Source organism: Trachinotus anak, unplaced genomic scaffold (genome assembly GCF_046630095.1).
Source record: "Trachinotus anak isolate AG129_WGS33_773 ecotype Australia unplaced genomic scaffold, CSIRO_AGI_Tana_v1 ptg000007l, whole genome shotgun sequence".
In the NCBI taxonomy this organism is placed as follows: Eukaryota; Metazoa; Chordata; class Actinopteri; order Carangiformes; family Carangidae; genus Trachinotus; species Trachinotus anak.
The window spans coordinates 2,756,540-2,828,628 of NW_027273858.1; the positions used below are offsets into that span (position 1 = coordinate 2,756,540).

At 40.7% G+C, this 72,089-nt stretch overlaps 2 protein-coding genes across 3 annotated transcripts; both read left to right on the top strand.

The window, feature by feature from the left end:
* Window positions 1-2,140: 2,140 nt before the first annotated feature.
* On the top strand, window positions 2,141-9,090 carry ankrd1a (ankyrin repeat domain 1a (cardiac muscle)). Of its 2 annotated transcripts, none has more exons than XM_071479932.1 (9): window positions 2,141-2,286; window positions 3,784-3,969; window positions 4,378-4,533; window positions 4,931-5,038; window positions 5,292-5,390; window positions 5,511-5,609; window positions 5,891-5,989; window positions 6,424-6,522; window positions 7,216-9,090. In XM_071479932.1, the coding sequence occupies exons 1-9, from the start codon at window positions 2,260-2,262 to the stop codon at window positions 7,306-7,308; spliced, it is 966 nt and encodes a 321-aa protein (XP_071336033.1). In that variant the 5' UTR covers window positions 2,141-2,259; the 3' UTR covers window positions 7,309-9,090. The 2 variants fall into 2 exon arrangements, with proteins under 2 accessions (XP_071336033.1, XP_071336034.1); XM_071479933.1 differs by having other exon boundaries at window positions 4,405-4,533.
* A 1,151-nt stretch (window positions 9,091-10,241) lies between these two features.
* kif20ba (kinesin family member 20Ba) lies at window positions 10,242-54,593 on the top strand. The gene is made up of 34 exons (XM_071479934.1): window positions 10,242-10,399; window positions 11,005-11,098; window positions 11,647-11,736; window positions 12,199-12,321; window positions 12,638-12,776; window positions 13,746-13,930; window positions 15,370-15,424; window positions 15,737-15,943; window positions 16,178-16,289; window positions 16,721-16,792; window positions 16,991-17,137; window positions 17,963-18,125; window positions 18,296-18,448; window positions 18,578-18,700; window positions 19,181-19,320; window positions 19,918-20,038; window positions 20,503-20,701; window positions 21,412-21,596; window positions 23,200-23,613; window positions 23,898-25,081; window positions 26,427-26,565; window positions 26,763-26,885; window positions 27,072-27,132; window positions 27,536-27,661; window positions 28,410-28,540; window positions 28,907-29,062; window positions 29,396-29,572; window positions 32,555-32,680; window positions 33,715-33,822; window positions 34,409-34,618; window positions 48,855-48,929; window positions 49,382-49,499; window positions 52,148-52,305; window positions 53,120-54,593. Exons 1-34 carry the CDS (start codon window positions 10,257-10,259, stop codon window positions 53,198-53,200), a joined length of 5,838 nt encoding a protein of 1,945 aa, XP_071336035.1. The 5' UTR covers window positions 10,242-10,256; the 3' UTR covers window positions 53,201-54,593.
* Window positions 54,594-72,089: the final 17,496 nt, after the last annotated feature.

Here is a 72,089-nt window from a genome sequence, read left to right on the forward strand (position 1 = left end):
AGTGGGCAACATGGCTGCAAACACCTCAGTTTTGAAGTGAAAGGTCGAAGCTGACCACTGTTATTTTTTTCATTTTCACCCTCTTTACCTTTTCATTATACACTGATTATTATAATGTGTCTATTTTTCTATAATTCTGAATTGACCTTGATTTTTCGTGTCTGGCAATTTTATTGTTGTCATATTATCTTTGTTCTGATGTATGTCCAAGTCGGCCTCAAAGTCCTTTTCACTGGGTTAATAAAATAAAATAAATGGAGTGAAGTGATTAACAATTCTGTCTCTGGACTAAATTGAGAATGTGAAATGAAATGTGAAATGTGAAATTACACACTCTTCTATTAAAAAAAAAACTTCTCTGTTAACAAACCTGCTTATCAGAGCTTTCTGAGCTGCATCAGCTCTCACTAAGAGAATAATTAAATATGGAGTTCAGATAAGAACAAGTTCAAGTTTGAAATGTCTTCTCAAATGAAGGTGCAAGCACTGATCACAGTGTAAGTATCAAGTGATCAGCTGAATTTCAAGTGCCAGAAGGGGGTGTAAAGCAAGAAATGGATCCGGAAATGTCAGCTGAAGTGGAAACACCTGAGTGAAATATCAGCTGAAAGAAGATGTCACTTGGAGGTTTGGCAACATACAATCACCAAACGCATTATCACCAAATACCTACAAGATTGCTAATTTCAAATGTTAGCATGCTAACACACTAATTGGACATGGTAAACATTATTTGCTGCTTTAGATTAGCATGTTAGCATTGTCATAGCAATCATGTTAGCAGGCTGCCATTAACATTTAGCTCAAAGCACCACTCACAACATCACTGCGTTTTTTTTTTTTTTTTTTTGCTTGTTTGTTTCTTTACGGACACAAATGGAAATGAACATAGTGAAAGGAATTGAAGTGTCAGTTGAAAATCAGTTTGTACCTGAGCATCACATTGCACTAGCAGCCCTACAATAATAAATACCCTTTTAAATTAAGGTTTTTTTTTCATGCATTACACCTGACAACTTCACTCTCTGGCTTCTGATTGGTGCACAGTGAGCTCATGCAGCTTGTGACATCACACTTACCATCAGGTGTCATCACTGTCAGAGAATGTACAGTACGTCGCTCTGACAATGTGTAATATGCAGTTTGACTGCATTTACTAACAGGACAAAACAGCATCTGACATCACATTACCCGCCACCGCCATCAGTCACGCTGTCAGGTATCCGGCTGACCTTTGACCTTGATCTGTGACTGGCTGCACTGCACGGAGAAGATGTTTTGGAAGTGTGACTATTTATTCCTCAACCACCATGAACCTGTCTCCTCACAGTGATATCACTGCATTTCTGTGGCCTCATGCCCTACATGATGAGGCGCTGCCAAAGATTTTCTGTGACTGAGAAGATGAATCACTCTGCAGTTAAAAGAAATGGAAAAACTGGTTTGTGGCTCTTCCTCCCTTCTGCAACTGAAAAACATCCAAAACTGGATTTCTTTTCAACTTTCATCCTACACATAAATGCCATCATTCATGTAACTTCAATCATTTATTTGGAAATGATGCTACTCTGCTCAGTGTTTACCAGAAATTAAAACAGGAAGTCATATGTTTCACAAGTAACTGCTTTCTGGCCAAAGTTTCAGTGAGTTGGTCTGTGTTTTAAGCAGTAATTCGATGTTAAGAGACTTTTTGTCACTTTGTTCAGATGTAAAAACTGAGGGTGGTGAGGGATAGAAAATATGAACAAGCCAGTAGTAATGATGGCCAAAACTACAGAACAATGAAATTTAAAAAAGTTTCCTCTTTGTTCTTAAATTTCTGCACTTTTTAATATTTCATTTGATTAAATTCTCAGTTTCTCAGCCTGAAAACATGACCCTCCAGCACCTCTATTGAGATGAGATTTGAAGTAGTGACTCCTCTTACCTGTTATCAACCTTTGTATGGTGACACAGAGCGCCCAGAAGCCCATACTGGGCAGGACTGGGTGGTGGGAGAGGCTGGGTGTGGAGATGAGGGGATGATGTTAGCTCTGAGCGTGCCAAATGAGCACATGAGGACAGTAATGTGATCTGAGTTGAGTGACACGACCCCTATTTTTTTCTACAGAGGTTTGACAGGAGATATATAAGAGGCCGAGGCTCCGGCTGCAGGCAGAAGAGACGGACAGAGAGACACTGATCATCACAGAGAAGGACCAGTGGACTTAACTCCAGACACCCCCAGTGCTATTTAACTACTTCACATCAAGGAGAAGAATGGGACTCCACAGTGTCGAGGAACTGGTAAGATCTGCTGATGTGTGTAAATGCAAATGATAGCAATTATGAGAGAGACACAAGGAGGCAGAGGAACAAACAGGAGCTGTAGGATTTCTACTTCTTAAAATAGAGAGCAGAGAAACCACCTGAGAAACATGTGACTAGACTTTTTCTTCTTCAAAATGAGAAAATTGGAAATTGGAAAATTTATTTTCTGACGTCAAAATCCCCCCAAAAAATTCTCACTCAATTTTATTTGATTTAAATTATTTTCCACTCAAAAATTTATTTTTTCCCTTGTTGCAATTATGAAATAATTTTTCCAATATTAGATGAAGCTCTTCATATAGAGCCCACCATGTTGTGCCGCCATGTTTTCTACAGTAGCCCAGAACAGACAAACCAGACAGACAGTGGCTCTACAGAGCCTTTCATGGTTCTACGTTACCTGAGGGCCAACGCAGATTCTCCTACGCGCTTGTTGAAGGAGCGGTGAGCGGAGGAGAGGGGTGTTCAGTTGGTTGCAATCTGCAACCTCACCACCAAATGGCACTAAATCCTACACACTGGTCCTTTAAATTGTTTTGCCATTTACTGTGTTTGTCAGCTCCCATGACACTCTTTTATTCTATATTCACTCTTCTAATTACTATCGCTTAACGTGGAAAACAGATTATTATATTATTATTATATTTATATTATTATTATATTGTTGCATGTACAAAACAAAAAGAAGACAGCCTAACTGTGTGGGAAGATGGTGGGAAAAACATTCACCACTGAAATTAAACATTTACACGTTCAGAACACCTGAAAAAGGAGGAAAAAAACAGCTAATCACAACCAAACACACCTTAAAAACTTCTTAAAATTACTTAATTGATTTCTTAATCAATGCACACAACTTAATCTAAACTCAGGGCTCTTTAAATCACCCAATTTCATTGCTTAATTATCCTTTACTTTGAGAGCCTAGGAGACAGGCTGCCTAATTACAGTATTAGGTAAGCTAAAGGTAATTAAACGCATCAAATAGAAGCTTGATTGCTATGGATCACATTAAGTTGTTTCACTGATCACTGTTGTTATTGCACATTTCATTAATATTTTTTATTTGATATCTTAATCGAGGAGTTCTCTTCCCTTCTGATAAAAGATTTAGTTGAATGATTAATAGACTCTAAGATGGTGAGTGATTCAATAATTGGATGTATAAACAGTTGTGAGTTATTACAGAGTTTAAGTGTGTGCGTTAGTGAAGTGTGTTTACATTCCTCCCTTAGCAGCAGCACTTGGTTCTGCAGCTAATTAAACTGAGAGCAGCTTGTGTGTTAAAGTCTGGACCAACACAAAACTAATCCTGCAGTAATTGTGTGTTATTGAGTTTTTCTTGTTCAAAATATCAAGAAGCTGCATTAAAAAACCGTCTGTGTGTGGACCAGTTTAACACATTTACCTGTGATGAATTTCTCTTGTGTGGTGATTCAGTCTTAGAGCGTACAACCTCTTCTCTCCCTCCAGGTGACCGGCAAGAGGTCAGAGGGCAAAGAGGTGGCCGACTTCCAAGGGGGCGTGTACGAGGCAGCTGTCAATCAAGAGAAACGCGATGACCACAGGACCCACAGTCAGCTGGGAGTGGGTGGACGTCTGTCAGAGGAGAGCGACAGTGGCAGCGAGCAGGAGGAAGTCAGCGTGGCCGCTCTCAATGTAAGAGCACGTGATCGGAATAAATCTTTATTCATTATTTATTTATTTAAAACTTTTCAAAACAAAGTTACAAAAGGCTTCATTGGTTGTCACCAGTGTAGTGAGGCACAGTACTTATTGGGGTACATGCAGAAGCAAATCCAAATGATGAAGCCCTATAATGAGCTTGTCTCTTGGTCCACGCTGTCACCTAGAGGCATTTGGGAGAATAACACGTCTTTCTTAAATGTCAGTCACCTGCGATACCCTAACCCTTAAACAAAGGTACTGACATCAGCTGATGCACTGGCTGTTTATTAGAGGTGGATGGATCTAAACCCTTCAAATTAATTTCACTTAGAATAGAATCTGCTTTTTAAATAAAGTCTCTTTTGTTGTTGTTGTTGCTGTTGTTGTTGTGTGTTGAAGCCGTCTGTCTTGCCTCTGCCCTGTCAGACGGATAAAAGCGGCAGGCTGAAGTTGGAGACCGTGGACGACCTGTTCAACATCCTGCAGCTGAGGAAGAGGAGGAGAGAGAGGAAGACTCCCATCCACAAGAAACAACAGCCAGAGCCTGAGCCTGTGGTGAGATTCTGAAGTCCAGATACAAACATGTGACATTGTTTTTATTTTGACTGGGATGTATTTCCTGAATTTCTTCAACCCTAAATGCTTCATACCACAAGTGAAACAGCAGATTCTCATCATACACCAGACCAGTGTGTCACTAAAACACCAGCTGTGTCATTTATTTTTAAAACAGTTAATACGTTGCTATTCAGCCAGATTGTAAAACATGTGAGAGCTAATGCGGTAAAATATATAAAATCATTTGAATTCTGTTGGAAAAATTCCTGATAAAACGTTTCCCTGTTATTTGTTGCCACTTTTAAAGTTTCACACAATGAATCAAATGAATGATCACTGTACCCAGGGTGCACTGCTCCCCTTATCTACTGTTTTTTTTGCATACACCTTCCAGCCAGAGACGGTGGATGAGCAGTCGTTTCTGACAGCAGCCATGGAGAACAAGCTGCCTGTGGTGGAGAAGTACCTGAGTGATGGAGGAAACCCTGACGTAGCCGACCATGTGAGTGTCACACAGCAGCGTCTGCCTCTGTGGGCGGAAAGATGGCAACACGTCTCCTTAGAACGTGCTAATGGACAACATCAGCTTCTGATAATAATGATCATACTTTCATAAAAATGTACTTGAGGAGCTGATAATAGTAGAAGATCTTATCTTTTCATTAAGTTGCTTTTAATTCGTCAACTGTTTAAGTAAAAAAAAAAAACTAAAAACAGTGATCAATTAAAAATGAAACGTATCCAATCATATCCAGTTCCAGAGAACAGCTCTGCACAAAGCCTCATTCAAAGGACACATGGAGGTCATGAAAAGGCTCCTGGAGGCCGGAGCTGCCATCGAGAAGAAAGACAAGGTGAGAGGTTTAAAGACTTTCTTTCCATTGTGTTTCTCTCATAGTATTAACACAGACACACACAGCATCTGTGTTACAATATCAGTGTTATAGCTCAGTGTGTGTGTGTGTGTGTTTCAGCTGGAGGCCACAGCAGTCCACTGGGCCTGCAGGGGGGGCAGCCTGCCAGCCCTGCAGCTCCTCCTCGACCAAGGGGCCAAGTTCACCTCTAGAGACAAGGTTGGTCCACACACTGAACCTAGAGGGGTTACTACAGGTCATTTCTGTTGTCAGAGTAAAAGTGCATCAAGTTTTTATTCCCTCTTGTGCAACTGAAACCCAAACAATATGTGCTGGTTTTGAAAAATCCCCAATTTTGCACCATCTACTGGTGGTATTAAAAATGACAGTGCACCCTACAAGCTGCCCTCACAGAAGATTTTTGGATTTTCTTTTTCTTGCATTAGTCAATAAAACTCCTCTCTCCTCTCCTCTCCTCTCCTCTCCTCTCCTCTCCTCAGCTGCACAGCACTCCTCTCCATGTTGCTGTGAGGACAGGACACTGCGAGTGTGCAGAGCACCTCATTCACTGTGGAGCAGATGTCAACGCCAAGGACAGAGTAAGGACTCAGTCAAACAACACCATGCAAAACTCTCCAGTCGTCTTACACCGTCATTGCATCAGCTACTGCACAGACATGAACCTAAAGTGGCACAAACTGCTGCTGGGAGCTGATTTGACAGCAGCAAAATGTCGTGACTCCAGTCTCGATATATTTACACATAAAATAATCAGAAAAGAATCAACAGTAAATACACAAAGTTTTAGCTTAGAGGTAAATCTCTGGACAATTTGTGCTCACAAAATACATCTGTAAGGAAATAATTTAGCAGCAAGTCATTGTAGCAGTAAGAGTCACATGGTGAAAGAAACACAAATTCATCTTTTTTTTACCTGACAGACAGAACCTCATTACAAATAAAGAGCTTCTCTCTTTGTGATAGAGAAACCACACCAACACTAAATATCTGTTTCCCCCTCCCCACACTGAAGGACGGAGACACGCCCATGCACGACGCTGTGAGGATAAACAGATTCAAGATGATCAAACTGTTGATGATGTACGGGGCCAGTCTCAACACCAAGAACTGTGTAAGTCCAGAGCAACACACACGCATTCACGCAGAGCTTCTCTGAACTGTCAGAGGAAACATTTTCACTTTCATTTGTGTCATTTTTACCTGAGTCAGAGTTTGACAAGTAACTACACGATGGACACTCATGGCCACTGAGGATTTTCTTCTATTTCAAATTTGGCACAAACATTCACTTGGACTCAAGGATGAACTGATTAGATTTTTGTGGCCAAAGTTCAAAGTTAAAAGGTCAACGTCACAGTGACCTCACAAAACATGGTTTTGGCCTATTGAACATAATTTATCCGTAATGGTATGGATAACGTAAGGAACTTCTTCAAATTTGGCACAAAGGTTCACTTGGACTCAAAGACGAACTGATTAGATTTTTGTTGTCAAAGGTGAAAGATCAGGGTCAGTGTGACCTCACAAAACACTTTTTTGCCATTACTCAAGACTTCACACAGCTTTTATGACAAAATTTCAGACAAATGGTGATTGTTTTATATGACTCTGGATTAACAGGGATGTAATCTGAAACTAGTCACAGAGAAAGAAAGACTATGTTACCAAATGTAGAGGAGCAGAAGCATAAAGTCGTATTAAATGGAGACTTGCGTCACCGTTCTGTACACATCTACAGATGTGAATCTAAAGAACAAAAGCTGCAGTTTTGATTCAGTCTTGCTTGTTTATGTCTCCTGTGCAGGATGGAAAAACTCCAATGGAGACACTGTATTCCTGGCAGAACGGAGCAAAGAGCCTCCTGTTTAACTTCAGCGAGGAGAAGCCCAACCAGTAGAACCCAGCAGAGTCCAGTGAAAGCAGAGGCACAGGATGTTCTGACTGATCAGGAAAAAAAGTGGTAGTAGAGGAAAGAAATGTTGTATTTTTCTGGTCCATTCTATCATTTCCATACTGAGGTTCATGGAGCACACAAATCTTCTCTTAATGTCTGTTTATACAAGGAGGCTGTTTAAAGTAGCCCCTGCTCTTCTCACAAATTCAAACTTTCTAGGCTGATGATTGTTTTACCAGTCGGCTGTTGGCAGGCTTACATTGTCCCATATGATGTGTACATTAAATATCATGTGAGAGGAGAACTTCCCAAAAAGCAGCAGGTACCTGGAGGAGACTTTGATCAACAATGTGAAATCTAATCAGGATGTTGTTAATAATGTGATTATTAACATAGATTCATTGATCGCCAAATATTGCTGGACAATGTCTCGGCTGATGACGTGAAGATGATTTTTTTTTCTTTCTTCTTAATTTTTACTTTAAGCTGAGTTGAAGTCAGCGATACTGCATCGAGAAGATGACCTTATTTATTGATTAACGGCAACAGTCAGCAATTGATTTCTTGGGTTTGATTGATTTATTTCAATACCAAGCACTTAATAACTGAGTGACTGACTGTCTAGAGTTACAATGTAGGTAATTATAGGTTAATTCTTTGTATAAAAATGACTCCAGCTCAGCGTGAGAAGTTATGAAAAAGAGGAGATGAGCCTCCTCTTGCTTGTAGCTGATGTGTGTTGTTATACTTAAACATTCAGGCGAGTTTAACCAAGTTTTTTGGTCTTATGCATTTTAAGATTGAGAGATGAGACAGGATGAAGTAAGTTTTTGGATCAGGTTGAAAAGAATCTCTCCACTTACAGATTATTCTATTATGTTGTTCATTTTCTCCAAACAAGAGCAAAAACCTCGGCTGTTAAATGGACTCGATCCAGCGGCTCCATGCAGTAAGCTAAATGTCCTGTATGAGATCTACCTTTTTGAATCTCTACTGCCTTAAAGGGATAGTTTGGATTATTTTGGGCAGTAGATTCAGATCAGCTCACTGCACACTGACTACGCATGATCAAATAACACGAACTATCACTTTAATTCCTAGAGGGAAACTTACAGCTGAGCAAGCGTGTTTGAGAGTCACACTTTTCCACATTAAGTAAGTTGACTAGCCTTGCTCTCAGCTGTGATACGTTTTCCTTCAAATTAAAACGTAAATTATCATTTTAATAATTTAATATTTGTCATTTCTGCAGCCAAAAATCATCCACAACCCTACAACACTGTACATCTCATTTTTCATCAAACCTCAAGGCATTGATTGGGCTTTTGTTTTCAGGTTTAGTCTAAACAACCTTCCGACAAAAGTCCATCTTGTTCATTTTCCCAGTTTCTTCCACTGAAGCTCAGTTTCAGCATCTGGGGTCAAAACTATTTATCCAAGGTCACCCCAGTGATACAGCAAGACCTTCAACGGGCCCCCAGCTCTGGCACGGTATGACCCTGACATCCCAGCTGCTGGCCCTTTAGTTGAACTGCAGTGAAGATGTTTTGGGAATGTGGCCCCTTTTTCTCTGCAGAGTTCTAGTTGAAAACACACAAACACAGATGAGTGTGAGAGGGAAGGAAGTGGAAAGACACTGTTGGTTCAGAGCATGTTTGGAAAGTGTTTATGTGGATTTAAGTCCTGATATATGAATGTTAATGAGATTTATTTTTTATTGTTAAAAATGTATGTACATTTTGGCTTGTATTTATGGATTGACTGAATAAAACATCATGAATTTAAGCTGTTTCTTATTGAGAGAGAATATGTATCCATGCAACACAGACAAACATGGCCACCCACAAAAGCTGTGTTCTCACTTTAAATTATCCCGATGAAGTAAATGATGATTGCACAATGTAATGGCTGTAGAACAATGACACCAATGGCGTTTAGATTGGAAATCTCCCAGGAAAATTAAGTCTTGATTTCTGGTATGAAGGAAGTGTATCCAGGACACAGTCCTCTTGTCCAGTTTCAGTCGGGATAGGCTCCAGCCCCACCCCTACCCCTCAAAGGATGAGTGGGTACAGCTGATGAATTAAGACAAAGGACCCAAGAAGACTTTTTGCCACACATCCTAAGGAAGCAGCTGTTTTATCCTAAATCATTGACAGATTTGTAGACTTGGAATGAGTTTGCCGTTTTTAAGTGAGTAAGTAAGTAAGTTTTGTTATGACTTTTTAAAAAAAAGGATAGATCTTAGTCTGTTATCATACCAATGTATCTAACTTGGTTTTTGGTTTTCAGAGTCTTCTATCATTTTTGCAGCTCTGACCGTGTACCACTGATAATGGCAAGAGAATAACAAGCGAAGAAAGCACCTTAATTTGGAGGTTTGCACATGTGCATTGAGGATAATCCTGGGATCTTTGAACGATCAGTAGCTCCAGCCAAAGTGTACGAGGCAAACTGACCACAGATGTATTATAAGTGAAAGAGTGGAAAGTCAGAAGAGGCCAAAAAGTGAAGAACAGTAAAGACAGGAGAAACTTTCCATTGTTTTTTTTTAATAAGCTGTAAATCTTACACTGAATGCCCTCAGGGTCTAAAGCTTCATCTTGGAAGTGGTCATCATAGGTGCAAATGTTACCAGTAGTAATCAGTGTTTCGCATTTCTGCTTGAAAAGTAACTCAAACAATTGATCTGTAAATAAAAGAAACAAAAAACAAATTACAAATCATTTTTGTTAATAAACTTATTAAAATGTAGGCTATTAATATTTATCAACTGACTGCTGCTGTCAGAGGTTTTGTTTTGTCTCAGTCATTTTTAAACATCAATTGCGTGCTCGATCTTAAAATAATAGCTTCGTTCCGTAAACACACCATTCGCTCGGAACCTTTGCAGAAGATCTTCTGATTTCCAACCACAAAAGTAATTCATGAATGCAACACAGAAATGACGCATGCGCAATTACTCCTTGGATTCGATTGGTCCGTTTCAAACTCAGACCGCGGACGTGTTGTTGTGTTTAGCTCAACGTAAAGTTAGCGCACAAAAGAAGAGTTTTTCCGTTTCTGTGCCTCATGTCCCAAAAAGAACTGCCAAGTGAGTATTTTTGTCGAGTAATATATCGGCTGTAGTGTCATGTGTCGACTTCTTTCCATAAAAGCTAACGAACAATTGTTAAACTGGAAGACGTATCAGTTGACAGGAGCCAGCTAGCTGGTTAGCGAGTAGCCTTAATGTGGCTAATGAACATGAATAAAAACTGTCACAATGGCTTTATACAAACAGATAACGTTAAGAAAACGAGGATTTAGCTTGAGCTCGGTGATAAAAACCAGACCACCTTGCGATAGTTTCTTGTCTTAAGTTAACTTCAATCCGTTTTCAGTTGAAACCCCTCCGTGCGGGTGGTGGATCAACTGTTGTTTGACAAAGGTTATTAAAAAAGTTATTATATATAACGTGTTTGCCGAAGTCACGTTAAATCCTTAATCCTATGTGTTTAGAAAAAAAGCCGACTTCCAGTGAAGCTTCAAGGGAGCCAGCTTATTTTAAGGGCGTGACACACTGTCCACAGGATGCTAAAACTACATTGACATGCTGGCAGACGTTACTCAGTTTAAGTTCATGTAACATCCAAAGTCCTTTCAAGTGAGATCACTTGACCTTTTGCCTTCTTTTTGTTTTACTCTTTTTTGTTGCAGGATGATGGATTCATGCCTGAACAACAAGGCTGATAGTCGGGAACAAACAGAAGTCGAGGACTCATCGGAATGCAGCAGCTTACCAGACTCACAGGTAACTGACGGGCTCATTCACATAGTCTACTATCAATACTTTTGCCCACAATACTACTACTACCACCACTACTGCTACTACTACTACTAACAACGATAATAATAATAATAATAATTATTATTATTATTATAATGGTAACTTAGGGACAGGGTGTACCTCTAATATGCAGACACAGTCCCATATTACTTATTTGAAGTGTTGATATCCATAAGAAGATATGTTTGTCATTTGTACCTTCTGTCTCAGGTTTTTCTCTGGAGCTCCGTGAGCCAATCAGAAGAGGGGCCCACAGCCTCTCTTCTGATTGGCTGACTGTTTTCTGAGTGATTGAACAAAAATTTAGTCGATTTCAGGTAAATACTTAGAGAACCAAATCCTACAAGGTTGAAAGGTGGGATGGCTGAGAGCGGTGACTGCTATAGCTATACTGACGGCTATAGCCATGCAGTTTTTTCCCATAAGCACATGGTGATATTTTCCATCTCACAGACTTTTGGACTTCTTTTTCATGAGTTGTTTTGGTCATTAAACCCTGATGTGTTGTGCAGCATTCCAGTATCGAGGAGAGAGAACACCTTCAGGTCTACCTCAGAATCAAACCCTTCACCTCAGCAGAGAGCAGTAATGGAGAGTCACAGGTAAAAAATAAAGAGAAATCAGAACACTTCATATGCAGATAGTTGGACAGAAGTTAATACCGGTGACTTTGGCAGCTGCTTGGGTCTCTGGCTGTCAAAACAGTTTTATTATATTTGTTCAAAAAGTACTGACATAGTAATTTGAAGACTCTTCCAAAAGTAGGCTTTGTTTTATAGGTAAACAGTTCTGCTATTAAAAGGTCAATTGACTCCTTAATTTTTAATTCTTGTGTTCCCTTTAGGTTTTTTTAATTTATTTTATTTAATTAGCATTGTTTGCACCAAGGGAGCAGCGCTCAAATTTCGTTGTACTATGTATAATGAATAATCAAAGGCGATTCTGATTCTGATCCGATTCTGATTCTGATACCTTAGTAGAAACAGATGTAAAAACTAAAACAGAAATCCAGAATGATCCATAAATCCTTTTTGTTTTGTCTATCTCACTTTTTTGTTTAACAGGACTGTATTGCCATTGAGCCTCCTGACAAAGTTCTGCTGAAGCCTCCCAGTCTGTCTCTCTCAGCGAGGCTGAGCACTGAGAGATCACTGCCACAGACTGGACAGCGCTTCCAGTTCTCTCAGGTTTGAGCTTCTTTGCAGATTAGAGAGGCAAAAAAGATTATTTCCTCCAGCCACAGAATGATTTATATTCTTTTCTCAGACTCATGTATTGATATTTGTTTATTGTATTTAAATAAAGAATCACATTCAAATATATATATTATACTATTTATATAGTTGTCTCCCTCCATTAGTTTTTGAACCTAAACATGGCTGAAAAGTTCAAAGAAGCCAATATAATATATGAAGGAAGTGTGTGCTTTATTTTTTATTTAATTAATTTAAGTACAAAGTTTTTGGCTCATTAATGAAAAGCTTTTTTTCCTTTCGTGAACAGGTGTATGGTCCTGAGACAACCCAGAGAGAGCTGTTTGAAGGCACAGTAAAGGATTTAGTGAAAGATGTTCTGGAAGGGGGAAACTCCCTGGTTTTCACTTACGGAGTCACTAATGCTGGAAAGACCTTCACATTCTTAGGTGTGTCCCACTCCCAAGTGCATGCAGTGCTACACAGTCTAATTAAAGCTGACCACTACAGTTTGGAAAGTGTTCACTCTCAGGAGGATGGATTTTTAATGAGATGCAGGAAAACAGTTTTCAGCCGCTCTCTGCTGAATGACAGACCTCATATTGTGTCCGATTAGTGTAGTAGACACATGGATTCACATGAATTTCTCCTAAGACAGGGGTCTCCAACCTTTTTTACTCTGAGAGAGCTCCTCATGTCTTATATTACTGGTTAGATTTACTCATATATCACATCAAAATACTCAAACTGATCTAAAACAGAATCAGATGAATAAGATCATTTGACCACTCATCAAATATCAATCAATACCCGAACCTCACATTTTTGTACCGAAACATCTGAAACTCGCATCGGTGTCAATTTTAGTGTTCTGAGTCATGATTCAGTCAAACCTGAACACACACCTGATCAAACCACTGCAAATAAATGTCCTTAAATCTGCTTAGAAATAAGAGAAAAAACAAAGCTCTTTGTAAGGAATCCAGTCATAGTTGTCAGTTCATCCAATGGTACATAACAAACAGAAACTTGAAATAACTAATTTGATACACTTCTTTCTCCAAAATGTAAACAAACATGGTCTTAACTCACTTAATCCTTGGCAACATATTCCCAGTTTCTTGGAAAAGTTCAGTTTATATCTGTTCTGTTCCAGAAGAGTTGTTATCGCTACCAGTGTCGCCTACATCATGTCTGATGTAAACAAACTTGACAGCTTAACTCTTTTTACTTACAACTGAGAAATAATGATTTGGTGTTGAAGAGGGGTGAGTGTGTCTGAGTCCATGTCTTACAGTGAGGCCCTGCATTATCATTTCTGATGACCATGCATACACACATTATTGTAATTCATCTGTCTTGAGAGTTTAGTGATACCTAACTTGACACGATCCAACAATATGCTCCTGTCCCTCCAGGTCCAGATGCTGATGCAGGTATCCTGCCCAGGTCTCTTGACGTTATCTTCAGCAGTATTGATGAACAGGTTTTCAGTGGGATGAGCATCAAACCTCACCGCTGCCGAGAGTTCACACGACTCACCAGGGAGCAGCAGGCCGAGGAAGCGTTGTTCAAGAGAAACCTCTTCAAGCAACTTAAAGAGGTAAACTGGCTGTCTGTCTCAGGCTGCTGTGCAGGTTCAGACCAGCAAGGGTGCAGAGCTGCAGTCCTGCAGTGCATGCAGGTGCAGCACTGCAGCGTAGCCAGTGTCACCAGTGTTTTTTTGCAGCAGTGACAACCCAATATGCAATCACTGTAGTTTTGCATGTAAAACGTAAGAAAATAGACTTATATATAATAGAAATATGCTGCTGATTGTGGCTCCATGAGTCATACATGAGTAGAAAACAAGCCATGATGCAGCCTTTGTGGGCCATTGCATTGATTAACATGGAAGTGTGTCTGTTGTGTCAGATGTATGTGAGACTGATGACTGGGTTAGGGTTATATATGGGTGATATAGCAGAAAGGCCTTATGTGTTGGCAAGCGTGGGCCATGTAACGCTTGTGGCTGTTTGAGGGAGCCAGGGAGAGGGTGATTAGATGGAGGAATTACATTTACAGCCTCCTGTGATGACTTACAGAAAACATATTTTTGGTTGGAGGCAAATCTATTTTTAAAGTAAACATTGGCTCTGCATCAAATTTAGACACTGATGATTTAAAACTTAATCTCTCTGCAAATGTTTACAGTCCTAATTCAGTGTCTCCACAGGTGCAATATCAGCTAGTGAAATATTCACACCAAGACAACATATATATTATTTTCATATTCAACGACCGACCATGACCAGCCATGCTCAGTGGCAGAGCATTGAGCCTTCTATCACACTTTCCTCTTGCTGCATCTCACTGCCTCCCCAAGCTTTTCCCCTGTTTTATTGCATGTGTTTGTCACATTAATGTGATGTTGATGCTCTTTGGTGTCAGTAGTAATGTGCTAGATTATAACATGAAATGTTACTCTTACAACTCCTCATATCTGGTGATAGTCACAGTGTCTGTAATGGAAAATCACTGTTTGACACTCTGACACCTTTTTAGAGCTTTAAAAGGTCAGGTTGCCACTAGTGGGCCACGAAGGTATTACAAAACAGTACATTATAAAAAAAATACAGTTTTTCTATCTCAGTCTGATTGTGTGCTGAACGATGACATTCATGGGCAAAAGTTGAGAATCAAAATGGATAGCTGTTTAGCAACTGGAAGAGTTAAAAGGAAACAGTCAAGATCGTGAATCAACAACAATCAGCTGCCATCACTTTGAGATTTTCAAGGGGGCCATGAGTTGGAAAAGGTTGAGAACCACTGAGTTATACCATTAGTAGGCCTGCAAATGTTTGCTTAAGGAAAAAGTGGACCCCCCTCCCTGTCTAGACATAAACTGAATGCTGTAAAAATGCTGCTCAGCAGAGGCTGTGTACACCTGCGTTTCTTTCTTTCTTTTATTTTGTACTTTTTTTGATAATTATTCTTGTGAATCACTGACATTGCTCTAAAGTGCTATATAAATAAACTCATCTTCCCTCTTTGCTTTCTTAGAGTGACAGGAGCAACATTAGCATTTTGAACTCGACCAATAAGACTCTCCTTGAAGGCAAGTTTTGGATTTGTCTTTTAATCTATTATCTGTTTATTAGTTGTTTTTCATGTTTGCACTGCAGCTGCAGATAGGACAGTGACACCACCAGTGCACTATTGATTAAGTTTGACTAATTCTCACAACACAGTCACATCTTGTTTATATTTACTGTCTAACCCTCAAGGAGGTATGGAATTGTTTCAAATTTTCATTGTATGTCTGTAAGTAGTTTTATTCTACATGAAAGTGAAGTGTAAAGTTACTACTGTTACTGTATGTTCTATAGTGTGTGTGATTATTTATTTTTAATGTTTGTCTCTTTTGCAGCTCCCTCCATCTTGGGGATGACTGCAGCAGCTGAGGACAAAATCAGCCTGGAGATGGAAACGCATACTAAGTTCTCCGTTTGGGTTTCTTTCTGTGAAATCTACAATGAGAACATCCATGACCTCCTGGAGGTGGCGCCCAGTGGAGCCCCGAGGAGGACAGTCCTGCGTCTGTCACAGGACATCAAGGGCAACGCTTTTGTCAAAGGTCTGACGGGCCATGTTCCTTTCCCTAATGAACTGACTGTTTTCTGAAAACTGTATAAAGACATGTATAAATGTATAAAGACACAATGTTACTGAACATGATGGTGTCCGACTAATGGTCGGACACTTTTCAGAAATTCTTCAACTCTTCCCGCAGTGCAAAACAAAAAAGGACTAAAAGGACCTTTTCTAGCAGGTTTATATGAATATTCTGTTTGTGTGCATTTGTGTTCAGACCTCCATTGGGTTCAGGTGAACACTGCAGAGGAGGCTTACAAGGTGATGAAGCTGGGCAAGAAGAACCAGAGCTTCTCCTCCACCCGACTTAACCAGCTGTCCAGCAGGAGGTGAGCACCACAGGCAGCAGCATTTACAGTTTTCAGCTGAGGGTTTTTTTCAAACAGCAGCTTAACACTGAGTGCACAAGTCAAACAAACATTAATTCCCAGATCACCAACATTACCTGGAACCACTGGTGGACTACATTTGAACTACAGTTGTCAAAGACTTTGTGACAATGTTCTTTGTCTTCTCTATACTTGGCCTGGTTTTTAAAACCTTTCCATTCTTTCCTCTCTTTATGCAAATTCACCCCATGTCTTATTCCCAAGTGTGGTTGAAATCACACTGAAATAAACACAGCTCACATGAACAATGTTGAGCTAAGTCTCAAACATTATGTCTGTCATGCATTCCTGTTATTTCTCCAAGTTTTTGTACATATTTCTTCAGGTAATTTGGGTCTGAAGAGTCTGTCTCCATCTCTCTGTCTCTCCAGTCACAGTATTTTCTCCATCCGCATTTTGAGGATTGAGGACATTGGGACTCCAAGGGTCCACACAGTCAGCGAGTGAGTGACATTTTAGATTTAAGTGGCACATTTAAAGATGGTTTTAGTTACTAACTGTTCTGTAGTGAAACAAGGCGCCACTGAAAAGAAGTGTGTAGAATAAAATCTTACAAAAGTTCAGTAATGCTGAACAGCAATGTAAAACGTTTGTTTTTGTGTGTAAGTTTTGTGTAAGGTTCTTTATGTGTTTGTTGTCAGGTTGTGTCTGTGTGACCTGGCTGGCTCCGAGCGATGCGCCAAGACTCAGAATAAAGGAGAGCGTCTGAAAGAAGCTGGAAACATCAACACCTCACTGCTTATCCTGGGAAAATGCATCAATGCACTACGACACAATCAGCAGGCTAAGTGAGTCATGACGCGTCTGTTTTCAGTTGATCCTGAATAAAAAGACTCGATATAATGTAAAAGGATCAGTCAGTAGGATAACTTAGAGCAGTGGTCGGCAACTAGCGGCCTGAGGGCCAAAACTGGCCTGCCAGCAATAATATGTGGCCCACCAGATTATTTTGTTAATCTGATTTTACAGTAGCAGACTGACAGTCTCACATTTAGTTATAATGTCCAAATAGAGAATCTACCTCCACCTGATGAATGCCTTTTATACTTTTGTCCTTGAGAGTGAATGATGAGACACAAACACAGCACAGCGCCTGGTGTTAAAATAGATCTGTCATGGCAGCAGTAAATCAGTCAAGCACATAACACGTGACTGTGACCACAGGACCACACATGGGAACATTAACAAAACAAATTTCAGTTGCATTCTTTATCAATCAATATCTTAAATTAGCCCTTGATCGTTTTCTGTCAAATGGATTAGACAAAGCTGACGACTACCTGGGGAAGAAGGTTAAACATCTTGCGGCTGAAATATTTTTCTCAGGAGTTGGTGGAGACCAAACCAGAGCTTGATTCATGAAGTTGATACAAACCCAACTCCAATAGAGTGATTAATTTGCTCAGTGTCTGCTGGATGTATAAAGACATAACTTTTTGCTAACACTTGCTGTCACAACTTCCTAGTCATCAAAATGGGTTAATGCATCTTTAAGTCACTGAGAGAAAATTATACACAAATTATCATTAAAATCAACTTGGAGAGTTTAGGATCTCAAACAGTTCAAAATGCTCACATATCAAAGCCAAATGTTTGTGTGTTCCCTCCTTCAGGCTGCTTCAGCATGTTCCCTTCAGGGAGAGCAAGCTGACCCACTACCTGCAGGGCTTCTTCTGTGGTCGTGGTAAAGCTTGTATGATTGTCAACATCAACCAGTGTGCCTCCATGTACGACGAGACTCTCAACGTCCTCAGGTTCTCTGCTGTGGCACAGAAGGTGCATACACACTTTCATTTTCTCTCCTTGTGTGCTTTGCTCAATGCAATTCAATCAACAAGTGTTCCCTTTATTTCATTCAACAGCAGCCATACCGACACACACACAGCTGGAGAAAACTACCACAACCGTCTCAGATTTATGAAATAACCAGAATTGTCTGTTTCCAGGTTGTGGTTCTGTCCACGAGGCCCCCTCCCCCCATACCCCACAGGTCTGCCAGTGAGACATCCTTCATCCTCAACAATGCTGAGAGGAAGAGTCTTCAGAGCAGCAGGAGGAGCTCCTTGATTGGCTGGGAAAGTAGCCTGGAGGATGTACAGGTGGGTTGGAGGCTTGATCACTTCATGAGGGTCCTTATGCAATATTTTACAGCTGCAGTTTGAATCTTACTTTACTTGGCTTGAATTATTCCCAGTTAAATCATCTTGTTATTAAACTCTGTTGTCCAGGAGGATGTGGATGATGAATATGAGGAGGAAAACAGCCTGATGGAAGTAACTGGGGATCAGACTGGCAATGAAGAAGATGGAGATGAAAATGACAAAATTCTCATCAGTAAAAAGATGCACCAGGTCAGTCCCTCACAGTTTTAATTTCACAAAGTGCTTTTAACATAGAAGTTGCCAGTGATAGTTACCATGTCAATGAAGGGAATAAATAGATCTTTAAATTCTAGCACAGAGAGTAAAACCGCTGGTGAAACACAAGGCAAGAATACGTTTAGAGAAAATAATGACTCATAATTCAGGGCTATTGGAGAGGCCCAACTTTCTTTACTAAACTTTTTACTGTTCCCTCATTTATATGATTTTGCCTCCACGCTTTGAACATGAAGAAGGTCGGAAGGTGAGAAAGTTGTAAAAGAAAATATTGTTTTTAAAAGTTTAGATACAGATTTTAGTTTTAGTTTTCTTTCAAGTTTCTGCTGGTGCCACATGCTTTGTTGCCTGTTGATATAAAGGCTATGTGTTGACTAATTCAGTGCTACTGTTTCTGAAATAACAGGACTTTCTATTTTAAAGCTCTACATTGTTTTGTATCCTGTTCCTCAGAGGCAGGTGGTGCTGTTGAAGCAGCTGCAGGTGCAGCTGAAGAAGGAGCGAGCGGAGAGCCTGCTCATGGAGGCCAGAGTGAGAGAGGAGATCAGCAGAGAGTTCTCTGAGCTTTTCTCTGAGATGCAGAATGACTACAAGTGAGAAATGTTTTTTATTGTGTTCATGCATATATCCAGGCCTCCCATTCATAGAATTACCAGGGTTTTCACAGTTTTACAGGGGAAGTTAGTGTGTCCTTGCTTTAAATGCCTGATGACACAATTTGCAAATTTTTTTGTTCTCTTTTTGGGTGTTTTCTGACATTAGATCTTATACCTTAAAAAAATAAAATGAATTCAATAAAAATAATTATAATGAAACTAAATAAATAACCTAATTTCTCAAAGGGAGGCATCTATGGCATAACAGTATCTGTTATAGAGGAATATATCAATGACATTTTCAGTGGCAGTCCATTATGACAACCCAATTTTGCTATGACAACCCATCTCACTCAGTATTGTGCAACACAAGTCCACCTTTGTATAAAAGCGTCCATTGTCAGTTGGAGACTCGCAGGCATTTGTTCCATTATGTAGACCCTCTTCAGTGTCTGCACCCACTAAGTTATGATTGGTGGTTTTGTATATTTCCCATTCACTGTTATCATTTTCTTCAATCTGTATAAGTATCTGCATTATTGATCTGCTTCATACATCACTTTGATACATATGTGTATGTGTGTTTTTGTGCAGTGACCGCCTGGCGAGAGAGAGAGAAATCTTGGAGGAGCGAGCAGAAAGGAGGCTGGAGATCTTCAAGAACCTGATTGATAAAATGGCCAAAGCTGGAACCAATCAAGACGCACAAACCACGGTAACACAATCTCTCTCTTTCTTACAACTTCAGTATATTTGTTGTTTTGTTCACTTACTTGCTGGTTATACGTTGTGCGTGCTAGAACAGATTTTATAATGATCAGTGTGTCGGTGGCAAGATTCTTACCCTCACACTTCACAGTGACAGCGTTTCATTATTGAGTTTGTCTTCTTCTGCTTTTGCCTACAATAATAATAATAATGATGCCTGTTGGAATAACTATATTGGCTGTGAGAGCAAAGGGAATTGTTATTTGAGCTCTTATTGACATCATGTATTAATTACCATGGAGAAATTTGTATGTAGCTGCTCACACGGGTATGGATTAAGTATCTTGTTCCAGGATACTCTTTCCAGTGTGGCTGAACCACCTCAGGGAACCAAAGCTGGATGCTCTTATTGTGAGAATGTGCTCAATAATCTCCCTGATTAATATTTCTCATGTTCTCTTCCTTCTGCAGGACAAATCTCTGGACTCCTTCTCCTCTGAATTGGCAGGCATAAAGGAGGCCGCTGAGGCTGCTCATATATGTCTGGGTTCAGGCCAAGCAGGGCCTCGGGGAGACAGAAGTGACGCCATAGAAGAGCTGGAGAGGAAGCTGTTGGAACTGAATGAGCACCAGCGGAAAGCTGAAGAGCAGATGGCTCACAAACACAACGGTAAAAGCACACATGAATCCAGCAGTGTGTTATTCTGTTAGAAAGGCACATGTTGGATTCAGATGAGGAAAACACAAACTGAGCTTTACCACTTGCAGTTATAGTTTGTGGGCTCTAGAGGACTGGAACAAATATTCACCACAGACCTCAAAACGTCATAAAAACTGTCTGCCTGGTTTGATGCCATTAATGTTATGTAGAACACTTTTTATTTTGTAATTTGGATGAACTGATCTAAAAGTATAGGTTGTCCTCAAAGGATGAAGCCTGTACAAAATATTTCCATGAGACATAGAATAGAAATGTTAATTGGACAAACTGCACATTAGTATCATAAACCATCTCTGTGACAGTGTAAAATGTATTTTTTTAAAGTGATAATTGCACACCTGTCTTTCTGTGTTTATTTCTATAACTCAGTAGTTCTCATAGTGGAGGCCCCCAGGAACCTCCTCGAGGACCCCTGGGGCTCCCCAGTAAAAGGAAATAATTTATTTTCAATTCCATCCATAAGTAACACAATAACAGTGTGTGTCTGCTTTGGTCATGGGTTTCAAACACTTTCTCTAATAAAACATCTAAAAGCAAAAATCTTATCAGATGTAGGTCTGTGGTCTAAGTTGTGTCTGTTCAGGGCCCTTGATGTGAAAAAGTTTGAGAATCATCTTCTCACATCCTGTTTTATTCCTTCATTTACTGTTATTTCCTAGGTGGAACCAGTGGAGAGCAGGATGAGGAGAAAAGGAGGCTCCTTGTTCAGCTCCAGGAGAAGTCATTACAGATTGAGCAGCTGGAGAAACAAGTGGAAAACCTGCAAAGGGTAGCAGAGCTGGGCTCCCAGGGCCGTGCCCCGCTGCTTGAGGATGGGAGTTCACATGAGAGAAACCGGTTGCAGGTAAGAAGCCCCCTAGGAAAGGAACACATGACCACTAAGAGGTGCTGAATTCCCTGAAAGAGGAGAAGCAATATCTCAGTGTTCTGACAACTCTTCGGGCAAAGCTGAGCTTAATTACCGTATTTTCCGGACTATAAGGCGCACTTAAAAGCCTTTAATTTTCTCAAAAAACGACAGTGCGCCTTATAATCCGGAGCGCCTTATATATGGATTAATTCTGGTTGTGCTTACTGACCTCGAAGCGATTTTGTGTGGTACACGGCGCTCACGGCGCTCTGTCAAAATGTTTTAGTACGACTTTGGTAAACTACAAAGCCGCACCGCTTGCAGCACGGCTATCGTAGTCAGGAGCGTCGCGGAGTAATACATACTGTGCGTCACCATAATATTACAGTGTGTGTGTATAAGGACCTATAAGGAGTTATTGTGAATACGCTAACGTTTGATTTAGCGGTATCAGACTGTGTTTTTTTTTACGTGTTATGACTGAACAAGGTTGGGAGTTATTGTGAATACGCTCATTAACGTTTGAACAATGTTGAGAGTTATTGTGAACGCGTTTAATAAAGTTTGACTTATCTGACTGTTTTGTTTCGCTTAATGCGCCTTATAGTCCGGTGCGCTTTATATATGAAAAAAGTTCGAAAATAGACCATTCATTGACAGTGCGCCTTATAATCCAGTGCGCCCTATAGTGCGGAAAATACGGTAGTGTTGATTCCTCTCTTACAACAGTAGGTTTTGTGATTTATTTCATCATTTCCAAAAATTACCCACATCATGTCTGTGCAGTGAACTTCTAATGAACTTCTCCACAAGATCATATGGAGGTTAATGTCGTTTTCAGTGGTACGTTAGTTAAACCAATGACCTGTTCACAAGCTTGACTTTCTAACCCCCAATCAGTCCTCCGGCCTACAGACCTATCAGCCTGATGTTTGCTATAGGGCGAAGCATGTATGTGAAGGGTTTACTCATCAAGGTCACCTGGGTTAACTGAGAGAGATGATGTAACATAATCACATAATTTCCACTCGATATGAATGTTTTGGCCCCTGAACATGACTGTGGTTCTCAGATGAAAGTGTTTTGGGCTTAGTGGGCAATGAACTATATTTTATTTATATTCAGAACCAGCCACTGAGCCTTATTAAAGTAAGACTTTACATGAATTGGTGCACAACGATCTTAATTTGGTCATTTTGATTCAGTTGATTACTGGTTTCACAGAAAATCAGTAATTACAAGAAATGAACGAATTACTAAATCCACATTACCATTTAAATAAAATTAGCTTTTTGGCAGCTGATTCTCCAATCTAGGAAGTTAGTGTTGTTGTGTTCCTTTTATCCCTTTTAAATAAATGGAAATCCTAACACAAATATACTTTAGGAAAGTGTGATTATGATGATGTTGGGTCCATGTTTTCCTTTGTCATTTGCAGTTACTGAGTTAAAACATGCAAAGCTCCTTTTATGTGCAGCCCTTTTAAGATAATCTGCTTTAGTGCACTGTAGGACTTATTGACCTCTGTCCTTGTTTAAGTTTATTCAGTGCTCTTTAAGCACTAATATAGGAATTAATCAGTCCTTCTTACTCCCAGGAGGCGTTGACTGCCCTCGAGAAGGAGAAGAAAGCCAGAGAAGACGCCCTCACTGCTCTGGAGTACCAGACTATGGGCAAAGAGGAGGCACTGGCATCCTTGGAGGAGGAGAGGAAAGCAAGGGAGGAGACCCTCGCCACACTTGGGGAGCTCAGGCGAGGTAGAGAGGAGGTGCAAGCATCTCTGGAAGAAGAGAGAAAAGACAAAGAGGAAGCCATGGCAGCCCTCGCAGAAGTGAAGCGGAGCAGAGAGGAGGCCCTTGCTGCTCTTGAGGAGGCTCAGTCTGTTCTGGAGACAGAGAGGAAGGAGATCAGCCGCCTGGTCGAGGAGAGAGAAAAGAGGCCGCAGGAGGGTGAAGCACTTCAACAGGAAGTCAGAGAGCTGACCGCCAAACTGGAAGCCACAGAGCACCAGGTGGGCCACAGAGTAATTTTTTAACCATATGCTAAAATGAAACTGTAAATTCTCCACCCAACAGAGGAGATTAATGTAAAGGTTGCCTTTTTAAATAGAGTTTCTAGGGCTAGATAGAGCTGAAAATGTAATTAAGATACAATATTCAAAGCTTCACAAAATAATGAAACCTATCTCAATGTACTGTTTGAGCTGAATGTTTTTAGAGAGGTTTGACATTTAGTTCTTGGCTTTTCTAACAAGACTACTCTAAAAGAAAGTGATATTTGTGGAAATGACTACAGGTGAAGAGCGAGACAGAGAGATGTGAACAAGCGCTGGTCCAGCTGCGGTCTGCTCAGAAACAACTCGATGAACACTCAAAGGAGATCCAGGAGAAAACTTCCCAGATCCACACCCTGACGCTGGAAGCTCAAGGTCTGAAACAGGAACTGCAGACCCCCACAGCATCATCCAGTGGTGTCGATGACCAGTTGAGAAAAGAAGTGTCAGAGCTCAGGAAAAATCTGGCAGACGAACAGGAGAAAAGCGAGAGCAAGCACAGACAAATGCTGGAGCTGGAGCATGAGCTAGCACAGGCAAAAGAACAGCTGGTGCACAAGCAGCAGCTGGAAGAGTTTAACAAGAAGCTGAGTGAACAGGAAAAAACGTCAAAACTGCAAATTGAAGAGCTGCGAAAGAAACTTCAGGAGCAAGAAGAGATGTCGCAGCAGCCACTGGAGGAGCTCAGATCCAAGCTTGAATGTCAAGAGCTCGCTTCCAGAGAAGACGTAGAACAGCTAAGAGCAAAACTTGAGGAGCAAACACAGGCCTCAGAAAAGCAGATAGAGGAGCTCAATGAGAAGCTGCGAGAACAAAAAGTGATGTCACAACAGCTGCTGGAGGAGTTAAACCACAAACTGAGCGAACAAAAAGAAACCTCCGACAAACTCTTAGATGATCTGAAGCAAAGGTTAAGTGAACAGGAGCAAACTGCAGAGCAACTCAAGGCTGAACTAGAAGAGGCTAAAGGTTCAAGCAGTTCCTCTAGCTCTGCTGCTGAAGAGCTCAAGAGGTTGAACTCTGATCTCCAGACAGAGGTCACATCCCTGAGGGCAAAGCTTTCTAACGTGGAAGAAACAAAGGAGTCTCCCTGCAAACCTGAAGCTCAGCCAGCCTCTTCAGACATGGAGAGAATGCTAAAACAAAAGGACAGACAGATGGAGGAGAAGCTAGCGGAGGCGGAAAAAGCATCTGCAGAGAAAGATGCGGAGCTGCAGAAAAAGCTGCTGGAGACAGAAGCACAGGTAACATCCCTGCAGCAGAGCCTGAAGGAGGTGCAGGAGCGGCAGGAGGAGGAGGAGATCCAGGCGGTTCAGGAGGCCCGGCGCAGGGAGGCGGAGAGGCGCAGGGAGCTGCTGGCTGTGGCACATGAGGCCATCGCTCAGAAGGACGAGGAGCTGGAGAAGAGAGCTGAGGAGATCAACAGGTAATCGGTCATGAGAAATTACATCTTGAAGATTCTTGCAAAGGTTGCACTCTGGTTGTTAAGTTCATCTTCTGTTTACATAGAGTTTGCAGGATACTTTAATGTTGGATTTCTCTTCATTTTTAATTAATTTCTTATTTATTTTTGACATAAAATGCCTCTAAAACACCACTGTCTCCACATGCAGCTGGTTAAAAAATGTTTAAAAATGGTTAAATGGTTAAAAAATATCTTTATATTTTTTCATGTCTATGACATGTTCAGGTTCAGCCTAGACATAGAGACTATAGTGGAAGGTGACAGTTTTGTGTCATATTGCTTGTATGATGTCAAAATGACTGTCAACAGGTCTTTTCTCTGTCTGTTTTTGCTGCAAGATGCGTGAAAAATAGACAAGGCGCTGAACTTCTAGATTCTGTGATGCAGCCATAACGTGAGAGACGTGTGTCTCGTGCATGTCTCATGCAGGCAGTGTGTCCGCTCTAATGAATGTGTGTAGCCTGTCTTTCTGAAGCAGGTCTCTCTCCGGTGATTCCGGATCACTGGTGAAAATTTGGGTTATGCTTCTGGTGTGTCATCCAATCAAATCTCATTATTCACATGCTCTGATCATACTGATGATGTAAAACTTCGGCTCTAATTGTAAATCATGAGCCTACGACTCGCTGTTAAGGCTCAATAATGAATAAATTCACAATAATTGAAGAATATTTGACATCAGAACCATTTCCAGGATGTCATTTACAGTTGAAAATAGTTAAGATGTTAAAAATTTAAAAAGTGAAGTAAAAACTTTTTTTTTCTTTAATCATCAAACCATGAGGCAAATAGCAATGTTGACAAAATAATTAAAAAAGATGATGTTAGTATCGCACCTTCATTACCAAGTATTAATCATGTGGCTTTTTAGGATGCTAATATGCTTGATATCTAACATGTAATTCTGTTATAATGGACTCCATCAGTTTAACTGTCAGAGAGCAGCCTCTCTAAACTACAGTAAATATTGTCCTGTTATACTAAAGTTAGTTATTATCCTTCTCAGTCTGAGATTATCCTCCCATGAGGAGCAGAGAACTAATAAACAAAGAGAAGCAGTCTCTCTGCATTACCTCGACTCATCTTTTCTCTACTAAACTACATTATTTTGTCATTGTGAAATTGTTTTTTTCTCTGTATTATCTTACCTTTCATCCCTCCACAGGTACCTTGAGGTCCAGGGAGAGTTATATTAATCCATCCATCCACCCACCCCATTAAAAAGTCTCAAGAGGAGTGGTGTTGTTCTGTACCACAATGTACTACCCTGGCAGCTTCTCATTGTTATATTGTCTCATTCTTCTAGACTAAAGGAAAATGCCAAACAGGACTCAGAGAAAGTTAAGAGCCTCAGCGTTGACCTCCAGAGGAAAGAGGACGACACCTCGGACCTCAGAGAGAAACTGGCCGACTATAAGAAGCAGATCCAGCAAGTCCAGAAGGAGGTACACGCAGTATTTACCGAAACACCATCCCACTTGTTGTCAGTATGCAGCATAGCTATTTATCTTAATGTAGAGGCTTAGTGCGTCCACACCAAATTGGTTTAATTTCTAAATACATCACTAGATACTAATCGGACACTGATATAAACAGCACTGTACGCTTTCAACTGAAAGGTTGTGGTTTATTTTTTTGGAAGATTTCGGCCATGAGAGAGGAGGAGAAGGTTTTGAGGCAGAAGCTGGCTGACATGGAAAAAGCCAAGAAGCAGCTTCAGTCTGAGCTTGCCAGCAGAGACAGAACCATTCAGCAGCTCAAACTGGTGAGACGATTCATCCTTCACTTTTCCTTTGAGACCAAATCTCTCTAGGCTTTAGCTCAGTAGGTCCTGAAACGACAGCACTCTCTTCTTGTTGTGTGATTGATTTCCCTTTGGTTCCCTTCATCCTGGTGTATTTATGTGTCATTTGCATGTTGTTTTACTCTCCTCCTCTTTCCCTCTCTTTAGGAACAATCATCTGATGCCAAGTCTGACCAGACACTGCAGCTCTACCAGAAGTCCTGTAAAGGTAAAATGATGTGTGTCTTTGTTTGTGCTTCACTAGAGGAAAAGTATTTTCTCATGTTTGTGGAGCCTAGCATAGCCAATGTTTAGGAATGATAATTAGCTGCAGCTAATTTGTGTCATTATCTGTCTATCAATCTGTTATGTTTTCTGATAAATCATTTGGTCTAAACCAATGTAAGGGAAAAAAATCATTTTCAGGGTTGGTTCATGGTCTTTCTGCTGAAAAGTCCTTGAGTAAAACACCGTGACCTGTTTATGGAAGGGCAGTGGAAAGGAAAAAACTTCCCTCAGGGATCAACATGTTATAGTAAATTTATATCTGTGTGGGGGCTGGGGTGGTATTCTGCATGTAAACGTGTACCTGCTCTTTGTGGGTGGCTGCGTGTATTTCTGTTGATTTGTAGACCTTGATACCAAGGAGCGTGTGATTGAGGACATGCGTTTGGCTCTGACGGAGCAGGAGGAGACACAGGAGGAGATGGAGAAGGTCCTGGAGGAGAAGCTCGACCTCATCCAGGAACTCTCCAGTGGTAAGACACAGGATCTGAAAAATCAGAGAAAAAATGTGGATTTAATTGTTTTGAATTTGGGGTTTGGTCCATGCACAGCTTAGTCTAATCCTCTTATCCCTGCAAACTGCAGAGAAACAAGAACATTCATAAAAGACATTAAATGAAACCGAATGGACACTGAGACTGAATTGAATTTATATTTTCTCACAGAAGAAAAACATTTGAGTTGGATATCAAAGTCACGTCAGTAAGTCAGCCAGTTGCTATCAGGGCAGAGTGTGAAATGATGCACACATGATAAGACATGCACTAAAACACCCAAAGATAACAGGGCCCTATTTTACTGGTTGCATACTAGAGAGGAAACACAGAGAAGTGAGGCCACAGGCTCACAGCACTGACAACACCAGGCCAACTGCCATAGCTCCAAGTACTAGTGGACCCTCACAAAGCTTTATTCTCTAATTTGGAGGCTGGGCTATGTAGCAACTTTATTTTTATTGCAAAACCTTAACAAAAGACGAAGCTCTGTTGAAACAGATAGCTGAACATTTCCATCCATAAACACTGTAACTATCAAGATTTATAGTATAAAGCAAAGACATTAAATCTATAATTGGTCCTATTTATTACACTTGTTTATACGAGAAAGTTATGTTTGTAAGTTATATGATGTTATAATAAAAACACTTTCCTTCTGCTTTTACTTTAAATGTTCATTTAAACTAGTGTTTTGAGTGTTTGCTCTCTGGTTTGAACATTTCAGAACTGGAGAAAGTGAAGGGGATGTTGTTACAGCAGGACTGTGGAAACAACACGCACCGTCCACTCGACGGCCAATCAGATGACCTCAAACTGGCCAAACAGGAAGCTGCACGGGCTCAGGAAAGCTTGAAGGTAATAATGGTGTGTTAGATGGTAGGAGCAAAAATGGTTTGATTCTGACAGGATTATTGATGATTAATAAATGATAAATTAATTGTTTAAAATCTGATAGATCTGGAAATACTTTACTGGCAATGTGTCTGTGAAGATTCTCAGTTCTCTCAACTCACAAAGTTGGCGCAACAGTATTTGTTCATCCCTCCTTTGCATTTATCCCCTGCTGTATTTAAAACAAATTATCCAAGAAAAAGAACTGAAAAAATGTCAGATCAGGGTCTTGTCTGAGCTGGTCTTAATGTTTCTGCTTGAGGACTTGGTGCCTTTTCTTGATTTAGGTGAAATACTTTAACAGCCACGAAAAAAAAAATTTGTGTACAGCTGTGTACAGACAAACACCAGGCCGAACGCAAAAAATGGCTGGAGGAGAAGCTGTCCCTGATCGGCCAAGCTAAAGAGGCGGAGGACAAGAGGAACCAGGAAATGAGGAAGTTTGCAGAAGACAGAGAACGTTACACCCGGCAGCAGAGCCAGCTGGTAAGTAGAAGATGAGTCCAAACATGCTGAATGTTGGCTGAAATATGTAAATATGCCACCATGTTGACATCAATCTCAAAGCACCTGCAGCTAAAAACAAGTCCAGTTTAGGCAGAAAATAGAACTAAGTCTGACAATTTAGAGCTGAGTCTGAGATGATCAAAATGGCCACTGTACATATGATAAAAAATCTTATCATTTTGGTAAGTTTTTTTCTCAGTTCTGGTAAAGATCAAAGAATATCACGTTTTTCATTTTGTTTTTATATTTTAATGATGATTTCAGCCCTTCCTCCCAATATACATTTTGCATGTACATCTCCCTCTTTGTCAGGAGTCCCTGTCGTCCGAGCTGGCTGAGAAGGAGCAGACCATGGAGAAGTGGAGGAAGGAGAGAGACACTTTGGTAGCAGCTTTGGGGGTCCAGCTACAGAAACTTCTCTCCAGCCAAGCAGAGAAAGACAAACTCATCCAAGAGCTACGCCAGAATAACACACAGCCGCCACAAGAGGTCAGTGTAACAATGAAGATGACAGATACAGAGAGCACACACTGAAGATGTCTCTGTCTGAACAGGCTGCCTGGCTGAAACATCTTAAAATCTTAGATGTGCTTCAATTACAAAGGGAGAGTGGGATGAGGTGGAGGAGGACGGTTTAAGACACAAGTGACTAATTCAGAAAATCAATGCACAGGATAAGTGTTCTTTGCAGTGTGAGCGTCTCACAGATAGTCCCTCCTTTGTATCAAGTCCTGAGGCTTTTAATGGATTATTTAAATAAATGCTGTCTTCATTTTGAAACATCCTGGTATGTGTCGCCTCTGTGGACACTCCAGTTATTTATATCAGAGCAGCTCCAGAGCATTTTCCCATCAATTGTCAAGGCAAAACACCTGCAGTGACATTATTGATTGGGGTTTTAGAGTGAGGTGAAACTCCACCGAAGGTTTGAACCTGTAGAGAGCGACAGTTTTCTGCTCCACTCACCATTTAGAGTTTTATTAGAAGGACAGAACCCAAAGGCAGAACCCAGAGCAGCAGGGAAAGATCAATACTGTTACATTACACAGCAGATGAGTTGACTTGGTGGCAGAGAGTTTCAGTTTTGTCACATTTTTGAGCATTTTACTGAGCTTTGGGTCACTGCTTTGTCTTGCTCTTTCTTTCCTTCTCGGGTAAATTGCAGAAGGCTTTGTGGGTGAATCCACGTAGTTGATGTGGAGCCATATCATTACATATCAGTATTCTGCACTTTGATCTCCCACATTTTGCCCTCACTGAGCTTTTGTGTGGTTTTTAGAATAACATAGATTCTGTCATTGTGACCAGGCAGCTTCCTCGGTATAACCACAGAGCGGTTAGTGTGAAGGGCAGGCCGTGATGATTCACCAAATCAAATTTGTCTCGGGCTTGCTTTCTGATATGGCTCTATTGATTTAAAAACTCTTATCAGGCAAAATTTGGGATGGAATTGCAGTTAATTTCATACAGCTGTCTCTATCGGAAAAGCCACAAATGATTTGAAGGAAAGTGGACAAGTGTGACAATGAAAAACATTCCCCAGCTGGGGAACATCTAAACTGCAGTGCTAACACAACAATGATTACTAAAAGCATTGTTTGGAATCATTCTTTATTTTTTGAATTATTATTAACAAATAACATTTAAAATGAGCTGCTGTCATGGTCTTCAGAATTCAGCCTAAATATGAAATATATTTTGAACCAAATTTTGTGCACAGATTTTTTTGAAACCAGTGGTTAAAGTGGGCCTACTATCACACCCCATAATATTTCATACTGAATAGTCATAGTTTAGACAGAGCTGGCTTAAACTGTGTTGAATGTTGGTTTCTTGTATTCTTTCTATGGGAGAGCAGGAGATTGGAAACACATTTTAAAGCTCCCATATTTTACACTTTTCCAATGTTTTATTTGAAGTGTTGGTATCTGTAAGAAGATATATTTGTAGTTTGAAGAACCAAAAACCATCTGAATGAAGTTTTACATCTCCTCTCTCAGGCTTCCTTTGAACCTCTCTTTTGATTGGCTGAATGTTTTCTGAGCGATCCAATAAGAATATAGCAGATTTCAGGGAAACACTCAGAGAAACCAAATCCTGCAAGGTTGGATGGTGGGTCCAGGTGGGCGGGGCTTGGGGCGGGGCTGAGAGCAATGACTGCTTTGTTGTGACATCACAAAGTTCCAGAAGTCCTGATGGCTCTGTTTAAGGCTCAGTTTCTCAATACAGGCTGTGTGCATTTCTCTGTGGACTGAGGCTTTGATACTTTCACAGTATTAATATAGAACCTAGAGCTGCTCAAAAGACATGGAAATCTATCTTTTAAACAATATGGGACCTTGAATATAATCTAGCTCAACGTAGACAAATCACTAACTATTAGGACTGAATACTGAATTTTAATACTTATTCAATACCCATTAGTAGTTTCTTCATAGAAATGGGTATTGGTAAACTATCACATATCAAAAGTTGGTGCTGAATGCACTTTGAGAGACTCAGTCTTCATTGTGTAGCTTTAATTAATGGTTTGTCAATTTTATACTGTTGAAGCAAAACTGTTACACAGCTGTTTTGTGGGGACAAAAATAAACTGAAGATATTTGGCAAAAAATATGTTTATTTTCAGCAAAGTCAATTATTTTAAAAAAATGATTGTTTTGACTTGACACTGAATTATGGTTATCAGATTGGCAGGAGTATCAAAACAATTCAAAATGATACCTCGCTGTAGTGCCACAAAAATGACCATGGAGTTTAATCAGCACCTTTCTGACACAGCCGTGACAAAAACAGAACAAAATATAATTTACTGCAGCACTGTTTCATTGGCTGCATTAGACTGATCACTCAGTGTATTATCCCAGCATCACAGGGAGGAAATGTGCAATGTACTCTGAGCTGACCAGACTGTCGCCCACCTCCCTCTGAAGAGGGTTAATGTTATTGTTCAGACACTTTTGGAAAGCCTTCAAAGTCTGATAGCAAATAGAATGCAGTTGTCATTTTGTTCACGCACGTCTTGTTTCCTTTCCAGTCTTTTTAGCCATGCATCACTCCCTGCCAACACCATATTTTGCTCCAGGATGATACTGTTGTCTGTCAAATCTAATGCATTTCATGTTTACAATGTGAGATGAGGGTGAGAGAGTATAGTTATTGTGCACTGGAAGAAATTCCATCATGTGTTTCTCATACAGTTCAGTCTTTCCACAGTTGTCCACTGATTGTGTTGTCTGGTACACTTGCCTGGGGATATCGTTTGTGTCTGTTCATGCTCTTAATGTTCTGTACCAGTAGTTTGTTTTTTTTGTTTTTTTCTTCCTTTCTGTGAGGAACTTTTCTTATTTGTTTTCTTGCTCCACTTCTCATTTTTTCATTCTTATTCTGGCTCTTGTGGCAGCGTGTCTGTGATAAGTGATAAGGAATAACTAGTGCCTTGTCCATATGTCCATGAACTTCCTGTTTCAGTGTCGTGATGGTGGTGTTGGTGTGGCAGAGCTGCAGGCTGCTCTGCGTGAGAGGGAGGCGGACATCGAACGACTGAAAGAAGAGCTGAAGGCCTCAACAGCCAGACAGGTGGACACAGTCGTTCAGGTCAGTCTTAAAAGAGAACTCCCAGATAAGATCTTTTTAGCATCAAGTAACCACCCCTGCTGTTTGCTTGAAAGGTGGTTGTTAAAAGTCTTGTGGTTTCGTCTGTCATAAAGAATAGTAGCAGTGGTCATCTTGGATTTTATGTCTCTAAGAATAGATTTCATTACTGATGTTTTCACGGTGGATCAAACCAGTGCAAGTTTAAAGGAGTTTGCACACCCAAATATATCAGAATGCTTTTAACTTCTTTTCTATTTTAAGCACACTTGAGCTTAAAATCCTGCATCTCTATAAATGATTTCATCTCAAATCACTTCTGCATCGTAATGACTTCATATGTTGTCCGTCCAAATGGTCACCGTGTTCCAGATACTGTCAAAAGGTACTTTTAGTTTGATTTGAAGTGTCATTCTGCAACTTTAGATTACATTAAATCTAAGAATACACGGCTTTGTAGTTAGTATTTTGTACCTGAAGCGAAAAAAATGCTTGTGGTTCGCAGGATGGCAGGCAGCAGTATCATTTTGCCCTCTTTTTATATTAAAATTTTTTATTACTGATGTTTGTCTTTCATTTGTGTTCAGGTCAGGAGTGAGTGGGTTAGAGCACACAGGGTAGAGATAAGAGCATGAGAGGGGAAATGTTTGTTTTTGATTGTTTGCTCAGGGTTTTATCTCGAATCCTCTTGTTCTCATTTCCTTTTTAAAGCCTTTTCAAAAATCACTTGTTGGGTTTATTTAATTACACAGTGAGAATGTGAATATATTAAAAAAGAGAGACAGAATTCATGGTCTCCCCTGTGTGTGTGTGTGTGTGTGTGTGTGTGTGTGTGTGTGTTCTGCGTGTTCTGCAACTGCATATGATGACATTGGTCACCGCTCATACCTGCTAGTTTTGGTGTAAAAGGGTATTTGTTTTCTGTATATGTGTGCATATGTGGTTGCATCTGGCGTTTTCTGTCTGGATGTTTTATGGATAGTATACATGTAATCATGATTTATATTATTTCCAATTTCTTACACTTCCTATGACAGACAACAAGCAAAGAGAGCTCTGCTACATCAGGAGAGAAACCCCTGGGTGAATCCCTCAGCAGGAGGTCTGGAGGAAGGAGGGATACCAGAGCATCAGTCAGCAGTCAAGTAAGTTCCTGAGATAAAATGAATATGGAAAAGAAGGCTCTAAGAGTTTTATTAGAAGTTGAGCACACATTGACTAGAGGTTTTCATTTTCTCCAGTTTTGTATAAATATACTTGCAACTGCCATTCACAACAGGTATAAACATTATTGCCTTTAGATGTGGTTGGACATTCTGTTTTGCCTTAATAGGGCCCTGAAGGTGAATGCACCAAGCTACTTAGCATATCTGTTGCACTGTGAACAAGTCAAGACCTTTTGTACCAAGTGAATTACCTTGTTTGCTATAGTTTCTTGTTGCAGACACTAAAGTAGGCCATAAGGGCTGCATGTCTTGGATTTTATTCTGCAGGATCCTAGTTTTTTTTTTTTTTTTTCCCCACAGACCTTTACACGACAGACAGGTACAGCAGCATATTAGAGGATATAAATAATGATTGTGCCATTGGTATTTGGAAGCCTGAACCTTTTGAGATTCTGTCTTGCTCAGCAACAGACAGATCAGTCCATATCCTCAGACCCAGAGACATTTCTCACTTGAGTGACCATGAGGCGACCCTTAACCTCAAGATCGTGTCTGCTCCCCGCAGGGCTCGACTGGCTGTCCATCAGTGCTGGACTCCTCTGAGATCTCCACAGAAAACGGGAGGACGAGCCGCTTCCCTCGGCCAGAGCTGGAGATCTCCTTCAGCCCTCTGCAGCCGAACCGCATGGCTCTGCGACGCCAGGGAGAGGAGAGCGCCGTCACCGTCAAAATCACCCGCTCAGCGCGTAAGAGAAAGAGTGGAGAAATGGAGAAGGTAAGAACCAATCAAATAAAAGCAGCTTGTCCACATGCTCACCCAGTGTTGAAACAATCAGAATTGAAAGTTATTAATGAGCAAATTCCTACTCTATATATTTACCTACATATATACATATATACCTATATGTATGTGTGTACACACATCCCACTTACCTTTGTACATCACGTTCACCTCTAGGTTTTTTAAAAATAAATCGTATTTGGATAACTAACAAAAAAAACAACAACTGAATTTTTCACTCACATTCAGTAGAGAAAACTTTTCCTCAGCCATCATCAGACCAGCACTGGTAGAGCAGGACTGTTACTCCTGAGAATCAGTTATCTTGTTTGAGTTTGGTTCATAGTGATGTAAGAAATTTACAAACAATGATGACATGTAATAAGTTTGGCATTTCCTGTAAATGTGTTTGCACTAGTTTTGAAATACGACAGTGAAATACTGTTTGAACTGCAGGTATTTAAAAACATGCAATGGGATTGTCACTGTGTAAAAAAACATGTGACCATGATGGATTGGATTTGACACTGGCAGGAGACACATTTCACTCATTGTGGTGGTGCCAGTCCTTCATAGTTCACAAGCACATGAAACAGTAGAGACACATTCCAGTATTTTGTTTTTTTATTGCTGTCACGAATCTCGCCAAGACCTCTATTTCAATTGCCAGAGGCTAAATAAATGCAGTTTGTGTAATTTGTAGGCATTGTGTGATAAGTACAAGTAACTAGGTCAGCAAGTCGGTCCTATCTGTGCCATTTAGAAAGAGTTTTCCCACATGAACTGGTTGATACTACAGATGTTCAGTGAAACCAATTGCAAGTCTTGTCACACTGTCTTGAAAACTAATCCCAGAACATACGAGGCTCCAAGGTATTGACACCAGACTGTGAGACTTGTATAAAGAAGTGAAGCTGCACAGGAGGGTGAACGGGTTAAAGGTTGTTCTCTGTACACCGTCTCAGTGGAATTTCTTTAAATGCAGCACAGGAGCTGCACTTAATGTTTGTTTGTTTCAAATAAAGCAAGAGCAGAAGGAGGCTAATGCCTATGTTACATTTGGCTCCCAAAGGTGTGTGGCACGTGCATACTGATACAAGCACGTGTATGTACATAAACATGCATTTTTACCACAGAAAGCCAGTGTAATATGAACACATACAACAGTGTATGAAAAGAAGGACATGCCAAACACATGCAGTTCTGCACCTAATTACAATGCATACACTGATTATTGTTTCATGCATTCTCTGCCCAGCCTGCAGAGGTTAAAAGACACTACAGATTAATACTGAAAGCAGAAAGCAGCATATGCATTTTTTCCAAAAACAATGCACATGTCTCCTGTAATCAAATTTTCAGACCTATATCTCTGCAACAAAATGTGTTAATTATTGTACTGTGTATTTTATAAAATATACAGTACAAAATTTTGTGAAGTCATTAACAGAAAGACTAATGAAATACTACATCTTGCCATAATTAGTTAATTAAACCCACCAAAATTAAACGGTCATTCCAATTTTTAACATTTGAACACCAGAATATTTCAGGGTCTTGTTGAATAATTTTGTTAAAATAAAAGACACTCTAAAAACACCATGAGTAGAATATTAGGTGACCTTCACCGCATCATACACCTTACATAATCTATTTTCGCTCCTGAATATTTGCCAATCTCAACAGGTTGAATGAGACAACCTGTTCTACTAAATAAACAAGATATGAGATGTATTCAAGGCCACATTTTTGTTCAATGTGCATAAACAGTACGTCCTTAACTGTATAGTTTCAAGCCATTGTTGTATAAGCAGTCACATGCATGTACCCAGCACATATAGGTGAGTAAAGACAATCTCATTAATCATTAATACCTCTTACAAGGAGAAACGCACAAACTCCCACTTTATTGATGGCACACATACACACACAGACATACACACTCCCCCCAGAGAACACATTAAACGGGCGTCCCGCTCAGAGAAACACAAGGTCGGGTACAGTTCACCTGTCACATCACTGCACTGCCGCAAAGGTTAACACCGGTTACAGCTTGTACAACTCATTCGTTGTTTTCCTTTTTCTTTTTGGCAAACACAACTTGAAAACACGTCACGTCTATGTTTCAACAAATGCCAAAAATAAAAAGAATTTGTGTGACAGATGTGAAGTATAAGCAACAATAATTTTACATTTTAAATTTCCAAATATGAAATATGAGATATCAAACAGCAGATGAGGCAGATAAACCAGCCAGTTTTATTCATTTTTTAATTTGCCTTATTTTATTGAAATAATCAGTAGGAAGTTTCCCCCTCCATGGCTCTAAATATAGCATTCTCACTTACACAAAATCATTATTATTGCAATTACACAGTCTCAGCTGCTTGGCGCTCGTCTTGTAAACACTGAATTCCCCTTGTTTCCACATAATCCCAAGTGACAGTGTTTTTGGGAGGGGCTGATATACCCTGAGTGCTGAGGCATGAAAACACCTTATGCCACTAATTCATACTTGCACGTGCTCAGTATTTTAAGTTCACCACTGCCATCGCTGAAGTAGCAATTTTTGTGCACAGCGATCCATTATAACGAAATGATGATGTAAAGATAATATCAGAAGGACAAATACAGGAGCCAGTGACTTGCATGTTATGATAGTCATGGTTGTGAAGAACTTGATGGGCGTAGCAGCTTCCAAGTGGTGACTTGATAAACGCAGCAGTCTACAGAACAGGTCCCTGCATTTCATGTGGTGTAAATGTCTTGATAATGGTTACGGTGCCATCCCATCTCAGTGCAGGTTGGCAGATGTACATAAGTGTGACAGCCCTGCTTTGGGACTTGTTGCCAGTATTTTGACAGCAAATTTCACACCTTCAGTCACAACAACAAGCTTCCCTGAATAACTTTTTGACACCAAAGGCAAGGGTATGAATGCTACGCAGAATTATTCTGGTACGTGACATTAGTTTTGCAGTCATTTTGCAGACACACTGGTTAAAGGAAGATGTTCATACATGTCATCATGTTGTAGGGAGAAATTTGTCCCACATTTGTCCCCTCTGTTAAATACAGATCTTGTTTAGGCTGATTTGGTTTTTACCTGCAGGAGAATATTCCAGAGGTCATGCCAGGTTAAGTCACCTTCTTGTTTTGTTCCACAAGTAAACTGTTGTTGCTGCTGTCAGACTTGTCCTCTACTACAGAGTGTGAAATCAAATGAAGGAACACAAACCGTCAGTTTAGGGTTAAATAATTCCGCATTTCCTTGAAATAAATTAATAACTCTGGTTGACACATTAAAGTGAAAGATGGACACCTTGACGGCAGCAGTCAGCTAATGTTGCCTTGGTATTTTAGAAACTGAAAATCGACAGTGTAATTACTGCCTTATGTAAATGTTCCTGAGACCCAGTTTTCCCAGATGCATCTGAACACTGCCATCATTTTTATTCCACGGAAAGTGAACCTTGCTGAATTAAAGATGAAGATTGTCTTGAGATGGCACCTGAAAGCTATTTAGAAACTGAATGCATGAACTTTGTGACGCAGTAACTTAAAACATGTTGTGTTTTTGATTAATAGTTTGAAAAGTACAGGTGAAAGAAAGATGTCTTTGCATATCTGAATTTATCTGAAGGGAAATGCATTTTAGGAGCAAAGTGAGTCTAGCTTATAATGCAATGTAGAACACTGTCACTTTGACTGGACCGTAGGAAAATGATGAAAAGTAAAGTAATTAAAACAATTTTGCAAGTGTTCCAAACCTCCAGAGTTTTGACAGCTCCTCAAATGTTTTAAGGCCAAGAGGAGGAGGACGCTTGATACTGTCTTCAATATTTTAAAGCAGTTTGTAGCAAGAGCCGTGAAGATGTGTTAGCAATGTGCCTTGACGCTCTAACAAAAGCTCATTAGCCAAAGCATATTAGGCCACGTTCATGAAACAAGCCCTCCCCCCAATGTAATAAGGTCCGTGACTCAGTCTCCTTGTGCTCCACTGGTATGACAACATTCTTTCTTTTGATACCAGCAGCGAGAGTATTTATACAGGGGTGAAAGCTCTGCAATGAAACCCCAAAGTAATTCCACTAATGACTGTTGTTCTGCTGCCTGAGCTGCGTTCAAGAGAGAGAACTGGAACAGGAACAAAGCAGAGGGAGGTGTAATGAAAAGCCCACAAAAAGATGTAGATGTTTGTGTTGGGGAGGGGTTTTAACAGGAGAGTTAAACAGCTGTGACGTTACATCAGATTTTATTCTTGGGATCTGGGGCACTTCAGTCAACATTTATGAAGACGAACACATCTCTTTAAAAAGGCTGTAAAAAAAAAAAAAAAAAAAAAAAAAAAAAGACTGAGACAGGGAAATGGAAGACCCAGACAAATTCTCTGAGAGAGTGTGTATGGGTGGGTGGGTGGATGTGTGTGTGTGTGGGTGGGTGGATGTGTGTGTGTGTGTGTGTGTGTGTGTTTATAATAAATACTGGACGCTGATTATATAAAAATGTTTTGCATTTAAAAGCGTAGGTTCTTTTGGGGGGGGGGGGGGGTTATTGGTCATATTTATTTATTTTTTTTCCTTTTTGTACACTTTGGTATCTAATTAGTACCTCTATGAATGCTGCTGCAATGACCCCGTTTCCGTTTGGAAAACAAAGAAGTGAGGCTTATCTGAACATTTGAAAAAGAAAATGATCCAAGAGGCTTGAATTGTCCAAGGCCAAGGGTCATGAGAGTGTCACCACATCAATGACCCAGTCAGCCTTCACACAGTAGCAGGCAAAAAAAGAAGGCAAAAGTGATGTTTTGTTCCCAACAGGAGAAAAAGGGACAAAGAAAAGAAAGGGTAAGGGTGAGTTTCAAACCAAGTGAGAAATGGGCCAAAATAAACTGAGGACAAAAAGTGCAGAGGAAGATGTTGCCAGGACATAAAGAATAAATTGAAAGAGATTGTTGAAGGGTTGGAGGGTGGAAGAGAGAGAAAGAAAGTGAATTGAAACAAGACAGAGAGGAAGGGAAGATGAAGGAAGACAGCAGAGGGAATACAGCAGTGGAGTGGAGAGGAGGTTAGGAGGAAAATAGGAGAAAGTAGGGTGGAAAAGGGGGAAATAAAAGTGGCAAGTGAGGAGAGTTGAAGCAGAGATGGCGGGGGGGGTGGTCGGTGCAGGGAAATTAGATGGCAAGATGAAAGAGGAAGGATTGTGGGTAGAGTGGTTGGATCGCAGCAGAGAGAATAAAAATCAATGGAGCAGGGTAAAGAGAGAGCAGAGGAAGCTGACACGGCGGTGACAGTTGCTGCTGAGAGAGTTTGGATCTGAGCAAAGTCTAACAGCACAGCCTGTACTTAATGTACACATCCATTACCATGACATCTCCTTCATGTTTTTTTTTTTTTTTTTTTTTGGCTTTAGCATGCACGTTTTGAAACGAAAATGTGTATACTTACTGTACCAGTGGAAACACATCAACTTCTCTTGTTGTCAGTAGGAAATATAGCCTGTAATTATCAACTCTCAGACATACGGTGCAGTGTGTTTCATTTGCAGTACCATTACAGAAAGAGACACAGGATCTCATGTGCTAATTAACTTGTATGTACTCAAGCACAAACCCAACCAACATGATAACACCCTAAGTTACTGCTCTGACACACAATTATACACACTTTGAAGTTACATTGCCCATAGTTATTGCACTGCAAGTCTGAAGACATGTTGTCTGTTTGTGTCATTACATGTATGCACACAAAAAAAAAAACATGCACAGTATAAAGTGACATAGCCCATACTTCACTGTCCCCATTGACAAAGCATGTAATGGATCACAGCTACCCCGAACTGCCCAGTTACACAGCCTCTAATCGAGGCTTTCCAGTTCCATCACAAGATGCTACTACGTCAGTCGCCATCATGGAGGCTGACTGGAGAAATAACCGCGTGGAAATGACTGCTAAAAATACACTGTAACAACCCGACAAGACAAAAAGACTCTTCTAGTGGGTTAGGATTTACCCACAAATGTCTTGTATTTGGAAATTTTACTTGCGTCACTAGATGATGTGGAAAACTTTAAGAGAATAAAGATCATCATGTCAAAATGTCTCTGGGTAGGTGAGCGTTCACTGTGACGTAAGAGCATGATTCTGTGAAACTGTTTCCGATTTTGGAAAAGAACATTTACAGCATTTGTCAATCAAGTGACTCAGCGTTGTGTGAAAAGATCACTCGTCCAGCAGAATCCAAGATGAATACCTCTGGTGTGTGTGTGTGTGTGTGTGTGTGTGCACTACTTTCTCAGCACTAGAGGGCAAGAAAACAAAGAGGAATGCTACATGGATCTCATATTTTTATTCAGTTCTCTTGAAACCAGGAGTTAGTATAGTAGGTATTGTGTGTTTATTGCATCAAGCAACTCATGAGCCAGTGTTGCTTCAAGGTAAGAGAAATATGGTAGGTTTGCCAGAGGGCATTTTAGATCATATGAAATGGATGTGTAGAGCATATCTCCGTGTCAGCCCCTCACTCAGTCTCTCTCTCTTTCTGCGGGCCTGACCACCAGCAGGATCTTGGCCTATCCTTGATGTAGCCGGGAGTCGGCAAGAGCACAGGCATAGAGCAGGTTCACCACTGATTAATGGGACAACACTGAATAGAGTCTCACAGAGGTCAGGGAGAGAGTCAGCGTCAAAGAGCAGACAATGAGATCCTCAGAGCTTTCAGCCAGAATTGCATGTTTCTAATTTTCAGGTCAGTCAAATGAAAACAATAACCCATCCATCTCACTCAGTGTCGCTCTTTAGCTCTTCATTAATTGGATCTAGTGGGTGAAAATATATGGTGCGTGAGTTTCTGTTTGGCTGGTGTTGTGATGCGTCAACACAAATGTGAAAGAAAGAGGAAATGAGTGAGGAGAATATACGGCATTAAATAAAGCTGTGCTCTTATGGAGCGCAAATGGATTCTCTTCAGAGCCTGAATCATTACACAGGATTTTTGGTTTGGTTTTGTTTGCTGCTGCATCAGTGATTCTTGATGTGTTATTTGAATGTAAATTCCTTTCATCTACTTTAACATGCAAACAACAGCTCTCTTGACTTTTGAGTAGGCTAGTGTGGAGGTGTTGAATGGGAAAAGATCCTTCAAATGAAGTATTTGGATTCGAGCATCGCTCCTCTCCTGAGGTTAAAACTGCACGTTTTAGAGTGGGCTTTTATTGTGAGAAGCTTTGTAATCAGCATGTTGATATGCCACATCTGTCAGGTGGATGGGTTATCTTGGCAAAGGAAAAGTGCTCAATAAAACAGATTTTGTGAAGAAAATTTAAGTGCGTAAAAACCCTCTGTGTTTATAGAAAACATCTTGATCTTTTATTAGATATAGATAAATGGAAGCAAAAACAACAGTGTTGCATTTATATTTTTGTTCAGTATATTTAAGGTCCAGACCATTAAGTAAAACTTTGAATTAAATTCTGTATCTGACTGGAAGCCAGTCAGGCCAAAGACCTGAGAATTGCAGTTGTATGCTCTTTTCTTAGTGTTAGTCAGAACCCTAGCAGCAGCCTTCTGAATAAGCTTTAGCTGTCTAATGGTCTTATTGGTGGACTAGTGAGGAAAGAATTTCAATAATCAACTCTGGAGGCATGAATACGTTTCTCTAGGCCTTGGTTAAATGCAAGGTCTCTGATCCTTGCTATGTTTCTAAGAAAAACAAAGTTTTTGTTATGGCTTTGATGTGGTCACTAAAACGAAGATCCCCACCCATGATTACATCTAGAGTAAGTTAAGAGGTCGAGAATGCAAATAGATTTCCAGAGCTGCTGGCAGGTTATAGATAGTAGTGGCACAGACTTAAAATTAGGTCTATATCACAGCTGCCCATTGGTTGGAGTTACAGAGGGGGTGGTTCCAGGGAGTCTGAATGCTGCTGGTTCAGTCAGTGATGGAATGAACAGTGGAGAAGTGGATGTATCCAAGATCTTAAAGGGTGAGTTCACACAAGAGACAAAAAGGCAGTTGCTCTCAGTGTGTTAAACCAGAGAAGCAGAATGAACAGAAGCACATTACATCTGCCTGGAGTTTCAGAATGGCAGCCCGCAGGCCTTAGTGTTTTTTTAATTGGCTTTGAGCACAAGTGGAGATTTATGAGGTGTAAATGGCAACAAGTTGTTGCTACACAGACAAGAATTGTTAGGACAAATTCATTGTTGGTTTTCAAAAAAGAGCCTTAACCTTTAACCTCTTGATTTTTATTTTAGGCAATAGTTAGTGGTGATGTTGCATTGAATTGCATGATATTGTAAAATATTGCTTTCATTGTGTCCACCCCAATGGAACAACATTAAAATGACCTTAACAACACAAAATAGAGTTATGACCTGATAATCAGTTAATTCATAACTGCAGTACAAGCAATATTCACCAGCACAACTGGAGCAAAACTAAAAAAGATTTGTGGCCTTACAGCACAGACGTGGATGCTCCTGGCTGCCACACCAGCATGTAAATCTTTAACTACGCTTCCACAGCTCCTGTTTTGTTCTGTATGTGTTGTCTTCTGTCAGTATGATGCTTAAGTAGCTGCGTGTTGTGGCTGCTTCACAGTGGGCAGTGGTGTGTACACTTAAATTGACCAACAAGGATGGAAACACAAACATATTAACATCCTCCCTCTGTGACTTTAAACTTACCCTTTGTGAACAAGAAAATGTAATCGAGTAATTTGCATCTCAAAACACACGAGAGTCTCTTGGTTTTGAACATTAAACATGGATGCAGCAGGGAGTGGAGGGACACTCGGGGTCCAACAGAGCTTGATGAAATGACTCTACCCCATGTTGGCACCAGTGGCACTTCATATCAAATCCTATCAGGAGCCTGAACTCTATAAAAATTTAATGCTTCCTTTTAAAATGAGATGAAACATTGAGCCATGTCACTTTCTTCTATCTCATTATCTGTCTCTGAATAGGTCGTGACAAACATGGAATGTAACTGGAAAGATACATGAGTTGTCACTTACGTATATTTATTTTTGTCTACTGCTTCTCTAAATATTGTTAGTGCTATGCAAACAGTGCTATGGACACAAAACCTACATATATTAAGAGGCAGGCAGCCTTAACGCATCAGTTTCCCAACAAGAAACAGGAAAGAAGCCCTGACGTAATAGTTCAGGGAAACATGATTATTTGCGTTCTTGTTAGTTTTTAGATTGGAAGATTGACACCTGTCATGTTTATCTGTTAAATATTAGGTTCAAGCCAGTAGGCATTTAGCTTAGCATAACCGTAAAGACTTGAAACAGGCTGACAAAGGCTAATTCCATGTCACAAGATTTTAGTTTTACACATCTATTTTGCTATGTTTACAAGTTTTCAAGCGCTTAAAAGTGAGACTTTTAGAAATGATGATGTAGAAGCCCACAGTCACTCCTTGACTGGGTCTCATCATCCTCCACTACCAGTGGTGAATAAAATGTGACTAAGGAATTACAAGCAGTGCTGACCTTGTTGTCTTTGCTAGCAGCTGTTAGCTGTGCGTTTTAACACTACACCTGTCTCTGCTGTTCCTCATTCATAGTATTATGCAGCTATCAACTCAGCTGAACCAGAGATAACTCACCGTGTTTGCCAAAAGATGTTTAACAATGTTCATGGCTTCACTTTTCCTGCTGCAAAATGTTTTGAAACACAGTAATTAGATCACTGTTCAACTGTAAAATGCTCCGACAGTCCATTACAGGCTTGTTTTTAATCAAGTTGTTTCTTTTCTAAAGTCTCACATTTTCAGGAGGAGTAAACGACGAACAAAACAGGAGGTACATTTTTTTTTTCTTTCATTAAACAGCATCATGTTTTCATCCTTTCAAACTCATAAGCAGACAAACAAGCATTCCTCACCACAGTCATCACATTCCTCATCATCATTTCCCACATTACTATAGTTTTCACTTCTGGGCCAAATAATGCAGCTTACTCATCGTGATCATGTGACGCCATTTGGTAAAGAATTTTATAGAAGTTTCAGCCTGGCAGCAGCTGAGGTGTAAACATGAACAGGGAGCTTCTGAGCAGAAGGCTGCTGGCAAATGAGAAAGTGATGGAAAGAGACAGAGTTGTTGTCCTACCTCCAGTTTCCTGATTGGCTCCCGAACAACGGTAGGTGCAGGAATGAATGAGTAACTGAGGATGTTGTTAGTCCAATCTTCCCTGCATTAGTAAAGATGTTAAAACAGAGGCTGTAACTGTTTCACTCTCTCTGGTGATCTTAACAGCAGGGAGAGTGAGAATACATTTACATGCACATAATCTGATTTATAGATTATAGAGTAAAGCATCACACTAATGTTGGATGTTTACACGGGCTGCTTTTGGAGCATTTCATTCATGTACTCGTTTCCATGCCACAGAGCAAAGTGTGACTAATTCCCGAAGACACTCCCTTCACATTATGTTACATTGTCACAGATTCCCTCCTGTGTCTGACCTCAAAAACAAACGTCTTCCATGATGCTGATGTGGCATAACCTTGTGGAACAGTATAGGGCAGTATGGTCGGATCCTGTTGGATTCAATGCAAAGGTTGGGGGTGTGAGATATATTGGACCTACCATCCAACTTTGCAGGATTTGGTTTCTCTGAGTGTTTACCTGAAATCTGCTATATTTTTATTCGATAACCTGGCTATTCACCGGTTCACCTGTTCAAACTGTTACTTTCAACTTTTGACTCCATCGGGAATCCTCTACATATCTCATTCCAATCATGCTTGCTGCAACTATAAGGAAAAACACTATCACTTATTTATAGATTATACATGTTGGTGTGTGTGAAAATGTAGCTGCTGAGAGCAGACTTGAGTTTTTCTGTGTAAACAACTTTTCTCTCTCTCTGCTTGCATCATTTTGACCAGAGAGTATTTGGAAAACAGTCGAGGTAGAGCTTTGGTCTGAGTGACTCTGGATGTCTTTAGGGGAGTAAAGTCTAGCTGTAGCCTTATCCTCCCTCCTACACGGAGGTTGGAGTTGAGGCTGAGCCACAGAGCAGTGCTCCTGGAAATTGTTGGGATTCAGTTCCCTGTTCAAGGACACTTGAGCGGATAACTTGGGGTCTAAGTGTTAAATTATTATTACAGGGTCGCTTGTATTATCACAGGCCCCCATTTCTCCCATCGGAGCGTGGAGTCGCTACTGGAATTACTAATTCTTGTACAACTGCACTTAAAAAACTGTCCTTACAGTTTACATCTTGATAAAATGATGATAAATAATGAGGCTGCACAGTCAAAGCCGAAATCAGTGTCTGAATACAGGCTGTGTGCATTTCTCTGTGGACTGAGGCTTTGATACTTTCACAGTATTAATAGACAACCTAGACCTGCTTTATAATCAAAAAACACATGGACATCTACCGTCATACAATATGGGACCTTTAATTCAGATTTCATATAATTATACTTGAATAAACCCTAATGAGGATATTTTTTCAAATGCTACTTGTTACATGAGAAGATATGTTTCTTTTCCTGCTTCACGCTTCTCAAACATTGTTGAATGGAAAGTTGATTGTTTTAACCTTCTTGCCAATTGTGTTGTTTTCAGTAATTATATTGTCAAAATCAGTGGAATAATTCAAATTTAATCGCTGCCTCTTAAATAGAAAGCTAGTATTTCATCCATGTGGCACCCAGGCACGGAGCCGCATGGATAAGTGGGTTCTTATCTGATGGGTTTGACATCTGTAGGCAGTGACCCAGCAGTGATACGCCGGCCAATGTTATGTGCCATCCAGCCTCCTGCACCATTCAATTTCTCTCAGAGATAATGGAGTGTTGGCAGAATGAGATATGTAAACTGGCACAATCTGAACACACACAAGGGAAAAAAAAAACACTTCACCTTTTATTCTTTGTGCACAATCATTTTGTCTTCTTTCTGCATTTTGCTCTCTTGTTTTCTGTCTCTCAGCTTGCGTTTATGCTTTTAATCCTCTTTCATTCATTCCTCCAACTCTCCACACTCCCCTCTCTGTCTCTCTCAGCCAGCCCTGTCTGTTCAGCCTATGAGTTCTTAATGATTTATCGACGGTGGTGTGGCTTTTCTTTAGAGGAGACGTCACTGCTGTCCCAGAAAAGTCTTTATCTGATTTTTTAGCTTTTATGATTTTGGTGTTTGACGTTTGTGGTCATGTAAACAGAAGTGCTCTGTACTGTTGAGTCCATCCGTCATACACACTGATACACTGCACTATATAACTGTCAGTACAGGCTACAGTACAACCTCTAGTCTGGGGCTTTGTTTCCTCTGTTCTCACAGCCTGTGCCATAGTCTTTCAAATCACAGGGAGTGTTTTTAGATGAAGTCTGAGATGATGATTGATTGAATTAACGTATGTAGCCATAATCGGCCACAAGTGTATGGGGTATGATTTACCATAAATTTAGCCCTTTATGTCAGCCCTGTTCAGAATATCCACTCACTTTTTAACTATAAATTGCACCACTATATAGTGGCCTACATAATTAGCACACAAAATGTAGTGTACAGAAGATGTACACTACATCACTACTACTACTACTACCCCCCCCCGTCTGAGCTCCTCTTTCTTTAAAAAGTTGTTAAATGTCAGAACACTGTGGAATCGGTCTGTAATTCTTCAACCCGTCCACTTGCAGCTCATCTCTACCTCTCACTACCTTATCTGCATCTTTCTTTGTTCCCACTCTTGATTCACATTAGCTCATGTTTCATTTTCTTTCTCCAGGCGCTCCCTCTATCATCTCATCTCTCTCTCTCTGTCACACAGACACACACACGTTTCATCTTGTTTTCTTTCTCCACACACTCCAATTACTGTTTATCGCTCACTTATTACTACTCATCTGTATCTTTCCACTTCTTTCTTGCTTTTTCTTCCTCATTCTTTCACTTTTACACACAAACACACAGTCCAGCTCCTCTGTGTCCTTTCTTCAGTTCTTTTTTTCTATCTCTGTCTCTCACTACTTGTCTGCTTCTCTCTCTGTTATGTTCCTCCTTCCATCCTCTGATTATTTTTAAGAGCATCCACTGAGTCACTGATGACTCCGTATGTTTTGACCTGTTTTATGTTTAAAGCACCACACCCACCGCTCTGCCCGACCAGCGAGCCGCCCTCTCAGGTCCCCACCAGCTCCTTGTGAGTCACAATCGCTTCATCTGCTGGAAAACCAAAAACCAGGGATTGGTTGAACTGAAACAAATCGCATCTCTGAGTCTGTTGGGTTCATTACTTTTATTTTGTTTAAATATTATTGTACATTGTCCACCTATTGTAGCAGGAACTACTACAGAGGCAGTTTTGAGGACCTTGGCAGGTGTGTGGATAAGTTGAAAGTGAAGGTTCAAAAATGGGTATGGTCTGACCCCTCAGTACTCTGCAAGTCAACGAGCAAATCAGTACCATGTGAAACTGACTCAAAGGAAACTTGAAAAATGTTTCAAGGTGAAACATGCAAAGGTCCAAATTTCATTCTCAATTCAGGCTTCTACCACCTCCATCACATCATCCACCTCATCACCTCTCAGACCTCAGACCAGTGAGAAAAATCTATATAAAACCACCTGTAGGTGAGCTGGTGGTCATGACATGCCCGGGGTATCAAAACAAGTGTTCAGAAGATTGTCCTTTATTTTGCTTCTGAAACCTAAAAGCTTCCATCTAAAGTGTTACTGACAAGAAATCATTACAGCCTCATATTGGCTTTCTTTGTTTGCTCTGTTTAGCTTTAATGAGAGGTTTTCCATACACAGTTGACAATAGCGCTCATCATTGACTTCAGAATCTTCTTCAAAAGTGAGAACTGAAAATTAATTGGGTGTTTGTGAGAGACTCAGACAATATATTTTGACTGGTAGCTGTTGAGCTTGTCACCTTTGCGAGTCCCTGTGGCAGGTAATAACCCTAAATTGGAGCTTGTTTTCTTGCCTTGAAAATTATTCCGGCTGGTAAAAAGGTAAAAGTGGAATTGACCGCCCACTGGGGCCACTGTAGAAAGTGCCTGAGTGTTTTCTCCTGCGTCTGCCTCGTATTACTGACCAGCCCCATCTCATCCAAACTGCTGTCATTATGAAACATTTTGTGGTTGTTTTTAGTTCTTTCTAACCTCTCTGCTCAACCTAATCATCCGATACAGATGACTCAGTGTACAGAGTTTTAACACAACGTGTGTGTGTGTGTGTGTGTGGATAGGAAGAGGTGGAGGCACAGAACAGAAGGAACACGAGGACCAAACTGACGCCAAAGCTGACCCCACACCAAGAGGAGGTGACAACCATGCAGACACGCACACACAAAGACGAGCAGACACATGCATAACCATGAACATGTGCTCTGACACATCCTACAGTATACATGCAGTAACGTAAAATATTCATAGTTAACATCTGGATGCAATAAAACCGACTCAGAAAAAATGAATTGATTGATCTTAAGCTGAAGTTGTCATATTCTTACATGATGAGGTCAAATTTGTTTTGCATGCTGTTTATGCTGTTTAAAAAAACAAACTAAACTTCATCTTCCAGGCTTTTCTGTTCTCATTAGCATCACAGTGGCTACGTGTGAAAATCCTCTTTGATACATTGGAACAAAAATACAGTGGATGTAAACAAAATGAAGTCACCCAGCGGGATGTTCGTGCTTGTACTGTAAGCTGCTCTAAATATACAGTGTACCTGCTGACAGACTAACCACAGTTCACTGTTCTGTGTGATCAGATCTCCTCCCCAGCGGGTCGCCACGACTCCTGCAGCAGCATCCGCAGCAGAAAGGAAGGAACGCTGCAGAAGATTGGAGACTTCTTGCAGAGCTCCCCCACGCTGCTCGGCACTAAAGGTTAGTGTGTCAGTGTGCGACTCTTTACTGTGTGAGATTTTTAACCTTTATCTGCTTCACTGTACAAAATAGTTTAGAGAGTGACGAGTGTTCCTACAGCGTTGGAGGGTTGATACTGTTGTTAATCTGTGATGGACACAACTAAAACTTGAGCTGATGAGTTTTCAGAGCTGCACAAAACTGATCTTTACTAACCTGCACATATATTTCATATATATGTGTATAAATAATATAAATATAAATCTGGAGACTTTTGTGCAAATTTGAATGAGGTGCTGTACGAAAAATAATACTATGCAGATGTAATAATCTGTGTTTGTAGAGCAGAAATCAAGTTTCAAAATCCAGTTTTCCTCTAGTATACACAGACTAGTCCTCCGTTTTTCTCATGACTATTTATTTTCTGTGTAATTTGCTCTTAAATATGTTCATCTTTTATGGAGCTATACACAGTCTCATTACCTGTTAGTGTCACACTCGGGTCATACAGCCCCAGGCAGGGGCTGTTTTGCCTGATGCAGCCTCCCAGGTGTTTTGTGTGGTGGAGGTAAGAACCCACAAGTGTTGGATGTTATTTGTGGAACAACTAAAAGGTCACGCTCTGGATTTAAAGAGAATGTCCTCCTGTAGAAAAGGCTGCTGGTTATTCTCCGTTTGTATTCTTGTCAACAAATCCCATCATCAGACCATCACAGAATGTCTCCTAACAAGTATGGTGCGTGTATCTCTGCCTGATGTATCCTCTTCCTCTGAGCCGTTGAGCCCCATTGTTTCCAAAAACTAAAAACACATCAGTGAGTCACAGTGTTTCACCTTTCATCACCATGAACACACACTGTACTTTGTATTTACTCAGTCCCACACACACCAACCCACAGCCTCAAATACTCACTAGAGCTCTGAATGTGGATTAATCCACTAAAAATAGTCCCCAACAAACGCACTCTCCTCCTGTTTGAGTAATGTTTAAAACTACACTGTGCAGCTGATTTAGGAAATCACTGAGTGTTTTTAATATAAATGTATTTATTTCTGAGGTGTTTGTAAAGGTTTAGATGTTCAGTGGCAACAGAAGGGTTTGTGGCTGAAGGAGGCTATAATTCAGTCCTCCCTCCAGTGAGGCCCTTCACACAACCATAAACACATTTGATGTCTGTAGTCAGAGAGCACACCTTAAGAAGTAGTTGAGACCATAAACCAGCCACAGACAAGGAAGGGAGGAGGGAAGGTATTGAGTGGCAGGCACGTTGTTGGTTTTAGTGTTTCATAGGAATCTTTGAGGTTTTAGGCACTAGCAGCTTTTGAGGACCAGTAACACAAACTAAAGAATATTTTTAAACCACCAGGCGATTAATGAAGTGATTTTACAACAAGGGTGATGCATGCTGCCCCTCTGATCTTGGCGAGCTGCTGCATTTTAAATGTTCTGCAATTTATCGAGAGGCATCTTGGAAAAAACACCGAACGTGAGCTCTGCTGTAATCAGGCCTGTTAATGATCAAAGTCTCAGTATCTGCCCTTTACAGAAACTGCTTTACTGACGCAATACTTCTGAGCCATGTGGTGTAGTTGTGGTGATAAAGATCTTCAATATTCATAATCATGATTTTTTTTTTTTTTTAAAACAGTGTACTCACATGTGTATAAATGCAACAAAGCTTGCTTATATACACAGTCTGTCCTCCCACTGTCTTCTGATGCAGTATATTCATTCACCCACAGTCATTTACTGATGGAGACCAGCAGGCAATCACATGGCCCAGGCTGGCATTTTTGAATATCAGTCAAAAACATTGGACAAACAAGGACAAAGCTCTGAGTTCCTGCCGGAGTCATTTGGTGGAGGATAACACAGGTTTGACAAAGTAACCGGGCAAGGGCAGCGAGTCTGGGCCACTAATGATGGCTGAGAGGGGAGAGTGAATGCGGGGAACATATTGGACTCAACCAGATCTCTGTGTTTCTTCCTCGGGGACCGGCAGATTCGCTCGGTCAATTAATCGTCGCCTCAGGGCTCCGACTCAAGGGTGCCGTCGTCTGCCACCATCTGATCCTCCCTCCATCTCTGCCGCTCGCTGTTCCCTCCTCCTGTCCCTCGACCCTCCTCTCTCACCTTCACTCATCTTTTATCTTCATTATTTCCCTTCCAACACCTCACACTCCTCCTTTCTTAGTCTTTTCCCTTCCTCTCCATCCTTCTTTCCTTCCCTCCCTCCACCTCCTGATTCCCCTCTCCTCTTTTCTCCCCTATACCCTGCACTCTTCTCCTCTTAAACCCTCTTTAAACTTGGATAGTAAATAACAACCGTGGCAGTGCTGGACTCACAAAGGCAAAGATAAATATGTCAGATGTTATATTTTTAGTAGCAGGAATTCCCCTGAAAACCAACAGATTTTATTCTGCTGACACGTTTTGCCTGTGGACCTGCAGAGTAGAGGTTGATGGTGCATTCAGTGATAGTCTTTATGATGATACTATATTATTATACTAATGCTTCAAATTTACTGTTGAAATAATTTATTCATTGTAAAAAAAAAAAAAAAGGAGACACACATTAAACAAAATGTTAAACCAATTTGAAATAAGCAATCAGTTAAAAGAACATATTCATTCAGCCTGTTCCTCTTGTCTGAATTTGTCTCTGCAGCCAAGAAGATGATGAGTCTGGTGAGCGGTCGGGGTGACGTGGAATCAGCAGCCTCCTCCTCCTCCTCCTCTTCCTCCCTCAGTCTGAGAGCCAAGAAGAACAAAAGGAAACTCTACAGGCCTGAGATTTCCTCCCCCATAGACATGCCCTCGCACCCAGTGAGTCCTGACACACACTTGTCATACATAAGCTCATTTCACCAACACATCGTGACTCTACAGTGGTTTCAGTCTCACACCCTGTCTGTAGAGCAGAGGATGGAAAACCGGTCAGATACTGATCTAATATTTTCTGCATTTTACTCAAAATTTTACCAATTAATGTAAGCATTTCTTATGTGGCTGCTTATGTTTAAGCAAAGGCATCAATAAAAGTATAGATTTGTTACCGATATGAAACTGAAGTATTATTTTTGCTCTAAATCCCAGCTCCATATATCACCAATAAAGACTTAACTAAACAGGTTTAAACGACTTCTCATAAAACTGTCCCTTATATATCCAGCTCTTTATTGCTGCACTTAAAGTCACACTACTTTCTGCATTCATAAGCTGTGTAACAGCATAATACAGCTGTAATGATATAAACTATGGGACCTTTAAAGTTCAGTGGATCTCACCTCTTCAATGGTGAATATCTGTCTCTAATCTTGACAAAAGTCCAGCAAGGGTCACTGGGATTTTTTTTTTTTGGTGAACTGACCCTTTACAACCGCGTCACTTAAATGCAAGAACAAAAAAGTTGGTGGAGTTAACCATGTGATTATTGTATTTTAACAGCATGAGCGAGTGACTTAATAAGCACACAGATCAGGTCATGGCGTTGGCCGATCCCCTAAATTAAGTGCTTGGTCTTCTGAATCGTTGTTAACTGTGTGTGTGTTTGTGTGTGTGTGCACCAGCCCCTGCAATTACAACCCCACAGTGACACACACTCATTTTTAACGTTTTGTTCTTTCCTTGCGTGTTTCAGATCATCAGCAGAGAGCCAGAGGAGAAAGATAGCGACCATCAGATCATTAAGAGGCGTCTTCGCTCCAGGATGGCTAAATAATTAACCTTCATATTGTAATGTGCGCCATCTGTTTTGCTAACTGTCTTAGCACATGAAAGGACCAATATTTAACTGTTGAAATAGAGTTTTTAGAATAGAGCGGAGTCATTATTATACAGCTGCTTATGCGACTAAGTGGCAGTGTAATGAAGAGTTCAACATTTTGTAAAGTACGTTGATTTGCTTTTTTCCCAAGAGTTAAATGAGACAACCTGTATCACTCATGTCTACGTGGAGCTGGAGCCAGCAGGTAGTTAGCTTAGCATAAAGGCTGGAGGCAGCTACCTGACTCAGAATAACCTCCCAGCACCTTTAATGCTGATTTAACATGTTGCATGTTTTTTGTTTAATCTGGAAACAGTGGAAATATTTGACATCATTATCATCATTATCAACAGCTTATCCTTCCACCCAGTACTTCTTCCTCTGCTAAGATAACGAGACTGGTATCCATCTTGTCATCTACATCTCTGCAAGGAAGCAAATAAACATGTTTCCAAAATGTTGAATTTATAAAATACTGATCTGTAATCTACTGTTGGCTGATTGACTGTTATGTCCATATTTAGCATCAAACAACTCCAGAGTCGCTGCATATACTTGTTTAAGTAGAGAGCACTCTAAAGCTTTTTTGTACACTTTATAGACAGAATATACTGACTTTCTTTATACTTTGATGTGCAATTTATTATTGAAGTTTCTTGGCTGCGCTGGAGTTTGCTTGGTGTTTTGTGGATTATTGGTTTGTGCTTTGTGAGGAAGCTACAGCCATTAAGGTGTAGAGTCATTTTTCTGTCTCTCTGCTGTTATCCTGTAAAAGGTGACAGAAAACCACTAACCTACAGGTTTCCTTAAAGTGATATCTGCATAGCTACTAATGGAGCGTTGAACGTGTTTCACATTCTCACAGCAGCTCTGACAACAAATGTCTGTAGCTGACTTTATCATCAGCTGTAAACCTTTCACTACACACGCAATAAACCTACTACTCCTGCTGCACTTTATCTCTTTCTGAGAACAAATTTAAGCACAGGAACAAAATGTGATTGCACACAAAGGTCAGATACATGCAGGATAAAGTTATCAATGGTTCTACTGTGTATTTTTTTTCTAAGCTGAAACCACGACTACAGGACGTGTGGATGTTGAGCTCCCTTCAGCTCATGGTATTCTGTTCCAGATGAAGGATTATTGAGTGTTCTTCTTTTGTACAGTACATTAAAATTGTGTTAAAGCTTTCCAAGGTTAAAAAAAAAGTTTTCTTCATTACTGATGTTATTTTCTGAAAATCGTGCACTTTTCTGTCATATTATCATGTTTATTCTTCTTTTTTTTATACCTCATTCTATAGGTTGCATATCAGTCATTTACAGATTAAAAAAATACAAAATGATTGCTGTTTTTCTGTTTCATGTTTTAAAACCAAATATCAAACCAAACAAAACTTTGGTCTTTAGGAATGTTGTCGTAATTTATTACTTTTATTATAAAATGTATCCAATGAAAATCACTCCACATCCTATGTATGTGGATTGTCATTTATTTTTATATTTATTTGTGGTTTTAAGAACCAAAAACCATCTCAGTGTAGTTTTACATCTCCTCTCTCAGGCTTAGTCAGCCAATCAGACGAGAGTCTCAGCCCTCCTTCTGATTCGCTCCTCTGTCTCCTCGGGTACTTTTATCTAGTTTTTGGTTGATATGCAGGTTCAATCATATGTTGAAAATATTTTGCAACTGTAAAGCAGCCTTGTCTCTGTGATAGTCATCACTCTGTAAACACTAATCACTCACCAGTTGTACAAAAAATAGTCTATATATCAAATACCTGCATCACCTACACAATCACATACAGGTACATAATTGCAATCAGGCGCTTCGGCTTTGAGAAGCAGTTTTGATGTCTGTAATTAACACTTACTGTTGATATGTGGGAAGAACGAGTACGAAAGCTGTTCCTGACATCAAGGTCCAAGGGTGGCTTGTTCTGGAGGTGGACTGTTGCTGTGGTGTGTGGGCACAAATAAGGAAAATATTTCTTAGTGAAAAAGTATCAAAATCTTTTGAAGAAAAAAAGTCAGACATGTTGAGCAGAGAGGTCACTCTCCTAGACTGCAGGGTAAAACATGTCAATTTAAGTATTTTCCTGCAGGGCTGTAGACCCTCATGGAGGCAGCACTGTGATTGGATTTAGCAGGGAAGCTGGGGGAGCTCATCTCAAACAGATACATGTGTAGGAGCCTGATTGCACCAGCAATTTCCATCACTAAGCTTATGTCTTAAGTCCTTCCTGAGTTTGAGGTAAACAGTTGTTACTCTCAAACTAGTGATTTACCAGATGAAATCTATTTTCACAGTGTTCCTCTCAGCTGAAGAATGAAGTCAACTCCACACAGCTGGTCAATCACAGTGTGAAGTGGGTGTCAATGACGGATCGCTGGCTGGTGACGGAAAATTACAGAAATAGTTGGAAAACATTGCCATTGATCGTCGGGGTGTTTTGGGAAGAGGTGGTGGAGGAAGTGATTGGACTGGGGGGTGGTGGGGGGGTCGCAGACTCACAAGCCAATCATGGCAGTTGAGTATCTCTCTGGAGTCTTTGGCGTGTGGTGCATGAAAGGGTGCAGCCAGGGGTCTCCACAGCCCTGCTGGAGGACCTGAAAGACCAGAACCCAAGTGGTTCCTTGATATTGGGCTTATGCACATCATTGCCTATCCTTCATAAACACTGTGGCAGTGTACCTGTTGCATTTTGACCTGAAGGTTGCACTCAAGGAAAGTAGAGACTTCAATAAGGAGAAAAAGCTTCATCCTCTGAGGAGTATGAATGCCCTGAAACCTGATGATTGAATTAGAGGAAACATCACAGGTCATCCTCTGGAGACCATGAGAGTCAATGGACCCACCAAATTAACGTCGCCGTACCCAACACTCGCCACAGGATCCCTGATTAAAAAAGCTCCCACTTCTCCATGAACTCAAGGGCGGATCAAAATAATGAACTATCTAAGAATAAAGCCCTGAGTTTGTTCCAGCTCACACCAGCTGTTTGTTTCTTTCACTCTCCGGCTTTTTAGTGTTTTGCGTCAAAGTTGCGGCGCTTTGGCCTCGCACCACCCTCCCTCTCTGTACAGCTGCTTTTAGTGTTGCCTGTAATTTTCAGACAATTAAGGGAAAGATTCAGTAAATTATCTTTATCACTGTCTGAACTGCTGAACCTTCCAGGAGCACGAGTGGAGATGTTTCATGATCAGTCTGGACAGCACCGCTTCACCTATATGGGGGGGGCGGGGCGGCTGCAAGTGTGAATGTGGAAGCAATGGGAGGTGTTGTTCAGTGTGTGTGTGTCTGTCTCTGTGTCTCTTTCATATCTGCAGTCTGACGTCAGAGATGTTCAGGCCATTCGCCCAAACACTGACACTGTTACTAACTCACACTCCTCCTCTGGCAGTGAGGTGCTACGGGGGCAGATTATCTGTGAGTGTGTTTTGAAAAGGACCGGCACCGACAGACTTTTATTCTGTAGAGTGGAGCACTTTGCTAAACGCCACAGGTTCAACCAGCAGGTCTGATGGTTAAGTGAGGGGCCAGAATTGAGCCCAATTTTATTTTCTTTCTCCACCTCACAGTCATGTTTCCTCGCTTGTTTCTTTCAGCACTTTTCAGCATTTAGTTTTTCAGACCTCAGTGATGTCCACCACTTATTTCTTCTCCTGTCAGTCACACTGACTGACAGCTCCTCCAAAGTGAAGCCCAAACATCCCAATCGCCCCCAGGTGGTTGGCTGCTGTATCTGTTATAAACCTCGCCCCCTCCATGTGAGCTGATGGTCCAAACAGGCATTAAACGTCCCATATTGTACAAAGAGAGACTTCTGTAACTTTGTGATGTCACAACAAAGCAATCACCACTCTCAGTCATGTCCTTAGCCCCACCCACCTGGACCCATCATCCAACCTTGCAGAATTTGGTTTCTATGAGTGTTTACCTGAAATCTGCCATATTTTTATTGGATTACACAGAAAACCGTCAGCCAATCAGAAGAGAAGCTCAGATCCTCTTCTCTGATTGGCTGACTGACCTGGTGTAACTAGAGCTCCAGAGAGAAGCCTGAGAGAGGAGATGTAAAACTACATGGGGATGGTTATATATATATAAGCTTTTGTTACAGTGGTTCCTTTTTATTTTTGCTTTAACTTTGTTGTCCTCATGAAAAACTGGTTGTTAACGAAGATTTTTGCATTGTTTTCCTTGATGAAATTCACCCTGTCGGACAGATTAGAAACAAACTCAGATGAAACAGTGAAATTTTGTTGTACTTTATTTACTTTCTTGCCAATTCTGTAACGGAGACATCAAGCACAGACCTGCTTGTGGAGATCACGAGGGGAGGGGGAGGGGACAGGGTCTTATTTGTATGTGGCCTAACCTGATGATTAAACTGTGACTGCGAATGTACGACTATGTGGTTTTGAAATGGCTGCAGTTTGCATTTCTCTGCCTGTGTCACATTAGTGCTGCCAGAAAAGTGCAGACGGCATCAATTCACGAAAGACTTTAATCCAAAGACATCATTAGGAGGAAGCATCATAACCATCGCACAATAGAGAGAGAGAGAGAGAATGACGTCCACACAGGGTAAACGGGGAGAAAATATGAGAAAGATGACAGGATGACAGAGAGAATTTAGGGCAGAGAATAAATGAGACGGCATGAGAGTGAGGACGGGTGGCAGCGAAGGTGAGAATTCAAATAAGGACACTTTTTTTTTTTTCTTGTTTTCTTCCAGCTCGTTCAGAGCAGCGAGAGAAAGGAGACGCAGTCATGTGTTCTGTGAATGATGGAGAGGCTGCCATGATGCAGTTTTAGCAATCACTTCCCACACAGCTGGGCCCTTTGTGCTGTCTGAACAGCGCTGCCTTCCTGTTCACAATCTACACACACACGAAGGAACATGAATGTGTGTGTGTGTGTCTGTGTGTTTGTGTGTGTGTGTGCGTGGTCAGGATAGCAAGTTTAAGGCTGAGGTCATTTTCAGTTCAGGGTTTGGTTCTTAAAGGTCAAGTTTTACACGTTTCCTGTGTTTTATTTAAGTGTTGATCTCCATCAGAAGATATATTTGTGGTTTTAAGAACCATAAACCATCTGAGTGTAGTTTTACATCTCCTCTCTCAGGCTTCTCTCTGGAGCTCTAGTAACACTGTCAGCCAATCAGGAGAGAGGCTCTGAGCCTCTTTTCTGGTTGGCTGACTGTTTTCTGAATGATCCAATAAAAATATAGCAGATTTCAGGTAAACACTCAGAGAAACCAAATTCTGCAAGGTTGGATGGTGGGTCCAGGTGGGCGGGGCTTGGGGCATGGCTGAGAGTGGTGACTGCTTTGTTGTGACATCACAAAATCACAGAAGTCCTGACGGCTCGTTTTAAGGCTCAGTTTCTGAATACAGGCTGTGTGCATTTCTCTGTGGACTGAGACTTTGATACTTTCACAATATTAATATAGAACCTAGACCTGCTTTATAATCAAAAAAGACATGGACATCTACCTTGATATAATATCGGACCTTTAAGATTTTGCAGAACAAGCTAAAATACTGTAGTCCTGACATAAGACAAATTAAAAACACTGACATTACGTCCAGAAATTCCAACATTTGTAAACAGTCAATCAGTCAGAACTTAACATGGGGACTCTTCCTTTACCTTCCATGCTGCCTATATGTGGAATACATTGCTGAAGAGCTAAGACTTGAAACTATGCTGAGTATTAACACTTACTCTGTTTTTTTGTTTGTGCACTTTTGCTGCTTCTATTGTCTCATATTACTGTGTAAAGCACTTTGTGTTGCCATTGTGTATGAAATGTGCTTCATAACTAAATTGCCTAGAGATGTGGAAAAGCCAAACTCTGGCAAGAACAACAACGATTGGAGAGAGAACAGAACCCTCCCACAACTTTCCAAAGGACGTGAATGTAACAGAAATCCTCTCAAAACTAGTCTCTGAGTCCACTGGCAAACCTTATAGCTGCAGAAATACTGAACAATGGTTTAACCTGTGGGCCTGGATCTGCTCTGATCCACTCAGGTATCAGACCTGCTGATGCTCAGATCTGAGACCTGCAGCAGGGAACATGGTTCCACCTGGACCCAGTTCCTCTGAATAATCTGGACCTTGAGTTACCTGAAAGCCACAACTTTCTAACCAACTCGTCAGCCGACACACCTGAGTGTGTGTCTGTGAGAGAAGTAGCGGCAAGTGTGAGAAGATGGTTTGTGTCTGCCACTATATGATTAAAGGGAGACTTGAGTAGTTTCTCTACAGCTCTGCACTTTGCTACAGGGATTTCAAGGAGACTTGACTTTTTGTGTCAGGCTCACAGATGTGATTCCTCTTAGAGAGAGAGCTGCGCTTTCTGCCCTCACTGCCATTGGTTTCGTCAGAGTCTGTTTTCCCCAAATCTCTAAAATCTAGCTGGTGAAAAATAGCAGCTTTGTCTGCTGGATTCTCTTCTTTGCTGTTTGTAAAGCTCAGGATTTAAATTATTTTCATATAAATAATAAACAATTTTTATTTCAAACATGCAGTCTATTCATTTAGTTCAGGAAGGAGGAATCCTTGGAGGAATCATGTATTTTTAGGTGGGCAGTCATGTGCTTTAAGTTTTGAGTTTGCTCAAATAAACTGAAGAAGAAGTGGGACTTCATCCTGAGCTGTGATAACCACTGTGGCTAAAAAACAGAGAAACAAAATCCAAGAAAACAGACGTCACATCTCGCCCACACTGAAACACACGGCACTGAGATCCGAGCACAAGACTTCAGGATAATAAGCTGCACGCTGGTGATTTCCACTGCTCGATCTTCTCTTGTACAAACATTTAAATACAGTCGGCACAGTGACTCATGTTTTTTCTTTGACGCCTCCAGGTCCTCCGCTCTTCTCGTCCTGCCCAGTCAAACTCTTGTTTCATCCGTCTTTGAAACATAAGGAGGGATTTGCAACCTCAATAATTTCCTGCTGAGTTATTAAATGTATTGTTCAAATTTTGAATGAAACTCAAATCATGTTCAATTGAAAGTGCTTTCAAGTCTTTGACTTGTCAAGAGGTGGCAAAGGTGACCTGTGAGTGTTATTACAACCTGTGGAGAGGAAGGAAGGAAGGAAGGAAGGAAGGCAGCAGTTAGTTCTTGGATAGTCTGGGAGAAGGGAGTGACACTGTGAATATTTCAAGGTACATTTGATGCACTGCCTGCCTGTGTCAAAGCAGATTTATTTATTGCTTAATTCTAGCAAACACGTCTGGCACAAACTGTTAAGACATAAACACAAATTAAAAGATGAGGATATCAGACTGGCTCTGATGTGATCCAACTCAAACTGGAGGCAGAAGCTCATGTTGGTTTATCCTCCTTTCTTTATTTGTTTTAATCTTCTGTCGATTCCTGTGAAGCTCATCTTCATCCATTCACAGGAAACAGATGGTAAACTTAAGCAGTTTGACTTTATTTACTTTCTTGCCAGTAGTTAGATGAGAAGATTGATATATTACTCTCACGTGTATCTGAAGCTTCAAGGAAGCAGCTGATTAGCTTAGCTTAGCATGAACACCTGCAACAGGGAGAGACAGCTCAAACCACCACTGACTTCCCGTACTGTTGTCGTCAGTCCTGAAAATTACTGCAAGAAATAGTGCTGCGTATAACCACACTTAAAATGACACTTTGACGCTTTGTTCTTTCTGCAATGCAATATTTTTCATAGATACTCATTTTGGGAAATCGCCCAAGCCTGACACATGCTTCTTTTCAAATGCCGCACAATTTTCTATATTGCTGTCAACCCTGTTGTTGATGTATGTGCAGAACATACTGGTTAGTTTTTCATGTTTTATCTTAAACTGCAGAGTTTTGTCCGACATCACTGCTGAAGATTTTTAAGCAAATTATCAGATATTGGATTCATTACCTGTCTTCTAGCTGCTGGCGTCAGTTTATCTTTATGAAAATTAATTTCCTGAGACTTAGACATTTGCATTAACCAATGAGATATTGCCATGCATATTTCCTAATGGGCACTTACACTGGAGTGTTTACAATGAGCAATTCCCCAGTTATTTCCACTAACAAGCTGCCTGCAGTCAGTCTGTGTTTTAATCCAACCTGCTTAAACTTTGTCCATCTGGCACCAAACTTGATTAAAACAAAGCATGAACAGGTTTTGGAAACACACACGCACACACTTAATGCACAGGTGGTAGAACAGCATGGATGTATTAATACATGCAGACAAACAGCTAAGCTTCCATCTGGACCAGATAGCCCGAAAACCTCAGTGTCCTGCAAATACGTTTTATCTTCAGACAGAGAGGCGAACCCAGACTGAGCAGCGGCAACAGGACAAAGTCAGAAAACACAGAACATCATTGTGAGAGTAGATTTAGGAAAGCTTGAGGGTGTTCACATCCATATTGAGTTAACTGTGTGAGACTCACAGCCTCTTTCTCTTACTTTCAAAGGACTTTGTGTCCACAGAAGCTGAGATCTGCAGTTGATCTGCATCTGAACGTGAGCGCTGGTCAATTAAGACTGAGAGTCAGAACTTTAAAATCAGATTTACTGTTTCACTTCTGATGCTGTATTACAGAAACTTCTGTAAAAGTATAAGACAGGATTTTCCCCAGTTTGGTATTACAGAAGTAAATCCTAACTAACTTCAGGAATCCTAGCTTATCTTATGTTAGCTCACCTTATCTGAGGTTAGGAAATCCTGAATACTCAATCCAACCCATGCTACTTAAAACACCTCATAAAAATACCTCATCTCACTGACGTAACATTAGATTTCTCATTGAAACGTAGAAAAAATGGCTACTTTACTCTAAAAATCTCCATTAGCCAAAAAAAAAAAAAAAAAAGAGGCGCATCTGTCAGACAACCAGGGTCGGCCTCTCTGAAGCTGGTCACAGTTGCTCAGCTAACCAAAGGATGATGGCCCAGAGTAACCTCTTTCTACTGACAAGTGTTTCGTCATCAAAGGAAAGGAAAGGACACATCATTCGGGTCCGCCATGAGCCTCTCAATGAATACACTTGTGTTGGGGATATTTCTTTGGCTCTGTAAAAGCAATACAAGAGCAGCCATGTGGATGAAACAAGTTAGCAAAGTCGTGGAAAAGTGAAAGTTAGGACAGATTAAAATTATGAATAATCTGACAAGGGGGGAAATGTCATGAGGCCTGATCTGAAAGAGAGAGAGATCCTTCAGGTTTCTGGTATTTTGTGAATCTGAAACCAACAAATCCAACAAATTAGACTGGAATCAGCAAAGTGATCCATTATTTCCACTTCAAAGTGGCCTCAGTGGGCAGAGAGAGCTCAGAGAGCAGCTGAGATGAGACAACACCTGATTGTACTCAGGTAAAAGAAGACTGCATCGCTGCATTAAGAGCTTAAAGCTCAACAGGTTGATCTCGATTCCAACTAAGCTGATAGAGGCGACACCTCAAGGTGGCGACAGGTAGACTCCCATTTTCAGATGTATTAAAGTTGTTCAAACACCATTTATCGCACTTGAAGAAACAAAAAAAAAAAACACAGTATAGGAGAAAACACGCTGGGTGTGAACGCACCGTCCCTGTGGGCAGCCGGAGCGGGACTGAACAGCCTCCTCTGCTACACCACATAGCTGGAGGGTGAGGTGCTTGACAATCCCATTAGAATCCAATTATCTCCGACATTTTTCAAAAACAATGTCAGTGGTTTGACCTGAACATTTCCCTCACTGGAGAGTTTTCAGCTGCCAATCAAGCAGCCATCCCCAAAACAATGGATCTTTGTCTGTGTTAAGAAACAAATTGTGCTATCAGTCACACAGAGGTTATATAACTGCTTATTTCTACACTGGAAAGAGAAGATCACACTACGACAAACCTTTTACCTGGAGTGCTTTCCACTGCGATCCACATCCAGTTATCACGTGATCTTTTTTTCTTTCGTTCATCATTTCTGTTTCGCTCCTTTTTAAACTGAAACAGTAGAAGAACAAACCTTTATCTGGGCTCTCAGACGGTAAAACTGGAGCTAAGAGCTGAATGTGGGACAGCACTGAAACCAGGTCCAGATGGCTGCATCTCCACCATCCAGACCTGGATTTTGGCAGCACTGAATGGGCTGGCTGTGTGTGTGTATGTGTGTGTGTGTGTGTGTGTGTGTGTATGTGTGTATTATTATTCTCTCTCAAACCTTGCAGCACAGACAAAGCGGCCACATTGAAATGCTTTACTGATGAAATATCTGTGGGTGCCCATGTACATCTTTGGTGTGTGTGTGTGTGTGTGTGTGTGTGTGTGTGTGTGTGTGTGTGTGTGTGTGAGAACAATTATCACTAATTGTTCTGAAAAGATTTAAAAACCTTGAGAGCTGACATAGACTGAGAACAGTGAACGCATCTCAGTGCAGCCGTGTTCTGATGTGGAAACTGAGCCCGAGCTTATTTTATATCCTACAAGATTTATGCTGTTAATATATATATTTTCTAAATTTATAGATAAATATGTTAGAACATTGTTTTCCGTTGATCTATTGCTCAGCTGTCTACAGAATATTTTATAGCTGGTGCCGGAGGTTGAAACAGGACTTTCAGTCATTTATGTAAATTTGCATTTGAAGCCATATAGATGAATTATTTTAGTTTCTATGATCTAACATTCATCCTTAGGACATTATAAGCTGATATTATTATAATATCACTGCTCTTTTCTACCCTTGGCTGCTTCTTCACTGACTGAATGAAGTGACAGGGCGTCATGCTGTTCAAATCGATTGCATTCTGATTTTTGTCTAATTACTGGTCCCTGTTGCTGTTGGAGTTCCAGTAGGTTTTCCACAGATCCGTTTTGGGTTGGGTCTTATTATGTCAACACATTCTTGGGAACTGCTTGCAGTAAGCACTAACCTCTGTGACGAATTCATTGCACTTCTTGTGGCTGCTTAAGCCCCCTTGTTTTGCCAGTTGAATGCTTTTAATTTGACGCAGCAGCAGCAGCAGCAGCAGCAGCAGCAGCAGCAGCAGGACACCGTTTGATCTGCAGCATCAGCACACTAAACAGTAAACACACAGGCTGATATCAGTAAGATTAAATGATGCTGGCTCACATGCATGTTTGTTTCTTGTGAATCCCGTGAGCACGTGAAAGCAATTTGTATTCAGCACTGACATTATCATCGATTGCAGAAAAAATTCCACAAAACCAAACCCCCACTTCAAAAATGGGGTTTGATTTGCCACATTCACAGAAAGTGTTCTGATTGGCTGGCAGGTGAAAACCCAAAAACGTCACCTGAAAAAATACAGTCATCACTTTACCATTAGTCTAAAGCAGTGTGCAAGGTATAGTAAACTACAGGTAACACTGTAACAGCTCTGATGCTTGTTGTAGAAAATGGCAAATAATTCCAGTTTGTGTAATAGCATTTTATTATACCAGGACGTCCTGTTGTGTATTACTGCTGAGAGAAGTCATATCTCTTTCATGTATGATGGCAACAGCACAAGATAAACGGCAGCCGAATACCAGCACAACAGCATCTCATAACAATGACCTGGGTCTGTCTTACCTGTAAGTCCTTATTACGCTCTGCTTCCCTTGATACGGGCCAGACAGAAAGTTCAAACATCACATTCAACATCACAGGCAGGATCAGGGGTTGAACAAGGTCAGAGTGTTCCCACACTGAAGACACCCAAATCCAACCTGAAACCCAGATAATGAAACCCAAACATGAGACCTAAACCTGTATCAGAAGCCTTCAGGGTTGAGTTCCATACTTTACTCAGACTTTGACCTTGAGAGCATGTGTAATTCATCATTTTATGACAACTGAGAATTTACACCCAGAATCATCTCACAGAGTTCAATTTCCACTGCAGCCTCTTTTATTCGGGCTCTGACAGACAGAAAACAAAACAAAATACTTATGAGAAAAGAAGATCTCATTACTGCACCGCTACACGGGGCTGGTTTAACCTACCAGGGGCCCTTGGGGCAAAAATGAGCTGGTGGCCCCTTCTGATTCTCCACAGCATTACTAGTTTGTTTGTGTCCAGTTAAAGGTCCTATATTGTATAAGGTGAGATTTCCATTTTTTTTATTAGTTTTTTCTTAGTCTTTTTTATATTATCAAGTTCTATATTATTACTGTGAAAGTATCAAAGCCTTAGTCCACAGAGTAACACACACAGCCTGTATTCAGACACTGAGCCTTAAAACGAGCCATCAGGACTTCTGTAACTTTGTGATGTCACAACAAAACAGCCATACCCCAGGCCCAGCACACCTGAACCCACCATCCAACATTGCAGGATTTGGTTTCTCTGAGTGTTCTCTTCTGATTGGCTCACCAATCTGTTGTTACTTGAGCTCCAGACAGAACCCTGAGAAAGGAGATGTAAAACTACAGTGAGATGGTTTTTGATTCTTATAACCACAAAGATTCTTATGGATATCAAAACTTAAAATAAAACACTGGTAAAGTGTAAAATATGGGGCCTTTAAGATTTAAAAAATTGTTTTCAAAGGGTTTAGGTCATTTATCAAGCAAAAATGTTCTTCTGAAATACAATACTCAGAAAACAGTCAGCTCAGGGACTCTCTTTTGATTTTTGGTACTTAAAACAACAAATATGGATATCAAAAATTAAAATAAAAAACAAGAAGAATGTGAAATGAGGGACCTTTAACACAAAGCAGCTGAGTTGAGTTTAATTTTGTTTTTCAAAATCCTCCATGTAAATACAAGATAAATTGAAAAAACCACTGTAAACTGTAAAACAAAATGAAAGGGAGACTTTAGGCCATGTTGCATTTCACCTGTTGATAGTTCAGCCTTTAAGCGTCTTCACACGTAACTAAAACGATGAGAAGACGTCTGCTTTTGGTAAAATCTTGCAGCTAATCTGAGGGCAAGGCAGATTTGCGTGGGATTAAGATGGACCTCTAAATTATGTCAAGACAGCTGCTGGTTAAAAGTTGATTAAAGTGTGTGCATGTCTGAACTGTTCAACTCCTCACTTCTTAATCTAATTATCCTTTCTCCAACAATGACCTCCAGGTAATGGAAGTGAGAAAATGAATGTGCCTCCTTCAGTTACTGTCATGTCTGTGCAGTAGTTCCGTCTGTCTGTGTTAATCAGCTGACACTGGAGTACAGCCATGTGAAGGTCTGTCTGAACCTGATCTGAACTGCAGGTAGTTGAACTCAGCTGAACTGAATCGACTTTAGCACTTAAGGCCAGAAGACAAAGAGAGAGCCTCCGTCACTTTCCATTTTCCCCCTGGCTTCATCCGTCTCTCCCACACCCTCCCTCTCTCTCTTCCAGAGCTCTTCCTCAAAAACCCTCCCCGTCACTCCACTGAATATTCACCAGAGGTGCTCCAGTGTTGGGAGGTAGGTGTGCATGTATGCTTTACTTTAAGTGTGTGTGCTGACCTTGTTGCTGCTCGACCTCAAATCAAACGCGGTCAGTTGAGGCCAAGTGTCAGTAAAAAGTCGTCACATTGTACTGTGAGTCCCCACAGCTGTGAGGATTAGAAGTGAACAGGATCAAACTGAAACCTCAGCCTGAATGCTGACGTTAATGTCCTGGTGGATTTATATAAAGGTTGCTCCTATCTGGAAACTGACTCTTTATTTTAAAGGTAAAACTGTACGTACAGAGGACACTGAGCCGACTCTCAGACATTTAGCTTCAGTTCTTCTCCTTTACAGTCAAGCTACTTAAAGCTCCCATATTATATAAAGGGAGATTTCCATGTCTTTTTTTTATTATAAAGCAGGTCTAGGTTCTATATTAATACTGTGAAAGTATCAAAGCCTCAGTCAACAGAGAAATGCACACAGCCTGTATTCAGACACTGAGCCTTAAAACCAGCTGTCAGGACCAAAGTAGTCACTGCTCTCAGCCATGCCCCAAGCCCCGCCCACCTGGACCCACCAACCAACCTTGCAGGATTTGGTTTCTCTGAGTGTTAACTTGAAATCTGCTATATTTTTATTGGATTACTCAGATTCAAGTACTCAGGTTCTTAAAACCACAAATATATCTTCTAATAGATATAAACACATCAAATAAAACGATGGAAAAGTGTAAATGTTGGACCTTTAATTGGACATAAAATATAAAAAGAAAATTGATTAATTTGTGGAAAAAAAAATAAGTAAAGTAAAAAAACCTTGTAAAAGTTAAAGATCTGAGGCAGCACAAACAAAATTAATCAAACAGTAATGTATTATCTTAAGAGCGGTTTTAAGAACTGATCAAAAGCTAATTATTTAACAAGTTTGTCACATGCTGAGGAAAACTTAATTGCAAAAACACACAGACGATTATTTTCCCTTTCATTGTGTCAGAGTAAGAAGAGGTTTCAGATTCCAGGCTGCTATATGTTATTCATGTTGTCAACATATCTTGGATATTTGGAGGAGATATAATCCCATCTATTACTCATACAGTTGACACCATCTGAACAACAGCCTGGATTTTCAACATCTCTCTCCATCTTTGAGTTTCAAGGGTTTGATCACAGGATCTTGATTTAGATACGGTTAAATCCACTCGTGTACGTACAACAGTCGGGGCACTGCAGCCTCCGACATCCCCAGTATTTGACTACTTGTGCTGTTTGTGTTTTTTCTCTTTTTCTCCACTTACTCCAGAGGTGGAACAGTGGGTATAGGAAAATGGAAATTGGCTGTAAATGTCTATATTATAAATAACTTAGAATTAGAGACAAGTTAATGTGGGGATTTTTGTCAGGCCGCCCTCCCTCCTCCTCTCTCTCTCCCTCTGTGTGTGTGTGTGTGTGTGTGTGTGTGTGCGCGTGTGTGTGTGTGTTCTGTGTTGGCAGTGTTGATTACAGAAGTGGAGACTGGTGTGGTGGAGGAGGGGCTACCAGGTGTTCCTCATCCTGCTCTGCTATTTATACCTGGTTCCAGACACAGTTAGTTTCGCTCCAGTCATTAAAGATCTGTTGACTTGAGAAATCAGCCTTTGCTAATTCCTGTCTTCCTCTTCCCACAACGTCTCCACCCTGCCTCACCTGAAACCCTCCCCGGACTTCCTCTAACCAGCCTCCTCTTCTCTACAAGACCCCAGCCAGATACCCTCTGCCCCCGCCTGGGTCTGTGTCCCTGTTTCCTTCAGTCCACTCAGCCCTCTCAATCAAGTTGTCAATAAACTCACTTTGGTTCATACTCACCTTATGTCTCCTGAGTGCTGCATTTGGGTTCCCAGAGTAGCCTTAAGGATTTCACACATTTATATCTGTGGACCATAAATATAAGCCATGAATTCCAGGTTCCTGACGCCTTAACACTCTATTAAATTGACAACATTTGGCTTTACAGGGGCCATATGTCAGTCTTCTCTGCTGCTGAACATGTTTCTTTCAGGGAGCAGGTAGTGGTGATTGTTGCTTTGGCCTTCCTGTAAGTTTGAGCAGAAACAGGGATACCATGCATGTGGGATATGGGCAGTGGTGTTAAGAAGATAAAAATAAAAGTACCCATTTATTGCAACGCACATACATTTAGATTGTAAATGTGTTTTTCTTCTTTAAATCACTCATGTTAGGGAATAAAAATTATCCAGCAGACACTTCAAACTTGTCACATAATCCACTCCAGTGCACATCATGCCCAAATTAATTTCACCACTGTGTGCACTGATGTGAAAACTCAGGTACATGTGAGCACTGCTGGGCTCGACTAACAGTCAAACATCAGTAAGTGTTACATTTGTGTGTTGCTAATACAAAAACAGACCCAGAGGAGACAACTGATAAAGTGTGATATACAAACATGGATGTCAAGATAGTTATGACATGGATTTACCTGCCTCTCTCTTTTAAATAAAGTTTCTTTTGTTTTGCTGTGTACAATGTTGTTGTGTTTTTTTTTTTTATTTCAAATACCTATGGAGCCTCTGCTCTCATTAGGGACGCCTGGTGAAGGCTGCCTTGCTTTGTTTGAATTTACAGCGGTTTTCCTGTCTGACAGTGACACACAGCGATGCTGTGCAACAACGTTAATGAGCCTGGAAACCATAATGTTGCTGCTACAGCTACAAACACATCAAGTATTGATCCTGTCAGATGCTCTGGATAAAAATGGGCCTGTAACCGAAGCTGCCTTCAGAACCAGCTCGAAATTTATTTTAAATGAATACTGAGATTCAGCAAACTGAATCTATTTAACACCAACGTAAGCCACATAACAGATTTGACCTGCAGTCAATTTCTGGTTTGTCTGGAGTTGGATCACTCCACTTTGTGTCGGGTCACTGACTGAGTTTAAACCCTCTGACCGTCTGCATGAGGATGAGACAGACGCACTCTTCTTTGACGTTGCCAGATTCCTAAAAGTGATAAAAGGCATCACAAGTGCTGATGGCAGCAAATCAACAGTCTCCATGGAAACAGAAGAATTTTACTGCTGTAAAATCTTCCACTGCTGCAAATGCCTTCATGTTTTTTCTAAACAAAAGAAACCTTTTAAAAAGATTTAGTGCAACAACTTTGAGTAACTCCCTCAGCTAAGGAGAAATAAACCTTAAGGGTCATACTTAAGGTATTTTGTGCAACTGGCCCCAGCACCTCATCAACACCTTCACGATGCCGGCAGCGGCTTGAATAATGGAGACTGCTCGCGGTTGGTCTCTGTGATTCTCTCCATCCTTGTGAGAAACGGCTCAAGTACACACAGGAACAAAGGTACAAGCTCCCTGCCTCTGTCGAAACCCTCGCAGACATTCTGAGGATGAGCTCATGTGGTCCACAGTTCAATGGCTCCAAACGTCTGCTTTCAAAATGTCACACGTGCATCTCCCGCTTTGAGCGTTGGGCGGACATGTCTGTGCCGTCACCCGCCGTGGCCATGTTGCTTCAGGGCAGCCATGCTGTCGTTTCGCTCGACATGACCTTCATTTCCGTCAGCTGTCATCCATAAAGAGTGTCCGCCATTCCTCAGGCAGGAGAAGACGGGTGCAACGGGGGGGAGAAATGTCAGTGACTGGGAGGAAATATTGGAGAAATCATCTTGGTATTGTGATTTGCTGTGTGCTTGTGGTTCATTCATTTTTTTTTTTTCTTATCTATAAATATTTTTCATTAAGATGAGATGAAAACAGCCCCTGTCCTGTCCTCTGTGACACACAGGTACTGCAGTGCTGGAGATTTTACTCTGAAGCGTAACCTTGTCTTTACCCTTGACCCCTGAGTTCTTCAGTAATTGTTGTTGTTGTTGTTGTTGTTGTTGTTGTTGTTGTTGTTGTTGTTGTTGTTGTTGTTGTGACACTTGTCCAGTCAAATTTCATCAGCAATGAAGTCAGTGAATGTAGAACATGTTTATGACTTAGTGCCACCTTTTCCCCCCTTTTTTTCCATGTGACGTAGTTTGATCCATTGAGGCATAAAATATCTTTAAGTGCGATTCCCTATACAGTAGATATAGCTCTCTCTTTGTTTTTTTTTTTTTTTTTTTTTTTTTTTTTTTTTTTTTACAGCTTTATTTTCCCCTGTGGAGGTTGAGTGTTTTCATTCAGCACCCAGCTCCACAAAGAAAAGGAAAAAAAACAAAACAAACCTTCACACAGGGAGCAGAGGAGGAGCACAGCGTCTGCCCCTGAACTCCGAGCAGCTTCCTCAGAGTAATTTGAGGTCTTGAACCTGCTCGATAAAACTCTTCCCTTGGAAAACTAAATGTTAATGTAATTCATCGCACTCAATCACTGCAATTCCATTGATTTCTAGCCATGACCTGTTTTTTTTTTTCTTCCCCTCCCCTCCCTCTGACCTTGAGTGGTGCAGGCTGCTGGTGTGAATCAGAAAGTTCACACCAGCCAAGGTTCAAGTGCATTAGCAGGAGAGGAAGCTTCCCCTTTCCACTTTAAAGTACATCACACTGCAAAGGTGTCAGCTCCGTACAGAATAAATCTATATTATTTCTTGCCTGGCGGCAGAGCGCGGCCATCTGCTCGGCGGCGTAACACTTATACGAGGCGTTGCTTCGCCTTACATCATCATGATGAGCGTGGAGGCTGTGGGAAATGGAAACAAGGGTAAACGACACAGCACGGTCGTGATCAGATAGAGAGATGGAGCTCGGAGAGATAAATATGCAGAGATACACACATGTTAGACAGGTCTCTTTTGAATTATTCAGCAGAATATGGTTATCTTTCCATAGACTACACATCTGCCTCTTCAGATGGTTACCGTGCCAGATCAGGTGACCATGGTGCCTGACATTACTTCCACAACATCAACACACGTGCTCTCATTGGTCAAAACAAGCACAAACCTTCTGTCTTATTTATTGCCTTTACTTAACTGCACATTTAAAATAATTACAGACTTTACTCCATTAAGGGAAGGGGAGGAAAATACATTAAAATTTTTATTTTTTTATGAGAAATGAAAGCTATCCTATACTGTTATGTCCACACATACAATAGCACTACCACCTACCATATTTATGGTCCCCTGTGGGGAGCCGAGTGTCAGAGGCAAGTAACTTTGTTATTTATTTATTTATTTATTTTTTTTTTTTTCTGTGACGAAGGGGGAAAAAAACCAAAAAAACTACCTTTTTGTGCTTTGCTTTTGTAATACTGATTTCAGCCACAAGAGGCTGAAGTGCACCACTACCCTGGTCTGAATTTAGAAAAATTTGTTTTCACAGATGGAAGAAAAACGATCCAGATGAGAAAAAAGAAAAGAAAAGAGAAAAATCTCTTGCCCTTCAGGGCTTCTGTATTTTTTAATATAAGTTATAGAGGAATTATTTTCCTGACTTGATGGAGGCGCTGGACGAGACATCAGGTGTCCCCAC

Bases quoted from the DNA above. Each gene is read 5' to 3' on its own strand.
- kif20ba (XM_071479934.1), top strand. From the start codon at position 10,257: ATGCGCAATTACTCCTTGGATTCGATTGGTCCGTTTCAAACTCAGACC. The intron at 12,777-13,745 runs GTGTGTCCCACT...CTGTCCCTCCAG, and splicing joins AAAGACCTTCACATTCTTAG to GTCCAGATGCTGATGCAGGT. The intron at 18,449-18,577 runs GTGGGTTGGAGG...TCTGTTGTCCAG, and splicing joins GTAGCCTGGAGGATGTACAG to GAGGATGTGGATGATGAATA.
- ankrd1a (XM_071479932.1), top strand. From the start codon at position 2,260: ATGGGACTCCACAGTGTCGAGGAACTG. The intron at 5,039-5,291 runs GTGAGTGTCACA...AATCATATCCAG, and splicing joins ACCCTGACGTAGCCGACCAT to TTCCAGAGAACAGCTCTGCA. The intron at 5,610-5,890 runs GTTGGTCCACAC...TCCTCTCCTCAG, and splicing joins AGTTCACCTCTAGAGACAAG to CTGCACAGCACTCCTCTCCA.